Raw genomic sequence first — 67,762 nt, forward strand, 5'->3', positions numbered from 1 at the left:
AAAGCTGAAGCCTGGGTGATCTTGGGCCAGTCATACCCTCACCTTCCTCACGGGGGTTGTAGGAAAAATAGGAGGAACTACCCTGTTTCCCTGAACATAAGATCTCCACGCGGATAATAAGCCCAATTGGGCTTTTGAGCGCATGAGCTAAAATAAGCCCTCCCCCCCCAAAATAAGCCCTCTCCTAAAATAGCAATAGCAATAGCAATAGCAGTAGACTTATATACCGCTTCATAGGCCTTTCAGGCCTCTCTAAGCGGTTTACAGAGAGTCAGCATATTGCCCCCAACAATCTGGGTCCTCATTTTACCCACCTCGGAAGGATGGAAGGCTGAGTCAACCCTGACCCGGTGAGATTTGAACCGCTGACCTGCTGATCTAGCAGTAGCCTGCAGTGCTGCATTTAACCACTGCGCCACCTTGGCTCTTAAACATTAAAACATTTAAATGCATGCACAGCAGGTCACCACCATTTCCTGGGGGGAGGGGGGAAACATGCTCCACATGCCCCTGCCATCCATGCGGAACGGCCTCACGGAGGCCACTCCTACAAACCCTAGTTACTGCACCCCTTCTCTTAGTGGCAGCCACAAAAAGATCAGCAGACCCAGGGACACTAGGGCTGGCAAAAGTGTGCCAGAAACAGAGACAGAACCTCTGGCCCTCTCTGGATCAGCTGATCTGCGGGCCATGGTTAAGGGGCCTCCTGCACCTCAAAAAATAATATCTACCCCCCCAAATAAGACCAAGTGCTTATTTCGGGGGTCAAAAGAAAATAAGTCCATGTCTTATTTTCAGGGAAACATGGTAGGATTATTTATATATTTATTTGCATCTTGTCTTTATTATTTTTATAAATTACTCACGGTAGTGAATATATCCTGCTCCTATTTCCCCCCTAACAACAACCCTGTGAGGAAGGTTGGGCTGAGAGACAGTGACTAGTCCAAAGTCACTCAGATGGCTTTCATGGCTAAGGCAGAACTTGAACTCATGGTCTCCTGGCTTCTAGCCTGTCACTATATATATTATCTATAAAGGTATTTATAAAATAATAAAGGCAGAATAAAAAACAATTAGTAAATAAATAAATGGTTCCTATTACACGATTGGAAGACTGATGAGGAGGGTAAGGAGTGGCTGAAGGAATGCCAAACAAACACTTTTAAAATGGTGATATAACCTACATAATGGCAGGGAATCCTGCGCTGCCATTAAACGTTCACAAGGAGGGAAGAGAGCTGAAAAACTCACTTCGTTCATTTGAAGAAAATGATTGCAGAAAATACGACTTCGGCAACCGAGTAGTCAATGCCTGGAATGCTCTACCTGACTCCATTGTTAAAACCCCCAAAACTTTAACCGTAGACTGTCTTCTGTGGACGTCACCCCATTCCTAAGAGGTCTGTAAGGGGGCGTGCATAAGCGCACCAGCGTGCCTACCGTCCCTGTCCTACTGTCCCCATTTATTCGTATCCATTTCATGTACTCATAATCATGTTTGTACTAATATCTGTTATCTTAAACATGCTTGACAAATAAATAAAATAAATAATAAAGACGGGATCTTCCTTCCAGACTCGAATTCGATAGATTTCTACCCCAGCACAGCCCGAACACCAACCACGCAGCCTCAAACCTTCCCGGTCAACACACGCTTGCAACTCCGTTAGCCAATAGCCAGAGTGTACTTTGTTTACATAATCCTTTCAAGGTCCCCGCCTCCATTGCTGACGTCATTCCTGGGAAATCGAAATCGCCAAGCGGGCGAAGTTGGCTCTTCTTCCGATAGCACCTACTCCCTCCGCTTTTAGACGAAAGCTCAGACTTTCCTCCAATCACGATAAGGATGGGCGGGGCTGCCCTCCGTCTCGCCTGCGCAGAAGGGGCCGATTTTTCTCCAAGAGCTTGAATTGCAGAGTTTACAATAACATTCCCGGGAGGAAGAGTGGCGGCTTCTTTTGGCAGGTAGCGGCTTCGGGGCGGAAGGGAGGTGGGGTGGGAGTGTAATCTTGCAGGGTTTAGAGATCTGTGCCCACTCTAAAGTGTTTTAAACCTGGGCAGTGAATATGTAGGAAGGCGTATCCATTTGGAAGGAGGCAGCAAATATAATGTCGAAATTAAGTGGCTCGGCGGTTCGAATCCGTAGTATAGGTCTCCTGCGTGAGCAGGGGGTTGGACTAAATGTCCTCCAAGGTCCCTTCCAATTCTGTTACTGTTAACCTGTTAATCCGGCTTCCAAAAGCATAGTTGGTCCTTCCCTTGTGCAATTTCTGGAGGGAGCGCAAGAGTGGGGAAATTAATCTTAACTAAACCCAAATTTTGCAAAATTATCCAGAAAAGTGATAAATGGAGGTATTCGCTGAAGAAAACTGCCCTATCTTTTCTTTCGAAGTTGTTGGGCAGGCGTGGCGGGCTTCTCCCTGAACATCCCGTCTACCGCCCACCTGGTTTCCTTATTTGATCGAGCGGATCGGTTCCACTTCACTAAAGTTTTCTTACTTTTCTATTTAGAATAGAATAGAATTCTTTGTTGGCCAAGTGTGATTGGACACACAAGGAATTGGTCTTTGGTCTATTTCTTCTCCTGCTTCCTTGCATCCACAGTTCCACCGCACCTTGGATACTTCTGCTTTGACTGTTGGCAAGCGGGACACAGTAAAGCAGAAATTTGGAGGGGGGGGGAACCAGGGTGGTTTGAAGCCCCCCCTTTTAGTTCAGTCGAAACAGCTGGCTGTAATGCTGGAAAGGTGATGGGCTCTTTTTCAGCCAGCTGCTCTAACCATGGTTGTAGGATGCTGCATAGAGCCTCTGTGAATGTAGGAGGAGGGGAAGGCAGGACTACAAAAGCTTCCTTTGATCCCAAGGACTGGCCTGTGGGAATCAGAGGAGAGTTTGGGTTGTAAAACTAACAAAAAAAGATTAGGATTCGTTTGATTGATATTCCTGCTTGGACATTGATTGATCAAAGAATTGTTTTAGCTAGGAGTTTGTTGGGGTGTGTGGTGAAATTAAGTTTCGTTTTCAAGAAATTGGGCAGAGCCAGCAAACTACATCAGACTGTGGTGAGCCAGTTAATCCAACCTTAAATTCTTGGTTGGACATTGGTTGATCAAAGAATTGTTTCAGCTAGGAGTTTGTTGGGGTGGGTGGTGAAATTAAGTTTCGTTTTCAGGAAGTTGGGCACAGCTGGCAAACTGCATCAGATTGTGGTGAACCAGTTAATCCAACCTTAGAAGGCTTTTCCTGGCTTTCAGATTTAATTTTCAAAAAGACACTCAATGACACCTACATCAGGAATTTTTAGGTTTTTAACCCTTGCTTAACTCTGCTCGAGTGATCATAAAACGCCTAAAGTCATACTAGATGAGGCACGTCATTCTCCTGCCTCCTGTAGAGGGCGCTTTTTTAGAGGCTTTTTTAAACAGTTAAGCAGAGTCATCCACTGTGACTCTGGCAGCAACTAGCTCAGCCTGACCTCAGCTCTTGCCTTTTTCCTTTTGCATTTTCTTTTCTTTTCATGATGACAGTGGTGAGGCTCTGCCTCCCCTGCACGTCCCTGGTGGGGAAGGATTTTGACAACTTGGAAGAAATGCAAATCAAGAGATGTGCAATCTTGAATTGGATGAGGGAGAGGGGGGAAGAACAAACATAATTATTGGTATATGCAGGTCATGCCTTATGACTTTTTTCACACTTACAACCATTGTAGCATCTGCAGGATCATGTGATCAAAATTTAGGCCCTGGCAATTGATTCATATTTATGACCGCTGCTGTGTTCCAAGGTCATGTGATCACTTTTTGAGACCTTCTGACAAACAATGGGGAAACCGAAATAATTTAACAACCACGTTACTAACCTCATAACTACATTGGTTCACTTAACAACTGTAGCAAGGAAGGTTGTAAAATGAGCCAAAATTCACTTTAACTGTCTCGCTTAGCAACATAAATTTGGGGCTCAATTGGGGTCGTATGTTGAGGTTTACCTGATTTCTTTTGCTATTTGTCCATTATAAACTTGGGAAAGCCTATTGCATTCCAGAAGTAGTATTCTTAGTTAGATTTTCGTTCTATTTACAAAAAATGAGGTTTGCAATTTCCAACAGCCCCTATGCAATGTTCCTATGGGACAGTGGTGGGATTCAAAAATTTTTACTACTGGTTCTGTGGGCATGGCTTGGCTTGGTGGGTATGGCAAGGGAAGGATACTGTACAATCTCCATTCCCACCCAACTCCAGGGGAAGAATACTGCGAAATCCCCATTTCCTCCCGATCAGCTGGGACTAGGGAGGCAGAGAATAAATGGGGGCGGGGCCAGTGAGAGGTGGTATTTGCCGGTTGTCCAAAGTACTCAAAATTTCCACTACCGGTTCTCTAGAACTGGTCAGAACCTGCTGAATACGACCTCTGCTATAGGATTAGCCTCTTAAATAACCAAGGAAAATGAGAATTCCTTTGTAAAATCCAAATCCTAGGCAGTTTAACTGCACCAAGAATTTCTCCTATATTTATGCAAATGCTTTCTGCTTTTCATTACTTTTTGGACTGAGCTTAGTTATGCTGTCCAGATTTTCTGGTTTCTAAACTACAGAGATTTCCCGGCTTCGTATGTTTACAACATTTGACTCATTCTGACATTATTGTTTTGTTTTGTTTCACATCCCCTTTACTTTCATTCAGCTACGAAACTCATACGGTAATTATTTTAGCCCTATGCTGGCAGAATTTGGGAACGGAGCAAAAGTCATATATTTTCTACATTCACGAGGTTTTCATTTGATTTGCATTGCTCTCTTTAATCTTTTTTAAAATTTGATTTCTCTGCTCTCTTTTGCTCTCTTATTTTCAATCACTGAGAAGGCAACAAAGAGCTTCCTGAAATCAAAAGGAAAAAGCTACTGATATCAAGGGAATATTGTGGCTTAAATCATATGCCCTTTCATAGTTAGGCATGCCTCTTAGCATGTATTTACAAATGAGTATCGACTCCCTTGCAGTGGGATACCTTCTTTATGATTCTAGGGCAGGTTTCTGGCTGGCCCCATTATATGGGAACTAGTTTAAGTTCTGTATGTACAAATTAGCTTTTATCAGTTGCAGCAAGGAATTCCTTACTTAAACCTGGCAACTGATTACATGCGCGCGCGCGCACACACACACACACAAGAACACAGAGAGAAACACACATGCATGTGCACTTTATAAATAGTAGGAGAAATGCCTACTTCAATAAGGAACCAAAACTTACAGATGAAGCAAAGTAATTTTTACTGGCATGCACAGCTACAGTATGAACTGGGCACTGGCCCAAAAGAATGCAAAAGAGCCCTGAACTAAGCAAGATTATGGGTTTATATAGCCATGGTGGCACAGTGGTTAGAATGCAGTATTGCAGGCTAATTCTGTCAACTGCCAGCAGTTCAATTCTCACTGGCTCAGGTTGATCAGCTTTCCATCTTCTGAGGTCGGTAAAATGAGGACGCAGATTGTTAGGGGCAATATGCTGACTCTAAACCGCTTAGAGAAGGCTTTAAAGTACTATGAAGCTGTATATAAGTCTACAGTGCATTCAAAAAGTATTCAGACCCCTTCACTTTTGTGAATTTTGTTATGCTGCAGCCTGATTCTATAATAGTTGAAATTAATTCCTTTTCACATTTACATTGGCATAAGTATTCAGGCCCTTTACAACAACACGTGAAATTTAGCTCTAGTGCCACCCATTTGTCTTTATTGCTGCTGACATGTTTCTACACATTGAACGGAGTCAACCTGTGGTTAATTAAATTGATCGGGCAACCAGCTCTTGGAAGAGTCCTGGTTGCACTAAACTTCTTCCATTTGAGAATTAAGGAGGCCACTGGGTTCTTAGGAACTTTCAGTGCAGCAGAAATTTTATTGCAGCCTTCCCCAGATCTGTGCCTTGCAATAATCCTATCTCTGAGTTCTGTAGGCAGTTTCTTTGACCTCCTCACTTTTGCTCTGCTACAGTGTGAATTATCAGCTATGACACCTTCTATAGAGAGGTGTGTGTCTTTCCAAATCATGTCCAATCAATTTAATTTACCACAGGTTGACTCCATTCAAGGTGTAGCAACGTGTCAGCAATGATCAAGAGAAATAGGAGGCACTAGAGCAGGGGTGTCAAACTCCAAAGCCCATGGGCTTCTTCAGCTTCTTGGATGAGAAGCGAAACCAGAAAGTCCAGTTGCCTCTTGAAAAAAACACCTTTGGGATTATATTGCTATTGTTATTATATTCCTTCAGAAAGGTTACATAGGAATGATCAAGCAAATTAAATCATACTGTGACTTTAAGGCGGAATGTCACATCTGATAACACTACAGGATGACCTTGCTTTGGCTGCCTTAGCATCTCTACATTTTTCCTACTAATGGGACTCTAATCCACCCTAATTATAGAAATTAACCTCATCATTCCACACTGGCTTTACAATATTTTACTGCCTTCCTTCACACTAAAAGAAGGAAAAACCATGGTCTCATTTCTGTTATTTTCTCCTCTTTTTTCAGGGAGCTTTAATGTAGCAGCTCCTTGGTATTCATCTTTTTTGTACTTATGCCACCCGTCACATATGACAACTCCATGTAAAATGTATTTTTTATTTTGAACTTCATGTAGACCCGGGATGGCGAACCTATGGCGGGGTGGGGGTGGGGAATTGAATTGAATAAGTTTATTTATAGGCCGCCCTTTTCCCTGAGGGGACTCAGGGCGGCTAACAACTTATAGGGAGGGGGATACAGACAATAACATATAACATAACACATAATTAAAAAGTAAACAACATTCATCCAACATTCGGGTGGGGGCGGATCAGATCTTTACCCCCAGGCCTGGCGGGATAGCCAGTTCTTGAGGGCTGCGCGGAAGGTCTGAAGGGTGGTGAGGGTACGAATCTCCACGGGGAGATCGTTCCAGAGGGTCGGAGCTGCCACTGAAAAGGCTCTCCTCCGCGTAGTAGCCAGCCGGCACTGGCTGGCAGATGGCACTCGGAGGAGGCCTAATCTATGAGATCTAATCGGTCTCGAGGAGGTAATGGGCAGGAGGCGGTCTCCCAAGTACCCAGATCCACTACCATGGAGGGCTTTATAGGTGGTAAGAAGCACCTTGAAGCGCACACGGAGATCAACAGGTAGCCAGCGCAGCTCGTGGAGGATAGGTGTTATGTGGGTGAACCGAGGTGCACCCACAATCACTCTCGCGGCCGCATTCTGGACTAGCTGAAGTCGCCGGATGCTCTTCAAGGGCAGCCCCATGTAGAGCACGTTGCAGTATTCCAGCCTAGAGGTCACGAGGGCGCGAGTGACTGTTGTGAGTGCCTCCCGATTCAGGTAGGGTCGCAACTGGCGCACCAGGCGAACCTGGGCGAATGCCCCCCTGGTCACAGCCGACAGGTGGTGATCAAAGGTCAGCTGTGGATCCGGGAGGACTCCCAAGTTGCGAACCCTGTCTGAGGGGTGTAAAATTTGGCCCCCCAGCCTGAGTGGTGGAACGCTAGCCAAATTGTTGGGAGGGAAACACAACAGCCACTCGGTCTTTTCCGGGTTGAGTACAAGCTTGTTAGCCCGCATCCAGTCTCTAACGGCCTCAAGACCCTGGTTCATCACGTCCACCGCTTCATTGAGTTGGCACGGGGCAGACAGATACAGCTGTGTATCGTCTGCATATTGATGGTATCTTATCCCGTGCCTCCGAATGATCTCGCCCAGCGGTTTCATGTAGATGTTAAATAGTACGGGGGACAGGACCGACCCCTGCGGCACCCCATATGTTAGGGGCCTCGTGGTCGATCTCTGTCCCCCGACCAACACCGACTGCGACCTGTCCGAGAGGTAGGAGGAGAACCACTGCAAAACAGTGCCTCCCACCCCACCTCCCGCAGTCGTCGCAGAAGGATACCATGGTCGATGGTATCGAAAGCCGCCGAGAGGTCAAGAAGAACCAAGATGGAGGGATGGCCTCCATCCCTGGCTCTCCAGAGATCATCGGTCAATGCGACCAAAGCGGTTTCTGTGCTGTAACCAGGTCTGAAGCCGGACTGGAAGGGGTCCAGGTAATCGGCTTCCTCCAAGGACCGCTGAAGCTGGTAGGCCACCACCTTCTCAACAACTTTCCCAATAAAGGGGAGGTTGGAGACTGGACGGTAGTTGTTAAGTACAGCTGGATCCAAAGATGGTTTCTTCAGGAGGGGTCTCACCACCGCCGTTTTAAGTGCGGCGGGGAAGTGCCCCTCCCGAAGCGAGGCGGTAATAACCGCTTGGATCCAGCTCCGTGTCACCTCCCTGCTGTTAGCAACCAGCCAGGAGGGACACGGGTCCAGTACACAGGTGGAGGCACTCACAGGAGAGTTGCATGCATAGCATTATGGGTGTGGGCATGGCTGCTCATGACCCCCCTGTGCTCCCCCTGCTTTTGGCACATGATGGGAAAAAGGTTAGCCATCACTAATGTAGACATTCTTTTGAAAGGGGACACGTGTGATACAAAAGAATTACTTTTCTCAGTTGTTCAATGTTCTTACAAAGGGTTCCTGATGTCTTTCCTTGCTTAGGTGTGCGAGGTTCAGCAGAACATTCCAACATGTCCCAATGGCAACAAATTCAAATGCTGGACAAGGTTCACATGGACCAGATAGATTTTCTCTACTCAGATGACACCTTACCCATGGAAGTGCGTCAGTATTTAGCCTACTGGATTGAGGAGCAAAACTGGTAATGCTTATTTCTATCATAGTCATTTCAATGAAAGTAATTTGTCTTTGATTTGCTGGTTTTTATTATTTACTAGCCGATAACCTGGTATTGGCCGGATATTTATTTATAGTGGGGAAATGTCCGGACCAAACGTAATTTCTAATGTTGGATTTTCCCTCTTACCAGTGGGAGTCCCCTTGTGGAGTACTGTGAAGCTGTTACCATGGCAACTCCACTGTGTTGTACAGTAGAAGCCAGTATGGCAGTACAGCACAACAGGTTATATCTTAACAGAACAGACACACCGAGGGGTGTCTTACCCACACAGTATTTTTCTCCAGAGAGTAAGTCATATGTGTACCAAGTTTGGTTAAAATTGCTTGAGGCGTTCTAGAGTTACATCAGTACAGTAGAAGCCATTTTAAGGTACAACAGGCTGTATGTTAACAGAACACCCCCTCCCTCAAGGGGTGTTTGGGGTGTCTTACCCCCACAATATTTTTCTCCAGAGGGTTTGATTGAAATTGCTTGAGGCATTCCAGAGTTATGCTGGAACATACACACAAACACGTTTATATATATATATATATATATATATATATATATAGATCATTGTGTATATCTTTCTATACAATGGATCCCCCCCCAGCTATGAATGAAAGTCTTGCTGACGTTCATCATGTGGTGTAAGCTAACTCTGAAATTATAGACCCTAAATATAGTACAGGTAGTCTTTGATTTACAACAGTTCATTTACTGACTATTCAAAGTTACAGCAGCACTGAAAAAAGTGACTTACCACTATTTTTCACACAACTGTTGCAGCATCCCCATGGCTATATGATCAAAATTCAGACCCTTGGCAAATGATTCATATTTATGACGGTTGCAGTGTCCTGCGGTTATGTGCTCCCCTTTTGTGATCTTCTGACAAGTAAAGTCAGCGGGGAAGCCAGATTCATTTAACAATCGTGTCACTAACTGAACAACTGCAATATTTCACTTAACAGCTATGGCAAGAAAGGTCCTAAAATGTGGCAAAACTCACTTAATAAAGGTCTCTCTTAGCAACAGAAATTTTGAGCTCAATTGTGATCATAAGTCAAGGACGACCTAAACAAATGGATGGTCTCCTGAACCTTGCATTCTGAAGATTGTACACTTGAATAAAAATATGAAGTTACTGATCATTTTAATGCACTAATAGAACTGTAAAGGAAGTATTTCCATGGTTTAAATGCAATGCACTACCCAGATGTAGTAACAACTACATATTTATTCAGTCATCTCAAAGTATCACAATAGTAATTTGAGCAGCATATCCAAAAGTTCTGTCAGATAGATAGATCCTTAAAAATGAGGATTTAATGATCTAAGAATATTTATTTAAAAATCTGGTAGGTTACAGTCTCTTGTCAGAGAAAGAGCAAATATATGATAAGAATTATAAGATTATTACACTTTATTTAAGTAAGCAGGTCTGTGGCTCTTTCTTGCCTTAGCTATAAGTTTAGGAATTTCATTAAAATATTCCCAAATTATGGGTTTGACGACTCAAACCTTGTCTCCCGGTAATTGCCTTGGCTAGTCCCTACAGTTTTCATGGCAAGATTTCAGAAGTGGTTTCCCCTCGCCTCCTTCCCAGGGTTGAGAAAGAGGGATTGGCCAGGGTCACCCAGTTGGCTTTGTGATTCAGGCAAGACTAGATCTCATAAACTCACAATTTCTAATTCAGTGCCTTAATCATGATGCCAATCTGTTTTCTCAGGATCTTATATTACCTACCGTATTTTTCAGAGTATAAGAAGCACCTTTTCCCACCAAAAAAGAGACTGAAAATCTGGGTGCGTCTTATACACTGGATACAGCACTTTTGGCCTACCAAAACCCCGCCCCCTTTGCAAAAATGGACGTGCAGAGGGTTTGGGAGGCCTGCAAAGTGCTCCTGGGGGCTGGGGAGGGCAAAAATGAGCAAAAAATGTGCCGTTTTTGCCCCCCCAGCCCTTAGGAGCACTCTACATGCCTCCCAAAGTTCTGCATTCCCTCCCCCCCCCTTTTTTTTTGGTTGCAAAAAACGAGGCATGCAAAGGGTTTGGGATGCCTGCAGAGTGCAAAAACCTTTTTAAAAAATGTACCTCTTCAAAATCATGGTGCGTCGTATACTCCAAAAAATACAGTAAATTGTGACCCAAGATATGTAAGATTTGGTTTGTTATGGTTCCATTTTCTGACTACTAACAATCTCCTTCCTTCCCTACATCCAAGTGCCTTTTTTGGCAATGACTTTCTCTTTATCTCAGCCAAGTCTGAGTCTTGCTTTGCCTTTTCTCCATTATCTGCTTTTAGGAGCCAAGCAGTAGAACTGGAGCCCTCACAAGCCTGCTATCTTTTCCATACCATGTTGTCTTCACTGGATGATCAGATTGGACGTCTGGCGTTGGGCGAAGAGAACAATGCTAACATGTTACTCAAGCACAACTTACGCCGTTCCAAATTGCATCTAGCGGTATGCATAGAACACGTATGGGTGTGTTCCTGCACAGCGGGAAAGGGTCAGAATGAAACGGGAGCCTCCCTTCAAGATATGAAAGCCGGAGGAAGATCTGAAGGATAAAAGAGCTTGACATTTTTTAAATACAACCATCTATCTAAATGTTTCTTAACCATGGCCACTTTAAGATGTGTGGACTTCAGCTCCCAGAATTCTCCAGGCAGTCATGCTGGCTGGGGAATTTGGGGAGCTGAAGTCCACGCGGCCAAGGTTGAAAAACACTGACCTATGTAGTTTAGACCCTTATCCTTGCTGACCAAGATGTGTGCATTTATTGAGAAACTCTTAGTTGCCATGTGGGCCTTTCCTGTGCTCATATGATGGCCATGAGGACAGCCGTGTTGGCGCAGTGGTTAGAATGCAGTACTGCAGCCTACTTTTGCTGCCTGCCGGCTGGCTGCAGTTTAACAGTTCCAATCCCACCAGGCTCTAGGTTGACTCAGCCTTCCATCCTTCCGAGGTGGGTAAAATGAGGATTCAGATTGTTGGGGACAATAGGCTGACTCTGGAAACCGCTCAGAGAGGCTCTGAAGCAGTATATAAGTCTAAGTGCTCTTGCTATCCTGGCGAGATTTCATACCTCAGGTAGGAAAAAGAACGTAGTTAGTGACAGTGGAGATCTGCCTAGAAAGAAGAAACCAAAGACTATATCTCGTTTTCCACTAGAGCTACCCAGATGACCTGCAAGTGGTGATTCCCAAAAGGCCAGGTGTTTTTGGCAGCAGATGATATAAAAAGTTTTTATTTGGGGGTATAGCCTTACACTTTTCTATCTTGCTGTGCCCTGTCTTCCAGAGCAAGTACCAAGATCATCCGCAGGAACTAGCCATTGCCATTGATGCTCTACTGAGACAGGAGAGAGCAATTCTGTCTGAAGCCTTTTCTACCTCTCAGGTAAAAAGCAAAAACCTGCTTGGTCTTCTTCTGCCTGCCTTGTGCAGTCACAAAACATAGTCTTCTCCATCTAGCAATATTGATTTATCAGCTTTGATTTACCAAATGCCCATCTCATCCCAGTGAAAGGGGGGGGGAGAATCCCCTCCTAATTATTTTATTTATTAAATTTCTATGCTGCTCATTCTCGCCTACAAGGTTGGCTCTTGATGACAAATTCTCAGAAGGTGACAATTTCCCCAAGAGTTTGTTTTAAACCAGTAACCAACCCATAATTCTACTGCACTATGAATTGGTTTATTACATTTAGTCCTCGACTTACAACAGTTCACTTAGTGACTGAACAAAGTTACAACGGCACTGAAAAACCATTTTTACATGGTTACGATCTTTGCAGTGTCCCGATGATCAAAATGCAGATGCTTGGCAACTAATTCCTAGTTAAGGCCGTTGCTGTGTCCCAAGGTCATGGGGTTCCCCTTTGTGACCTTCTGACAAGCAAAGTCAACGGGGAAGCCAGATTCACTTAACAACCGGGTTACTAACTAATCAACTGCGATGATTCACTTAACAACTGTGACCAGAAAGGTCGTAAATCGGGGCAAATCTCACTGAACAAATGTCCCACTTAGCAACATAAATCTCGGGCTCAATTGTGGTTGTAAGTCAAAGACTACCTGGACTAAATGCCCGTCCCACCCCATCGGGGAAAAAAACCTCTCTCCCAATTTATTTTATTAATTTTCTATGCCGCTCATCTCTCCTCCAAGATGACTTTTGATGGGAAATTGTCACAAGGTGTCACAATGGTTAGAGTGCAGCACTGCAGATTACTTCTGCTGACTGCCGGCTGCCTGCAATTGGTAGTTCAAATCTCACCAGGCTCAAGGTTGACTCAGCCTTCCATCCTTCCAAGGTGGGTAAAATGAGGACCCAGATTATTGGGGGGAATAGGCTGACTCTGTAAACCACTTGGAGAGGCTCTATAGCACTGTGAAGCGGTATATAAGTCAGTGCTCTTGCTATTTCCCCAAGAGTTTGTTTTAAATCCATAATCAACCCATAATTCTCCTGAAGTATGAATTGGTTTATTATTGTCGTGAAGGCAGCTGTTGCTAACCTGGAAATGGTTAGGCATCCCCCTCTATATGCAGATTTATGCAAATCAAGGTATACATATGATGAATTCAATAAAATTAGATGGCTTACAGCAGTGTATTTTACGGGTCGTGTTCAATAAGGGTGGAACAATGAGGTCATATGACTTGGCATTAGAAAGACAATAGCTTTTTGACTCAATCAAGAACTATTTTCTTGGAACTGATGTGTTATTTCACTGGATGGTCTGCCTTCTAGTGTTTTAGTCCCTATTTATTATGACCAAATGTTTCTGTGGCTGTGGAAAGAGGGGTTTTTTTTTTCTGGGAAAGGTGGACTTAGGAGTAATTTGCAAACACTAATGCTGTATTTTCTATTCCTCCAGCATCACACTTCCAGCATAATTTTAATACATTCTCCTCTCCCGAGATCTGCGCCAAAGCGAAATGCATCCCAAGCTTTTAATTTTATGTTGGAAACGTTCATTATGTTGGATGAACATTTTCACTGGGCAATTCAACACTGAATTGGAAAGGGAAATCCAGAGACAGAGAGGAGAAAATTTTGTTGATGTTGTGCTGTGATAGGGAAAAGAAAAATAGGAATAAAAGAATAATATGAAATAGCAGTGCTATAAAGGTAGGGGGAAAGATCTGAGGATTTGAGCAAGATACAGGGTGTCTCTTTTAACAACCGGAACTTAGGGGGTGGGAGAAAAGCCCCTTAAGTGATAAATGATTTACCTGTATTTGTGTATTTTCTCTTCCTCTCTCTTTAGGCAACTCTGGATCCTCCATCTGATTCCCCTGTGCTTACCAGCCATCACCATAAGATTGAGGAGCGACTAATGGAGATGCAGAAGACAGTTCAGGTGAGAGTGGGAAGCCTGGCAGTGCTTTTTAGCCCTTTCATGCAACATTCTAGGTTGCTTGTTGTTGTAGTTGTTAGTTGCAAAGTCGTGTCCGACCCATTGCGACCCCATGGACAGCGTTCCTCCAGGCCTTCCTGTCCTCTACCATCCTCTGGAGTCCATTTAAGCTCACACCTACTGCTTTGGTGACTCCATCCAGCCACCTCATTCTCTGTCGTCCCTTTCTTCTTTTGCCCTCAAACTAGCTTGCTAGATACATCATTTCAGGTTGAGGCAAGCCATAGAATGACTTAGATCACACTTTATACTAACTATCATGGTCTGCTTGAACTGTGCTTGAGCTAACAGTGGCTGAGTTACTGCAATTCTAAACCCTAAATTGAAGTTTGCGAACTATACTGGCTGGATTCCCAACTATAGTAATCTGCAAATGTTATAACTTGGTATAATGTGCACTAGACCATTGGCTTTTTCAACTAACCATGATTAAAACAAAGCATGGAAATGTGTGTGATGTTTAAACCAAGCTATTTCATTTTTAGTTTATTATAATTCTATTCCCATATTCGTACTTCATGTACATAACAGATACAGGAAGGTGAAATTAATTTTGCACCTATTCAAATTATATATTAGAAAAGGCTCACAAACCCTTGGTCCACAGCCCATTACCAGGCTGTGGCCTATTCAGATCCGGGCCACGCGAGAGGCAGGCTGATGTGCATGCAGGCAGGCAGCTCCACTTGCAAGTTTAGTGGGTCAGCGCGCATACACGAGTGGAGCTGCGTGTGTGTGTGCCAGCCTGCCTCTTGCACAGCCCAGTTCCAAATAGGCAACAGCCTTGCAGTCAAACTGTGTGCTTTGCACATGCATACCAGCCCACCGCTCGAATGGTCCGATTCCCCTCTTTCCCCTCTCCAAGCTGAGTTACCAGGCCACAAAGATTGGGGACCACTGTATTAGAAGGATATTCCTATTGTTTAGTTTGTCAATCAAATCAAACCCCTGAGGAATGAGGGGCTTAAGGGTAAAGACAGGAGCATTTTGTCTCCCAGAAATCTCTCATTTGCATCTTGAAACATGTACCAGGAAGTGGGTCAAAATTAGTTTCTCAAACAGTTTGGAGTTTCTTTGGGGCTTACAAAGAGAGGAAATGGAAACAGACATTTCATTTTGAACAGGAAACCAAAACAAAAAAACCCCTAATTTTATTGGCACAAACCTGTTTTGGGACACTTCAAATGCAGTTCAATGCTGTTCCTGATTGGCCTCCTTTGTATTGAGTGCATCCCTGTTGTTGGTTCTAGCTGCGCATCACAGAATGGAGATTCATCCTGAGGTCCTGTCTTTTCAATGTGTCCTACTAATTGTTATACTTGTTCAAAACTCCTTGCTTGGTCTGTACTTTGACGTCTGCTGTATTCCACAGGGGCTGAAATGTTCAATTGAGCACCACAGCGAACTGCAGGATCATTTTGATTTTTGTTTTCGGACACATAACCATTTAGGTGAGGAAACTTAACGAGCAGTTCCTTTATTTGGAAACCACAATGGGAAAAGGGCAGGGTTTTTTGTACGTTGATGATGGATGGTTGAAGTCTTTCCAAAGAAATTGCTCAAGAGTTTTGAGGGATTCATTGTCCAGACAAGTCGCTTAAAGAGCTCTGCAGGATATTGAATAACGTTGTCCAAGGATACAACTTTATAAGGGTACACCTCTCCCTTGAAAATCACCTGAAAATAGCCAAAGCCCATGGCACACGGAGCCATCTCTGCGGGCACACAAGCCATCACCCAGGTCAGCGCCACTGTGCACGCATGCATGCCTCCCACTGGCCAGCTGATTTTCGGGTCTTTGCAGGGAGACACGCGTGCATGTGCTGGGGGTGGGGTGGGTCAAGTGTGCGTGGGGTGGCTGGGATGTGGCGCCCCTCCCCCTGCACCCCGTTTTTTGCTTCAGGGAAGCCTACTAGCAGAAAAACAGCGGTCACGCATGCATGTGTGGGTGCAGGGCCTGCAGGGGGCATTGCATTATGAGTGTTGGCATGCACACGCTTTCGGCACCCAAGGAAAAAAAGGTTCGCCATCACTGGCTAAAGCTATTTAGATTTGCAATAGTGGTGAATATCTGTAGCTCGTGTGTACAGTAAGGGTGAAAGCTCGTTCTCTGAACTTGTGGGTTGGTTTCCAAACGTTTCGTTAGCAGGCTAGGTAACATCTTCAGTAGAGTTTAGGGGATTACTTAGCCTGGTAAAGAAACATTTGAAAACCAGTCCACAAGCTTGGAGAACGAACCTTCACTCCCCCTTTCATTTATGAACATGTCAGCCAGCTGTATGTCCCTGCTAGCTTGAGACTTCAGGTCCTGCAGCGTAGCCACGACTCCAAGCTGGCTGGACAGTATGCTTATTTTACCTATTATCCAAAGATGATTTAGGGAGAATGGGTAGCTCTTCTTTTTCTTTGATCAGACACTTGTCAAGGACACCCAAACTTTTGTTTTACAAGTGGAAAAATTATTGATCGATTGGACTTATTAGTTCCCATTTTGTTTTACCATTAGTTATGTGGTATGTAACTAATGAGAGTCCAACCATCTTAATGTTTTCTTTCAATAAACATTTGTTGGTGTTTGGAAAGAGAGAGACGGGGCAGCTCTTTTGGACTGAGGATGAGGCTCGCGTAGCAACATTAAACTTTTCAGAGCTGGTGTTAAACAATACTAGACACTTGTAGCTCTGATCTATGGGCTTAGAGGGAGTTCATGGCCAGCACAGTGCCAATATATAAATTGGAATACTAAGTAATTTTGAAATTAATCCGATTACAGAAATTTAGATTATATACCAATGTTTCCCCAAAAATAAGCACAGGTTTTATTTTCTTTTTGGCCCCAAAATAAGCACTAGGGCTCTTCTTGCTTGCGGCCACAAAGGTGCAGAAGGCTGAGCGATGCACCGGTTCCACAGCCACAAGATGGGTGCATCTACATCGGCTTACCTCAGGGTGTCTGCAGCCAGGCAATCAACACCCCGATGCCTGCCTCATCTCGCAGCCATGACATCAGCACACCGCTCAGGCTCCTGCTCCATTACGGCCACAAGCAAGCAGAAGAAGAAGGCCGGGAGCCATGTGGGCTTTGTGCAGGCGTTTAAGTAGGGCTTATTTTGGCCGTAGGGCTTATATTGGGCACAACATTAAAAACATACTAGGACTTATTTTCAGGATCGGTCTTGTTTTCAGGGAAACGGGGTACATAAGGTTGGTAGAAAAAGATGCCGCTTCTCCCCTAATCCAAATGTTTGAAATGTCTTAGAGGATGTCATTCTTGGGCCCTATTGCAGATCCTGTTGTACCGCAGTCAGCTTAGGGAGTCAAATCACCCATCCTAAACAGCTCCTTACTAGAGATGAATCCTGCTTCCTATCTGTTCTTTTCAGACAGGAAGTTCAGAGGGACTCAATGGCTCCCTCAAAACCATTGACAACTTTGGAGAACTAGCAATCAACGCTCAACATGAGAACAAGTTCAGCGTTAGAGTCAGTGGTGGGTTCCAAGCGGTACGGCCCAGTATGGTCGTACCGGTGGTAGCTGGGAGCAGCGGCCACCGTACCGGAGCGATAGCTCGTTTTGTCCGCTCGCCCACGTTCCTTACCACTTTTTGAGGCAAACGGGCCAATTGCGCACGTGCGCACAGCATACAGCACCTGTGCGACCTCCACTGAGCAGCTGGGTGTCGCAGAGCAGTGGCGTGCACATGCGCACATGCCCGACAAGGACGCCAGGCCCCATCGCAGCGTACCAGTTGTGAGGGGATCCGGAACCCACCATTGGTTAGAGTCCTTCTCTAAAGCACCCTCTTTTCTTGCAGAAAAGACCAATCCCGCTATTGCACCTATTCGGGCCAAAAAGATTGAGAACTTACAAAGCATGTTAAATAAGTTGAACCACTTCCGCCAGGTGAGTATGAGTACTGGCAGGTACAGTAGCCTGATCCCCCTCCCCCTCTTTCATAGCTTTTTTTTTTCCAAATGAAGTTCTAATTTCAGTAAATTTCAAATGCTGGATTTGAACTTACTAATGGAAAAAACATATTGCGTGTCTTAAAAGATGCAATTATATGTTTTTTAACAAAAACCATACATGGAAATACACAGGTAGTCCTTGATTATGACTTAACTATTATTAAAAGTTATGACAGGCGCCCAACCCCCCCCCCCCCAAAAAGCTACTTTGAAGTTCTAATGTCACCCTTGCCTGTCCCTCATAGTCATGTGACTCCATTTGGAGTTCTCAGCAACCAGCCCAGTTTGCAGTGCCCAGAGTGCAGCGACTCATAACTGCAATCTATTGCAATTTTGCTGGAAACTGTCATTTAGTTCTGGTTTCTGGCAAAAACTGCCCTATAACTAACAATAGTTTTGGTTAAGGACCTGGGCCTTTGCTTAACAACCGCTGCAAAAAAGGTCATAAAATCAAGTCTGGTCCTGTCACCAGCTTTATGACTGTCATGACTTACAGCTGTTAATTGCCAGGTGTGAGAAGACAGGCTGCCTGCAAAATGGCCAGCACTTGGGCTGCTGGTGTCCTGTCTCCTTTAAGACTTCTCCCCAGCCAACCCAGTACAGGCAGTCCTTGACTTACGACTACAATTGAGCCCAAAATTTCTCCTGACAAGTGAGGCATTTATTGAGTTTTGCCTCATTTTTTTTTACCTTTCTGGCCACAGTTGTTACGTGAATCTGACTTCCCCACTGACTTTACTTGTCGGAAGGTCGCAAAAGAGGATCAAAGGACCTTGAGACACAGCAACGGTTATAAATATGAAGCGGTTGCCAAGCATCTGAATTTTGATCACATGATCATGGGGAGGCTGCAAGGTGGTAACTCTGAAAAATGGTCATAAGTCACTGTTTTTCAGTATTGTTGTAACCTTGAACAGTCACTAAATGAACTGTTTATTTCATAAACAGAAGTTGAGGACTGCATGTAATGTGTGGTATAAAAGCTGTGGAGAGGGACAGCTGGATGTTGTGGTGTGATACAGGAGTGAGAGAGAAGAGGGCTTATGTATGTGTGAGAAACTAAAACAGCCTAAAGAAGCCTGTGAAATAGTTATAGTTCTTCAGAAGTAGAACTCACAAAGAGTAGTAGCGGAAGAACAGGAGTTGTAGTAGAATTGGGGAAGTGTGCTTGAGTGAGTATTATTAGCCTTTGAGTGCTTGAGTGTGTATTGCCCAGAGGCCAGGTGTGTTTGGGTTGGTTTTGGAGCCTACTGACCTGGGCACATGTAACAGACCCTGTGACTGGCTTAATTCCAATTGTAAATTGCCGACTACCTGTTAACTATTGATAACAAAATTATTTATGATAACATATTAATTCATCATTGCCTTTTTTTCAATTTTATATACGCTTTTCACATTTTTGTATTGTATCTGTACACTGCCCAGAGTTGCTCTGTGAGGGAGGCAAGCTGTGTTAAAAATTGATAAATAAAATAAATAAATTAACACATTTGGTTTGTGTTATTGTTTTTTTTTTTTTAATCAGGAGATGAAGAGCCAAATCCACGAACTTCTCGGACGCTCTGCTACTCTAAGAAGTTTCCTTCTGGAGGAGGTATCAGAATGGCAAAATCGGCAGCGATTAGCTTGCATTGGAGAGAAATGTGATACCAGCTTATGTCGTCTGGAAGAATGGTAAGGGGTAATGATGGCAAGGATCCACATGGGCCAGTTACTTGTTTTTAATGAGACATTTCTATACAACGATCCCTTTGAAGAAATGCATTACAGCAGGGGTGTCAAACTCAAGGCCCAGGGCTGTGTCTGGCCCACGGGGTGCTTAGATCTGGCCCGCAGGGCCGCCATGGAAACAGTCTTAGATGGGACCGCAGTGCCCTCCCGAACTCTGTTTTCATTGGCAGAGGGTTGCAGCCAACTTGGGAGCCCGTTTTCGCTGGCAGAGTACTTGGGTCACCACAGGCGCTCCCGACACGAGTGATATTGAGTTGGCCACACCCATCCTGGCTATGCCTCCCCCACCCCCTGGCCCGCTCTGAGGTCAAACACAACCCTGATGAAATCAAGTTTGACATCTCTGCATTATAGTAAGTCCTTAGCTTACTACCATTCGTTTGGTGACTGTCTGAAGTTACAACTGCATTGAAAAAAGTGACTTGTGATTGGTTTTCACATTTACCTCTGTACATTCCCATGGTCACATGAACAATATTCGGGCACTTGACAGCTGGCATGTATTTATGACATTGCACTGTCGTTGGGTCAGGTGATCATTACCCTTTGTAACTTTCCCCGTTGGCTTCTGAGAAGCAACATCATTGGAGGAAGCCAAGATTGCTTAACAGCTGCGAGTGATTTGCTTAGCAACCATGGCAAAATGTCACAAAATGGGCTGCAACTCACTTTCTTCCCTGAATTCCCTATTGAATCCATTGAAAGGAATTGCAGTCTATTTAATTTTAGGCTTCCCTGTGGAGCACTTATAGTTAGGTGGTGTTGTTTTTTGACTCTTGCAGATGTCTGCACAGTCTGTTCATAGAGAGTCCTGTTATCCACTGATCTTCCTCCTGAATTACAGGTTTACTAAGAATGCTGAGATCCTCTTCTACTTGCTGCACCTATTAAAGATGCTGAAAGGGATGTACGAAAAGTTGACTTACGAGACAGATCCCCTCAAGGGCCAGTTGCCCCTTCTGTTCAAGGCGCTTCAGGAGCAAATAATCTGCCTCTTGAAAAGGTGACAAGGGAGGGGAAGGATTCTGCCAGTAAGGGAATGTTAAACAGGGGGGGTGGGCAAAATAATAGATGGGTTGTAGAAGACTAACGTTGATCTCCTCTCACCAGTGCTTTTGTGGTGGAGGTACAGCCTAAGATGCAAGTTCCCAATCAACGTCCACTGGTGCTTAGAACCAACCACAAGTTCTCCGTCCGGGCCAGGTGAGGGGAATCCTTACTCCAACAATGGCCATTCCTGGGGATTGTTTTCGGCAGGAAACGGAAAATTTTAGAAGGGCCCAGATCAAAGGTTGTGGGTCCCAGACATTTATAGTATTGGTGTTCTTGTTATTATTGTTATTGTCATCTTAGGGCATTACTGTAGTTCATCTGTGCTCAGAAAAAGTAGCTTTCTCTCAGAACAGCTAGGTTATTTAGTATAAATTTATGATTCAGGTCTATATAACCGCCAGTCTCATAAAGATGAGTCTGGATGGCTTATAACTAAGTCAAATTAAAAAAAAAACCAATATAAAAACACATAAAACATCCCCTCGTAGTAAATTCCTAAAGCGCATAGCTGAGGTAATTGTATCTAACGATCACACCAATGTAACGTCATGCCAGCTCTGGCACATTCCCTGGTCCTCATGCCCATTGGCAAATCCATGTTTTCAGGGTTTTGAAAAGGCCAGCAGGATCAGGGCCATTCTTGTTTCCAGGTGCAGGATGTTCTAAGGGACAGGCCCCATGACAGAAAAGGATGTTTTCCCAGGCCTCATCTGGTGGAACTCCTTAGTGGACAAGACCCACAACATGTCTGGATCTGATGAGGTGGGGAGATGTAGCTTGGGAGAGGTAGTCTCAAATAAACTACCGTATTTTTCGGAGTATAAGACTCACCAAGGTTTTGAAGAGGCAAATTTAAAAAGGGGTGGGGGGGTTGCACTCTGCAAACCTCCCAAAAACAGCCCATCTTTTGTGAAAACGGGTCCATTTCCCCCCCCCCCCAAAAAAAAGGCATGAATAGCCTTTAGGGGGCTCGCAGAGTGCTCCTGGGAAGTGCCCCCCCCCAAAAAATGAGCAAAAAAACAGCCAGGTTTTGTCAAAAAAATTGCATGCATTGCCTTTAGGAGGCTTATACAGTACTCCTGGGCACTGGGGGGGGGGACAAAATTGAGCAAAAAAGGCCAATTTTTCACTCATTTCTGCCCTCCCCAGCCCCCAGGAGCTCCCTGAAAGCCTCCTACAGGCTCTGCACAGCCATTTTGATGAAGGGGTGGGGCTTTGGGAGGAAAAAAATGCTGTATTCGCTGTATAAGATGCACCCAGAGATTCGCCCTCTTTTTTGAGGGAAAAAGGTGCATCTTATACTCCGAAAAATACGGTAGTCCCATGTCATGTAGGCTTTATATAGATTTTTACTAGCACCTTCAGTTGAACCCGGAAGCAAACTGGCAGCCTTTCCAGCTGATGGACAAAAGATCTAACATATTCAAATTGTATGGCATGTATAACTAATTGCCTGTGTGCTGGATTTTGAACCAGTTGAAGCTTCCAAATATCTGTGGTGGGAATTGAGAAAGATTGCATATTATAAGTTTTAACAGGAAAAACAGTAGCTTCCTCTTCTTAAATATCTTTTTTTTAAAAACTAAGCAGCAACAAGCTTTTTGAAGAACAGTTACTGTTTCCAGCTCTCAAATACTCTTACAATCACATTTTTTTTTGATTGAGACAATCTAATTGCAGATTTAGATAGTAAAATAGAATGAATTTGCTCTGCTCCATAAACCTTAGCACCAAGATCAAGGAAAAGAGCCCTGGTGGCGCAGTGGTTAGAGTGCAGTACTGCAGGCTACTTCAGCTGGCTGCCATTTAGCAGTTCAAATCCCACCAGGACGGCTATATTTTTTGGTTGTTTAGGAAAAATGTTCAAGAACACCTCAAGACAGGATTTTGCAGAAACACTTTTGACTAGTAGGAAAGCAATTCATTTTAAAAATATAATTACCTGCCCCCTCTTTTTTTTTTTTTTTTAACCACATGGATTTTAATTGGTGCTATTTCCATGATTCAGACTACTGGTAAAACTGCTGGATCGAAACAAGCCACTGGAAGTGAAGATTGAAATTGACAGGTATGTTATTCTACTGAAACTCTAGTCTTTTATAAAAATGACCTGTTTAGTCAGGGTTAAAATAAGAAATATTTTTTTTTATAAAAGTCTAGAAACCCTAAATGAACTTTTTGCCATACAGAGTCAGAAATGACAAGAATTTTTGGATTAGTGAAAAGATTTAAGGTTATGGGAAGAAGTGAGCTATGTGTGTAATAGAAGTTGGGCAGAGTTGCCTTTTTTGGGAACTGGGCAGCATATAAATTTAATAAATAAATACCAGAGAAATGGGAAAATGTTAATTTGCTTGTACTTGTTGCAAGGAAGATCTGGTGTTGCTTCTTTAAATGTTTTTAAACATTTAAACAATGGAATCATCCATTGATTGATCTTTCTTGTTCTTACCTTTTTCAGGGATGCTACTAATTTGACCGGGTAAGAAATCGCTGAATAAAAGCAATGGGAATAAGGAGCCTTTCCTATCTGGGAGGGTAGTGGATGGACCATGATTCTTAATCTGGAGGTTGTAAAGCTTTACTTATCTGGTTAATGGAGGAGGAGTTTCTTAGTGGGGCCCTTTTTAGAAAGAGATAAATGAGTTATTGATAGATGTGAGATTTGAAGATCTTTCAGCTCTCAGGCCCATCTCCCATATCACCTACTTAGCAGAATTGAAAAGAAACTGAGATTGGAAAACTGCAGTGGATACCGAGGAGGGGAGACCTTTGGAGAAGGCAATACTATGCCTGCCCTATAATTTGAGTAATAAGCTCAGGAGTAGATAAGCTCTTATCTAGAAACTCACCTTGGTTCCCATCAAGTTCCCAGTCCGATTTCTTTATTGGATATTTTAAACATTGCACGGTGCTTAATGAAATGTTACAAATCAGACAGGCAGTCTGTGGGGCAATTGTGATGCTCAAGAATATCCCTAGATCCTTCATAAACTCTATGGGCAATTTTTACACATAAAAAGATGGGTATCTACAGTTCAGTGTTTTGTTTGAGAGTGTGCCCTGTCAACAGGAAGAAAGGTTCCTTGGAATGGTAAGGAGCCTCCCCAGTTTGCCTCCTGGAAAATTAGTATTTGTGACACAGTCACATATTCACCGTAGCAGCTGTTTTGTGAATGGCCATTACAGCTATTTTGGGGGGGAAATCACAACCTACTTTCATAATTCCAATTGACAACTGTTCAAAACGTTTATTATGAATATGTTAAGGCAAGACACTCTAAATATATACTTGCATGGCAAAGGAGATACCATGGTCGTGTTTTATATAAATATATCAGTGGTGGGTTGCAGGTGGGTACCGTTCCGGTACAGTGCTCTGGAGGGCTCACCCGCCCACCCAAACTCCTTACCTATATTTGAGTTCTTCGGTGCTTCCACGCACGGAGCACACAGTGCCTGCACGACGCTCCACCGAGCAGCTGGAGCGTTGCAGAGGCTTGCGGAGACATCGCAAGAGGTAAGGATGCTGCACACATTCAGATAGTGGGCGCCGGGCCACGTTGCAACTGTACCGGTTGCAATGGGATCCGGAACCCAACCACTGAAATATATCATTCTCTGGCCACCAGGAAATGGCATGTGTTGTGACTGATCTTGTATTTTTATCTTCTCACTCTCTGTTTTTCATTTTGAAGGTTCCGGAAATTCAATATTTTGACATCCAGCACCAAAACCTTGATGATGGACGAGCCCCAAAAGCAAGGACTCGTTTGTGATTTTAAATACATTGTATGTGAATATTGGATGATGTTTTGAATCTTTAGATATATAGAAAGGAGAAAGGATAGTTAGAGCAAGAGGATCTGTTTAAATGCTAAAATGGGGGACTGGAAATACAACATGAGCCGCAATGGCACAGTGATTAGAATGCAGTACTGCAGGCTACTTCTGCTGACTGCCAGCTCACTGCAATTTGGCAGTTCGAATTTCACCAGGCTCAAGGTTGACTCAGCCTTCCATCCTTCCAAGGTGGGTAAAATGAGGACCCAGATTGTTGGGGGCAATAGGCTGAATCTGAAAACCGCTTAGAGAGGGCTGTAAAGCACTGTGAAGTGGTATATACATCTACGTGCTATTGTTTTCCCCCACAAAGGGAAACCTAGCTATTGCTAACATAGAAACCATTGTTTTTTGCCATCCTGTTCTACTAAATTTTGGCAATAGCTAAGAAATTTGGTCTTAAAAGAAAAAGAGCCGAGGTGGCGCAGTGGTTAGAGTGCAGTACTGCAGCCACTTCAGCTGACTGTTAGCTGCAGTTCAGCGGTTCAAATCTCACCAGCTCAGGGTTGACTCAGCCTTCCATCCTTCCGAGGTAGGTAAAATGAGGACCCAGATTGTGGGGGCGATATGCTGACTCTGTAAACCGCTTAGAGAGGGCTGAAAGCCCTATGAAGCAGTATATAAGTCTAACTGCTATTGGTATTGCTATATTTCTTGTACACTATATCTAGTGGTTGTCCATTTGGGATGCATTTTTTAAAAAAAATTCACATACCTAAAATATCACCATGTTTCTTCTTTTTATTCTTTCCCTTCCATGTTACTCCTGCAGATTTTAATTTTTCCATAGTTGTGTTTTAGTTGGAGTTGTGGGAGATGAAAATGTGGTGAAAATTAGATTTTGTTTACTTGTATTTTGTTATGCCTCCTGTGAATCAGCTTTATTGGGTGAAAAAGCCATGGGAGCTCAGGTGCTAAGCAGGGGTGGGCTTCAAACATTTTGCAAGGGTTTCTCTGCCTGGTTGCTTGGTGGGCGTGGCCTAGTCGGCCTCCTGGACCATGGTGGGGAGGGGGCATTTTGGCCCTGGCCTTCGGAGGCTTTCCTCAAGCCTCCGGGAGGGCAAAAACAGCCTCCCCAGGCTCCAGAGGCCCTTCCTGAACTTCCGGTAGGCCCGTTTTTCACCCTCCCAGAGCCTCCGTGCGCGCCCTGCAGTTACCTGCATCTAAAATGGGCCATGTGGGGACTTTGAGGAGGGGCACGGTGAGGTGGGCAGGGCCAGCCAGGAGTGGGATTTGGGGGTTCTCCAAACTGCACAGAATCTTAGCTAGAGGTTCTCCGGAACCCCTGGGAACCCCCAGCAGCCCACCCCTGGTACTAAGGCTGTAGCAGTTGAAGCTGAGTGGAAACAAAGGAGGAAATTTGGCTCCTGCTTTCAGACCTGCTGCAATTGATCTCAGATCCATGAGGGTCACTCTTAACCATCTAGGTTTGTGGTTCTCAATCTTGTTTCACAACAGATCCCCCTTAAATACAGGTAGTCCTTTTGACTTACGACCACAATTGAGCCCAAAATTTCTGCTGCTAAGTGAGACATTTGTTAAGTGAATTTTGTCCCATTTCACGAACTTTCTTGCCTCAATTGTTCAGTGAATCACGGCAGATGAAAAGCGAGTAGCCCAGTTGTTAAGTGAATCTGGTTTCCCCATTGACTTTGGTCGTCAGAATGTTGCAAAAGGGTTGCAACAACCCTGGACATTGCAACCGTCATAAATATATGCCGGTTGCCAAGCATCTGAATTTTGATCACATGGCCATGGGGAATCTGCAATGGTCACAAGTCACCTTTTTCAGTGCCGTTGTAACTTCCATGTGGTCACTAAATGAACTGTTGTAAGCCGAGGACTACCTATATCTTTTGTAGCCATGTGCCATTGCCAGAGAGACCCAAGACTTAAGTCAAGATTTAAATCATAACATTTCTTCAAGCCTTCGCGGACTCCCTGTGATGACATCACAGCCCCCAGGGATCTGCGGATCACAGGTTGAGAACCACTGAATTAGGTCATAACAAAGGGACTGAGTCAATGGCTGCAGTTTGGGAGGAGGTGGTAACACAGTAGCTATTCCTTTGTCACCTGTACTTCCAAGCCCCAAGGCAACCACCTGTCTTGCATCTATTGCTTCGGTCCCCTTGCAAACACACAAAATGTATTAGGGAGTTCAGGTGGTTAAAATTTTGACCTATTATTTACCTAGTCATTAAAAAATCTAGTGTTTAACTTTTTCAGGAAGTACGTTGTTCCAGTGTTTGGTACTGTAGCAGCAAAATGGGATTGCCCATCAAAACCCAAATAATCTACATCCCCTCTTCTAAAAAGATGTTAAAGTAATGAATGCACTGATAAAATTGTCGTGTGTCAGGAGCATAAAACAACTGCAGAGAACATTTGTTTTTTCAATTGCATAAATTAATGGTGCTATGCTTCAGTCTTTTATTTAAATAATCTTTTAAAACCAACTTGAACACTCAATATGCAAGAGAAGAAGTTGAGGAGAAGGTGAAATTGGTGAGAGAAAAAAACCAATTTGGAAGACATGCTTCTGATCTCACACCAGCTTTCTGCTATTCATTAAAGTACAGAATTCTTTTTCCAGACATTTATGTTGGTCTGTAAGGAAGACCCCATTACTTCAAAAGTTGTCCAGCATCAACGATTCATTTATTTTAAAGCAGAGGCATGTTTTTTTTTTCAAGCTTTCATGGAAGACTAAAAAGATTAGCATGCTTTAATGAACAACAGAGAGGTTTTGTTGTGCTTGCCCAAGATGTCCAGTATTTTTTCAGAATTATTTTCTAAGGGGCCACAGTCATAAAAACTAGGATTGTTTTGTACTAGGTTCTTTTGTTTGTACAGCGGAATAGGATGATAAGTATTTCTTTGAAAAGATAACCTGCTGAAGTGATATATTTGGAAGGCAATAGGTTGGAGAAAACTTCCAGCAATACAATGATTTGGTCTGATCTGATCTTTGTTCCCTTTCAGCCTCGCTAATAAAATTTTTCTCTCCTCTCTCTTCTCTCTGAGGAAGACAGTGAAAGAACAGAAAATCTCTGGTGCAGGGAAAGGCAACAAAGGGATTAGTGAGGTGAGATTTCAGTTAAATAAAAGGTGATTGTTTAGTGTAAAGATGCCATGTATGGCTTGTGGGCCTAGCCACAGGTTTGGATTTAATCATCAATACCTGGAAGCTGTGTTAGCTCATTCCCAGCAAATGTTAAGAACGTGCTTCTTAGGGTGGTAGAACATGTTCAAAAATTGAGACATAGGTCTCAAATCACAAATGAGGAATAATTGCAAATTACAGTACTTCTTTGATCTTCGGCTTACACTTCTGTTTCACGTATGTACAATTTCCCCCCGCAAAAGTAGTTTCCTTAAAATGATATAAGTAAAACTAATATTAGAAATAAAATGTAAACAGAGAAAATTATTGGTATGAAAAGATAAAGTTGGGATCGCTGAAATGCCACCCCGAGAACCCAACAGAGAAAGTAAATAAGCAAGGGCAACAATGGAAAGGAGAGGGGATGAGGAGCGAAAAGAAGAAAAGGGTAAAGTAGAGAAAGTAAGGGTGGGGGAATTAAGAGTAGGAGAGAGGATAAGAAAGAGGAGAAGGGAGGAGGAGAGGGGAAAGAGAGGGGAAGAAGAAAGAAGGAAGGAGAGGAGGAAGGAAGAAGGTAGAGAAGAAGTTAAGAAGATGGAAGGAGAAAGGTGTTGCAAAAGAAGATGGAGGCACAGGGTGGTAAGAAAGTGACCCAAACTGTATTATATACTGCCTATGTGTATAAAAATAAATATAGAGACTATGATGAATAGACAAATGTTAAATAGCAATTATAAGAATGTATATCTAAGAATGAATTTGAAAGGGAAAAATAAAAATCTTTTTACAAAAAAAAGTAAATTTTCGTTCAAGTCAGGCCCTACTGGTATCCTCATGGATGTGTTCATGCAGTTTTCTCGGAAGAGGCATTGCTTTCTTCCAGGTTGATCTTCAACCTCCAAATGTATCCTAAGCCCTGGGAGGCCTTTATCCAGATATAAACCCAGATATAAAAGATGTCTATCCCAGTTTCTTTTGTTGTTTCATTGGGGTTCTGATTTGCTACAGGAGATTGTATTTGCTACTAGTAGATAACCTGGTGCCACCTGGGTATTTATTTATCCCAACCCACCTTCCATGAACGTCACCGCAATTTCTAATGTTGGATTTTTTCCCTTACCAGAGGGAGCCCCCTTGTGGAGTATGTAAAGCCATTACCATGGCAACTCCACAGCACTGTACAGTAGAAGCCATTTTAATGCAGTACGGTATAAGCCATTTTAAGGCACAACAGGTTGTATCTTAACAAAACAAATATAAATATAAAATATATATATAAATTTCTGTTATTGGTTCTCCAGAACTGGACAGAACCTGCTGAATACCACCTCTGCTACCAGTCCTCAGTGTTCTGGCTATCTCAGTATCCCCATGATCACATGTCCATGGTTTGGGTGCCTGGCAATACTTTCCCACTTAAAATTGGTTGTCAAGCACCCTATAATCCCATGTTCACCATTTTCAGCCTTCTCTTCCAGCTTCTCCCTAGAAGAGGGGTATCAAACGTCATCATGTGATGTATCGCGACTTCCCCCCCCCTTCACTAAAACGGGGGTGGGAATGGCCAGTGCATTACATATACAATCCATGGGCCACTAGTTTGACACCTCTGCTCTAGAAAGTCAGTGGAGAAATTGGCCGGGAAGGTTACAAGTCACTGAGATAAGCCCATCCACCCCCATCATTTCTGTGTTCACACCAGTCAGTCGCACACACGCTCTGATCTGTGCCTCCCACAGTTGTTTACCATGCCCAGCCTGGTCTTTCACTAACCCTCCCCAACCTGTGCCTCTTGCGCATCCCTTCATCCTCTTGAGCACCCTCCCTGTGCCTCTCACACATCTCCTTATGCAGCCAACCCATGCCATTTTACCTGCCTGCAGACCTGGACACAGAACTTCTTAACTAATTTCCCCGCTTACTTTGGTTGTGGGAAACTAGAAAGAAACTGCCTTACCTAGCGATAGGACAGGATCCGGGATTGCTGGGACCAGGATTGCAGGGATTGCCATTGCTAAGCAATGGCATTGCCCTTTATGGCCTCTGCTTGGAGATGGAAGTTCTGCTCCTAATTGCCATTGTAAGGTGAGGAATCCCTTCACCGATCTCTTTCTTTTCTTTGAATGTATAAACAAAACCAACTTGTCAGCCACTAAAGGGAACATATCTCTTGTAAGCTAGTGCTGCAGTAAAACCTGAAAGCATGGCACGCAATAGCCTCATGAGCTCTGATCAGCATCTGTTCATTTTCTCCTGGGGTTTGGGTAATAGGGATCATTGTCTGTCACCGAAGAATTGCACGTTATCACTTTCACCCTGGACTACTGCTATCAAGATATCAAGTGCGAACTACAGGTAATAGAATCTTCTTGATTCCATTAAATTTAGGAGGGGGGACAGCTTTATTATTATTTATTATTATTTTTTCTTTTATTCATTAAACATGAAACTCAGTCAACTGAACATTTAAAGATGTGTCACAAATACCATTGACTGGTGCTAATTTTTACCATTATTATTTACTTTATTCATTAAACATGAAACTCAAGTCAACTGAACATTCAATAATGTGTCATAAATACCATTGACTGGTGCAAATGGTTGATACGGGTTGCTTCCAGCATCCTAGGTATCAACCACATACCTTCTTAAAATATACGATATTCCGAGTACCATAGTTTTTTTGCAGTTCCGCTGGTGTTATTCCAGGAAGCTGCAATTTATTGATGTATTTTGTAAAATTCTTGGTCATGGTATCAAGTGCCTCAATGACAATGGGTATCGCTGTTACATATTTCATCCATAATCGCATAGTTTCGATGGGCAGGTTGCAATATTTTGTTATTTTTTCCAGTTCTTTTTCTTTGATTCTGGCGTCTCCTGTTCCCGCGATATCAATAAATTGTACATTTCAGTTGTTTTTTATTATTTATTATTATTTTTGTTGTTATTATTTCATATTGGCATTATGGCATCAGGGAAACTTAGACTGAATTTGGGGAGATCCTGGTTAACTAGATCAGGGGTCTCCAACCTTGGCAACTTATAGACTTGTGGACTTCAACTCCCAGAGTTGCTCAGCCAGCTGGCTGAGGAATTCTGGGAGTTGAAGTCCACAAGTCTTAAAGTTGCTAAGGTTGGAGACCCCTGAACTAGATTCTCCTCTGATCTGTTTCTGGTCAGTGATGGCATAAGATACATCCCTTCTCTCGGTGGTTATAAAACCAAAAGACTCAACATTTGTTGCTTCTTATGAGATGGACAGCTATGTAGAATTGATGCATAAACAAACATCATCACCTATTTTCTATACGAGTCTAAATTTCTAGACTTTTCTTAATATGAAGGAGGATTCAAAATATGTTACTAACTCTCGAAATAACTATTATCTTTCTGCATTGCCACTACACTGTCCCTCCTCAAGAACTACCTGAGAACGGCTATAATCCATTGTGGTTGGAATTGTGTCTGCACATCTTGCTTTTATGTCACTGGATGGACCTACAAATAGAGCAATAAGTCCTTTGTAGTGTACAATGACCTGGAGTACCTTTGTGGTGTGTTTGTATCAATTCCCTCTTGTCTAACCTTTTTTCATCATCAGACATCCACCTTGCCAGTGGTGATTGTTTCCAATGCCAACCAAATTGCCACTGCTTGGGCTTCCATTTTATGGTTTATTATGCTCAGCAGAGATACTAAGGTAAGAATCTGTTTTCTTAGAGCTATTTCTCAGAAGTGGGCATGAGCCAAGGTGGCGCAGTGGTTAAATGCAGCACTGCAGGCTACTGCTAGATCAGCAGGTCAGCGGTTCAAATCTCACCGGCTCAGGGTTGACTCAGCCTTCCATCCTTCCGAGGTGGGTAAAATGAGGACCCAGATTGTTGGGGGCAATATGCTGACTCTCTGTAAACCGCTTAGAGAGGCCTGATAGGCCTATGAAGCGGTATATAAGTCTACTGCTATTGCTATGATCTCTCTACAGTAGACCAAACTTCTTCTACCCAGATTGGCCACAATAAATGATACATTTAACCTTTCCAAAGTCCGAGTTTAAAGCAACCCTCCCTAAAATTATGTTCCCCTGGCATGTAAGAGAAAGGTCTCATCATGGCTGAGGACAGAGAACTTTCTAGTGGAAACTATTAAGAAAAGATTTTCTGACCTAGGCTTTCTGATACAGTAAAAAGCACACGCTTAGTCCCCAAAACCCTCTTTTTGTTTCAAAGGCTGTGAATTATGTTTATTCACAGACCGTAATGAGTCCCAAATAGTTGTAAAGAGTCCTACAGTAGGCTGCCAAAGTCTTTCGGGATAAGGCACCCAGCTTTATCTTCCTTGAAATGCTTCCAAAGGCCAAATTGGCAATTAGTTGGGCAAGGCCACATGGAACAAGGAGTCAAAACGGAGCTTTAAAAGGTAAACTGACCAGAATAAAGCAAGTTGCTTCCTGCAAAGGCTCCCGTGCCTTTGCTCCTCCTTTATGTCCTATGAGAGCGGCCAATCACCTCCAAGTATTACTCCTGAGTTGTCCCTTCTATCTTAACTGTTCTTGCTTTCTGGAAGCTCTGGGAACAGGAGGAGCCTGTTCCTCTGCCTTGCTGCTGTATGACTCTGGAGACTCCGGAGGCAGCACATAATTCCCAGATGGCCCTGGCCCCCACTCTCCCTCGTCTGAGCCTTCCCCAGGCTCCAGGACTGGCCCATGTTCCTCCCCAACCTCCTCACTGTCTGCCTCTGCTGCAAGCTCCTCAGGCCACCAGCGGACCACAACAAAAGGTTGCAGAATGCTAATCTGTCCTCCCAGTTTCCTTGGGCAGCCCAAGGGGATGAATTATGTCTCTAAAACTGTTCCTCGTACATATCCCTTTGCATGAGAGGGGGGCATATTTAAAATAAAATCAAGTATCTGATTAATGCTTTTTTCTTCCCCCTTCCTAGAACCAGTTGTTTTTCTCCAAACCACCAGCTGCCACATGGGCCCAGCTTTCTATTGTATTGTCCTGGCAGTTCTCGGCAGTTAGTGAGCAAGGCCTGGATAACCATCAACTCAAGATGCTGGGAGAAAAACTCTGTGGTAAAAATGGGAGGTCTTGTCCCTATGCAGACGAAGCGGGGATTCCATTGATATGGACAGGTCTGGGTTTAAAGGCAGGCCAAAGATAGAGCCGAGGTGGCGCAGTGGTTAAATGCAGCACTGCAGGCTACTTCAGCTGACTGCAGTTCTGCAGTTTGGCTGTTCAAATCTCACCGGCTCAGGGTTGACTCAGCCTTCCATCCTTCCGAGGTGGGTAAAATGAGGACCCGGATTGTTGTTGGGGGCAATATGCTGACTCTGTAAACCACTTAGAGAGGGCTGAAAGCCTTATGAAGCGGTATATAAGTCTAACTGCTATTGCTATTGCTGCCCAGGCATATTCTGTCTCTTGTCTGTTCAGCAGTGGCGTTTAGGCAAAATTGGGTATTTATAAATTGGGCATTTAGGAGCTGGGAATGTAGAATAAGAATTGATAGGCGTGCTTGATTCATTGGAGGGCTGTACTTTATTTCTTCCATTCTGCTTCCCAGCAGTTTTCCATTCACTCTCCTTGTGAGACAAGAATAGCCCTGTTGAAAGAAATAAGGGTATCAGGGTTCCAAATAGCATCCAAAAGTAAATAGAGTCCAAGGCAAAGTATTGCTCAAAGTTCCAATTTATTAAAAGCCATGTTGGCACATCTGGGAAAACACAAATCTGAAAGCTTCCCAGTTTTCCCCATCTAGTTGAAAGTTCAAGATCCTGCCCCCACACCCACAAGTCCATCACATGGCCCAATCTTCCACTGCCATTCTTGCAGTTCCACCCATCCAGTTTCTATCAGGTGCAGAGACAAAGGATGACCTTGCTTTCTAAAAGGAATTTTGTTATGGCTACATAGCATCTAACTCAGTACAATCCCTACTCCCATTTTCCCACAATAGTAAAAGGCATAGTAGAATAATAGAAAGTGTGGCAGGCCAAAGATCCAAGAGAAATATGGCTGCAGGCCTGACAAAGGCTTCTGCTTGGGTTGACATCCTTATCAAGGCAGTGATGTGGGTTTTTCCTTCCCATCAAAGGGCCAGGCGTGAACTCAGAGAGTACCATCACATGGGATCGGTTTTCAAAGGTAAGGAATTGTCCTTGAAAAAAGCTCTTTTGAGGTGTCCACCTTGCCAGCATCCTCGTTTAACTGCCCTCTGTTTTCTTTCCCCTCCAGGAATCGACTGCAAGCTCTCCAGAGAACAATAATTTCAGCTTCTGGACCTGGATTGATGGGATCCTACTTCTGATTCAAGAGCATCTCCTTCAGCTCTGGAACAAGAAGTAAAAATTGGGGAGAAAGAAAAAGTGATAAAAACAAGGACCTCTTGATTATTGCTAGCCTTTGGGGGAAATGCCAAATCATGCCCAGGTAGTCCTCAACTTGCAACAGTTTGTTTAGTGACCGTTCCAAGTTACAGCAGCACTGAAAAAAGAGATGTGACCATTTTTCATGCGCACAGCTATCGCCATGGTCACAGGATCAAAATTTGAACGCTTGGCAGGCGACTCATACTTATGATGGCTGCAGTCTCCCAGGGCCAAGTGATCCCCTTTTGCGACCTTCTGACAAGCAAAGTCAACGGGGAAGCCAGATTCACTTAACAACCATGTTAACTAACTTAACAATTGCAGTGATTTGCTTAACAACGGTGGCAAGAAAGGTCGTAAAATGGGACTTTCACTCTGCAACAGAAATTTTGGGCTCAATATGGTTGTAAATTGAGGACTACCTGTATTCCTTAGGGAGACAGTCCCAAATATCGGGGTAGTAGCAGCATCTCTCCTGGATTTGGGAAGAGAATTTCATAACCTTATCTTGGAAGCTGGGGATACAGCTTTTTCCCATAATGTTCAGCATCATGTTGTCCTACACCACTGTTGTTTTTTTTCAAACTTGGTAACTTTAAGACATGGGGACTCCATCTCCCAGATTCCCCAGGCAATATGCTGGCTTGGGACTTGTGGGAATTGAAGTCTACCTACTTTAAAGTTGCCAAGTATTTTTTTTTAAAATAACCTGTCCTAGACCTTGAAATCTGTAGAGATTCTCAGTCATCCAGGTCATGGTTATCCCAAAGGTGCTTTTTCAGGAAGCAACTGGACTTCCTTGGGTTATTTAAAAAAAAAAACAACTTTTGACAACATTTCACTTCTCATCCAAGAAGCTTCTTCAGCTCTGACAGAAGAGTGGTATCAGGTGCTAATTGTCCTAGACCTTAACTGAGATTGCAGAAGCCAGGAAAAGAGCACAGTGTTTAGGGTTTTTTTTCCCCCCTGGGAAAGCCATTTACTAACCCGTGATTCTGCATGCAGGAACCAGGGTTTGAAAAGATACAGTGAGGAAGAGGTGAAACCAAAGCTGTTGGAAAGCAAAGGAAAACGAGGGGCTTCTCCTGATCTGTATCTTTCCCATTCCCAAATTTGACTAGGCTCATCATGGGATTTGTGAGCCGCAAATATGAAAAGCGTTTGCTGAAAAAGAAAAGAGCTGGCACCTTCCTGATACGTTTTAGTGAGAGTACCTCCAGTGGCGGCATCACCTTTACCTGGGTAGATTTTAACAATGATGGTGAGTTTTTGGATTCCTATCTTACTTTTTAATCATCCTCAGTGATGCCTTAGAAAATGGCTTATCTCAGCTTATTAAGTGTTGGCATGATATTAGACCAGGATTTTTCAAACCCTGCGGTTCCTTAAAATTTGATGAGGTTCTGTAAGATACTTGAGGGCAATTTAAAAAAAAAATGTCACTCAGAAACAGCCAATTTTCTATCATTAGAAGTTTGTCTCTTTTTAAAATATTTTTTTAAATTTATCTCCAAAGTTAAAATACAGAATAAAAAGGAAAAAGAAGGCATCAACTGCAGACCAAATTTCCAAACAAATGATAAAAAGTGTGCCTACAACAAATAAATATATCATTGTTAACAAATTCAATATAAAATGCCCACCCTGATTAAATGCTGAAAAATATATATTTCAAATGCCTCAGATGTCCCCCCACTCTCCGTGCATAACAGGTCTACAGCTAATTATTATTTTCCCATCTATATTTACTAAAATACAATGTTATATAAAACTATTTCAACAATGTTGAAATTGATTGACCGTCTATCTAGTCGACCCACTATTCACTTAAAAAGAAAATAGTTGACAGGTAACCTCAAAAACAAAACAAAAATTTCAAAGCCTTCTGTTATTGGACTTAACACAGAGAAAGTCCACCGCTTCCAGTCTCCTACAAACTATTGTTTCTAATCAGTGCTCTTAATTTTACCATCTCTGCCAATTCAGCCTTTTTTAAAATCTACTCTTCAACAGTCGGTGTCCCTTTTTCTTTCCAATCCTTGGCATAAACAATCCTTGCAGCATTCATCATGAAAAGAAATACAGTCCCAAACTGTTTTTTTATTGATTTGTCCATAATACCTAGAAGAAAAGCTTCGGGTTTCGTTAATATTTGCATTTTGATTATTTTCTGCATTATCATTATTATGTTTATCCAATATGATTTACATACTTACAAGACCACCCATATGTTATAAAATGTATCTGGAGTTTGATTGCATTTCCAACACTGGTTAGAAGTTCCTCTGTACATTTTTGCCCATTTGTCTGGAATCGAATACCGTTGATATATCATTCTATAAAAATGTTCTTTCAAACTGTAATTCAAAATAAATTTTAAACTCTTGGTCCATACATTCTCCCATCTAATGGGAGAATTAGATCATTGATCTAATGATATGCCATGTTTCTCCAAAAAGATGACCTACATTGAAAAGAAGCCCTATCACAATTTTGAGCGCATGCAATTAAATTAAGCCCCACCCAGAAAATTAGCCTAATTAAGACCCAGGGGATGGGGCACACAGGTAAAAAATAAGCTAGGGTGGGGATGGGGGGGTGGAGCTGCCCTATTTACCAGGCCTCGCACACCCTGTCACCTGCCTTGCCTTCTTGCTGCCACTTGCACATATTGCCCAGGCCTCCGTTTCTCCTTCAGATGCCTACTGGAAGGTATCTGCAGCCAATAACAGAGCTCCGGATCACTGCAGTTGCCTTCCGGCAGGCACTTGAAGGCAAAACAGAGGCCAGGGCGATGTGTGCGAGTGACGGCAAGCAGCTGCAGAAGAAGTGAGCCAGCAGCGGGCTCCTGCTGTCAGTGCCACCGCTGCAAGGTGAGTCAATAATTAGAACCCTCCAAAAAGAAGGCCTGTTTTTTTCAGGGGTCAAAAGAAAACAAGACCCAACCTTCTTTTTGGAGAAACGGGGTATTATAACCAATGTTTTTCACCCACTTTACCATGCAATCTTTAACATATTCATCTTTCAGATTCATCTTAAGTAATATTTTTATAGACTTTACCAATCAAGTGATCATATCCAGAACATAAGTTTGAGTCCAATTCAGATTTATCTCCTGCAAAAACAAAGCTTTTTATTAAGTTTAAATCTTTCAAAAATTCTATAATAATTAAACCATTCACAATTAAATCTCTCATTACTTGTTCTCTTATTTTACCTCAAGTACTTTTTCTTCAGATATCAATGCATTGTGATATCATCCATTTAAGTTCCAATTATTTCTATGTATTGCTTCATGGGATAAAAACCATAATGGTACCTTATCAGTCAATCTGCTTTTGTATTTCAGCCATAGACAGCCTCTCGATTAGGGATTCTGGATTTCTTTTTAAACAAACAAGCAAAACCTTGAAAATTCCTGATTGAGCCATTCAAGTCATTATTTAAATCCTCCACCATTAAAAGAATATTTTCAAATCTATGTTTAGATAATTTCTGTAATAGCAGAGTCCTCTTGCAAGCTCATAAAGACACTTGGAGATGTGACAGATTGAGACCCTTGCTCTCATAAGGGAGTTTTTAAATCAGTGTTTCTCAGTTTCGGCACTTTTAAGATATGTGGACTTCAACTCCCAGAATTCTCTGCTGGCGGGGGAATTCTGGGAGTTGAAGTACATGCATCTTAAAATTGCCAAGGTTGAGAAACATTGTTCTAAATACCCCATACTGCTGGCTTCCTTTAGCATTCACACTCATTCTGGGACATTTTCAACTTTAGCAAATACCTTGTCAGACTAAGCTGCTGAGGAGAAGAAGATGTCAGAGATGTTTCTATTCTGCTCCTCACAATTTAAAAATCAGTACAGAGGGCCTTGTATTGGAATAGACTAGATTGGGGCAACCAAGTAGGAGTGTGGAAAATGAGTATCTCATTATCATTTCTTTTTCCCTTTCTCCATTGTCTTCAGCTCTCAATTATAATATTAGGATGCATATTCCCCTTTCCCATTCTTGATTCCTTTCATAAATTTCTTTCAGGTAATATCTTTATGAGGGCAATGTTAATGAGTTGTAGCCGAAGCAGTGACTTTCCAGACATTAACAGTCATTGGCATCCTTCAGTCTCAAAAGACTATGGTATTGTGCTCTGAAAAGAGGTCCTAATGCAGCATCTGGTGTGGCTAATCCCTTCCACACTGAGTGTAGATACATTCTGTCCCCTGCCCAGCCCCCAGATTTCACTGGTTCCGGGACTGCCTCTTTGCCTCAACCTGCCGAACAAGTGTCTCTTCGAATTGGAGAAGCCCATGCTACGTCTTTAGCCTCCAAGCTGAACGATCAGAGGCCAAGGTTTCCCAGCTGTTAATGTCCATTCTCAAGGCCTTTAGATCTCTCTTGCAGATATCCTTACATCGCAGCTGTGGTCTCCCTCTGGGGCGCGTTCTCTTCCCCAATTCTCCATACAGGAGATCTTTCGGAATTAGCAGGAATTAACATTAACAGTATATTTTTAAAAATAGGTTGTACCTGGCTCAACAGCAGTAACTATGAGAGGGATCTAGGAGTCCTAGGGGACAACCACTTAAATATGAGCCAGCAATGTGCAGTAGTTGCCAAAAAAAGGCAACACAGTCTTAGGCTGCATCAACAGAGGAATAGCATCAAGAAATAGCATCAAGATCATATGAGGTATTAGTACTGCTATATACTGCTTGGTAAGACTCACTTGGAATATTGTGTCCGGTTTTGGTCACCACAATACAGAAAAGATATTGAGACTCTAGAAAATATCCAGAGAAGAACAGCAAAGATGATTAGGGAACTGAAGGTTGAAATATATTGCAGAAATTAGGTATGTCTAGTCTAATGAAGAGAAGGACTAGGGGTCCTTCCAAAGACTGGTAGCAGTCTTCCAACATTTGAGGGCTATCACAGAGAAGAGGGGATTGGCCTTTTCTCCAAAAGGCCTCAAGGCAGGACAAGACGTAACAGATGGAAACTTACCAAAGACTTACTCTTCTCATCAAGCACATTGCCCTCCCAGATTCAAATTTCTGGATGATCACCGAGAACCCAATTTTTGCAGGTGTTCCCGAGTTCAATTCAGTTGAGCCCTACACCAGGAAAGAGCTGGAGTTCCTTTCACTGCCTGATATCATCCGAGATTACCAACTCCTGGCGACAGAGGTTATTCCAGAGAATCCACTCCTCTACCTGTATCCTGACATGCCAAGGGATGAAGCTTTTGGTTCTTACTACAAAGAATGCCAGAAAGGTATTAGTGACTGCCAGTTTTTCCTTGGGCATTCTCCACTGGGACTCTTATTTATACCCTGCAATTCAGCTGAACTGCATTTTCCCATGAATGAGTTCAGATGTATTCTGATATTTCCAGAATTGCTATATGGATGTTGAGATCTAGTAAATGTAATTGTTTGGGTAGGGAAGGTTTAAAGTGCATTTTGTCAGAGGGACGATGATGTTGATTATGATGACACCTTATAGAGCAACCTAAACTGTTCCAGGGGGTTTTACAGTTTAAAGGAGACAAAGACGGATGAGGCCTCAGGTATACAAGTGATGCTCTTGGCATGGCAAAGAAATCTTCAATTAGTAAACATGGGATCTTTCCTTGTCATGCCAATTTCAACAATTGAGGCAAAAGATTAGGGCTTCCCCTTTCCATGCATCATTTCCACCAGAGTTCTTCTGAAATATTCATGCTGTTCTGAATAAAATTATAGTGCAAATATTTATCTCCATAGTAAGGATATTTGTTTGTTTGTTTATTTGTATCCTGCATTTATTTTTTTTACAACAAACTTAAGGCAAGCAAACATATCCAGCACACCTTCCTATTTCCCCCACAACAACCACCCTGTGAGTTGGATTGGGCTGAGACAGCGAGTGCCTGACCCAAAGTCACCCAGCTGGCTCTCATGGCTAAGGCAGGACTTGAACTCTCAGTCTCCTTGTTTTCAACCTGATGCCTTAACCACCAAGGAAACTGCGAAGGAAACTGTTAAATCTGGTGCAAGGATTGGAAAGTATTGATAGTGTTGCTGCTTCTCCATCCTTCATACTTCTTCTTTTTTTCCAGTAAGCACAATGGAACAAAGAAAATACCTGAACCGTCGCCTGATCAGAGTCTCTACGTGAGCAATGCCATCTTCTCCTTTCTTTGCTTCTTCAAGTCATTGGTTGTAATTGTCACATGCATCACTCCCAAACTGTCTTCCATTCACTTGAATCCAACATTCTACTGCAACCCCACTTCTCATGGGCTCTGTACTCCGTGATAGACAAGAGAGGCTGAGCTAACGTGGGAATCCTGTTTCATCTCACTGGCCTACAATGGCCTGTTTCATCTACAAAGGCCTTGACTTGGGTCCAGAGTAATGCAAGCAGACAGTGCTTCTGATTGAGTTGCCTCCTTCCTTCTTTGCCACCCTTCTAACCCCGCCCCCACCCGGCAAGCTTTTGAGACTAGATAAAAGAATGACCAGGAAAGGGAAGTTCAGAGAGCAAATAGGACTTTTGTTTATGGAACTCCTTGCTGAGGTTATATGTCCTGCTCAGCTTTTGGGTTGTGTTCTTCCCTGGTTTAATCCCTTAATCCAGAGGCCAGCTAGCTGGACACCTTTGGAATAGACCAGGCAGCTCCCCATCAAGCCATTGCTGCCTGTGCCTTCCACTCAAGGAGGTGCTGTGTCTAAGTCTTTTTATGCAAATCAGTTGATTGGCGGGGAACACCCGAATGCAGGTTTAAAAAATGGGAGAAATAAAATCTGAACTGATTGTCTAAATCTTAAAAGAGATTTTAAGTTCAACTGAATTTCTCTAGCAAGAGAATTCCCCAACTTTGGTGTCATGGCAGAGAAGATACCGTCTCTCCCCTGCCCCCCATCTCAATTATGGATGCTACTGAAGGTGGTAGAATGCTTCTTTTTTCCTTTTTCCTCTAATTCATCTAGGCAACCAGCAGAGACTCAGACGCCAGATGTGCCAGTAAATGAACTACTCCCTATAAGCAATGAGTTGGTAGCTGATGGACTGCAAAATCCTGAGTATAGAGAGGATAACTTTCTGCTTATCAAGGAAGGTAAATAATGTATCTGGGCCCTCTTAAATTGGGCAGTTGTTGTCCCAGAAGTAATCCTTTTGAGACTGTGTCCCAGAGGAGCTGTTTTTGGAAGGATTTATACTCCTTGCAGACAGCTGGTCATTAACGACTCAGTGACTCTCTAAAAGAATGCAAATGACAAGCTCTTTGCAAGGAATATAAATCCTTCCATTCCCCACCATCCAGTCCAAACTGAAGAAGCTTCTTGAATGAGAAGCCAAAAGCAAAGAAAAAACAAGAAAGTCCAGTTGCCTCCTGAAAAAGCACCTTTGGGACAAGCTGGATGACTGAGAATCTCCACAGATGTTTTGAGACTATGGTTGCAGAATTGTTTGTTTCTTTCCATTTCCTCTCTTTTCGTTTGGATTTCTCTCATTTGTCTTTCTGAGTTTATCTTGGCTGATTTGCTCTCCCTTCCTCTTTTTCCTTAGATCCTTTTCTTTTCCAGTCAAATGAAGAGGAACAGGAACCTTCCTCCCTTTTTGATATGCCAAACTTGCAAGTGGATGATCCAGATTTCCAATCCCTGCTCACTGTTGACAATATAAGTAATGACACTTCTGGAGATGAAATTGACGATTTAATGAAGCTTTATGCTAAGGTAGAAGTAGGTCAGTGCCTGTAGGACACACACACAATTCTCTACATGTCCTTTGTTCCTCCCATTCTTTCTTGCCTATAATATACAATCAAGGGCATCGACATATCGGTAAATATACTCTGGTTTCTTTTAGCTTCTCTCCACAAATCTTTGGACAAACATTTCTCCCATAAATTGCCACTATTTAACCATTTAAGTTCTTTCTTTTCTTAACAGCTATTTCTTTAATCGTGCCGGGATTGGGGCAAAACTAGGGATGAAGGGTTGGACAACCTCTGGAATTGTTGAGCCCTCCCTCCCTTCCTCCCTCGCACACGCACACCTTTATAGAATTCAGGAAAGATGAAATTCGTTGATTTCCAAAAGGCTTTAAAAAAGCAAGTTTGGGGAAAGGAAATATAATGTACTAGAATCTAGAAAAGGAGTGGGGGGGGGGGAAAGACACCCAGAAATATAAAAACGATGTGCTCTTTCAATTATTTGGGTAAGATGGGGAACTTTTGAATTAATGGTTCAGCATCCATCTAATTTATTAGCAGGTGTGTTGGTTTTAAAAAAAAAATATCACAGTTGCTGCTTGCTAGAATTAAGAGTTACCATGACAGATATCAATGACTAATATTGAGTTTTCATTTCTGTTTGGCTTGCCTCTCAGCTGTAAATTTGTAAATAAACAGTTGCTACAAAATACGGCTTTGGTCTGCATTCTTTATAGGAAGCTGACCCAGTCAAGCTGTTCTGGAATTTACCATCATTTGGAGAAGTGGCAAGGACGAACCAGATCAAACTGTACTTTGGTAACATTGAATAAATACGAGCTGCACACATGAATCCCTTTCCTCAAATACATGTGTGTAATTTTGCTATCCTTTGGGATCTTTCTGCTTTTATTCACTCCTTTTATTTAAATAAAAACATTCAGATCATTGTCAAATTCCTGGTTTCTGTCCTGTCAAGCATGTGAGGCACAGTCTGTAGATACAGATGTAGAAGTCTGTGATAATAAATTATAGGGGTGATGTCATTGGCCTACTAGTGCAGCACAGCTGTCACAGCATTATGTCTTCCAAATTTTAAAACTTAAAAAGTTTGACAAAATTCTGATTTATTATAAAATATTGAATTATAAGTGTTAATGTGGGACACCACCAAAGGGAAGGTTCCAGGAAAATGTTGTGAGAGTCCAGGCGCTCTATCAATGATGCCCCCATAGTTCCCATCATCCCAGCATTGTATAAAAGATGTCAATGACAGCAGCTCAGTTACATTAATTTTGCATAGTGCAGCACTGGATGAGTTCAGGCAGCATTCTGCTCTGCCCCTGGAGTATACTAGAGGGGAGGGGGAAGTCTCTCACCTCTATGTCCTTTTTCCATTTATGGAACTACTGAATTCATTTCAAGTACACAAATATAGCTTTTTATTGCAGTCAATCATACAAAATACTTGTCATAATCCTTCAAAAAAGGATGAACATAACATTTTACATTGTAAATGAAAGTGTGAGATTCTTGAGTGATCCCCCCACTTTTGATATTAATAGTTGGCACTTAGTTTTCCTATACGTTCTTGGTCACTACTGTGTTTCCCCGAAAATAAGACGGGATCTTATTTTCTTTTGACCCCTGAAATAAGCACTTGGCCTTATTTTTGAGGTGCAGGAAGCAGCAAGCGTGGTCACCTCATGGCTGCTGCTGTGTTGCAATATTTTCGGGAAGGGCTTATTTTTGGCGGAGGGCTTATTTTAGCACATGTGTTCAAAAGCCCGATTGGGCTTATTATCCGAGGAAGTCTTATTTTCAGGGAAACAGGCCATGCATGATAGGAATTGAGCCATATAAATAGAAATAAATACATTAAATAAGTATATTAAATAAATAAGAGCACATAATGGATACACCCTGTTTCTCCCAGGTCCCCCCCCCCCCCCCGGCAACTTCTATGTCTCGTTGATTTTTGCATTCCCAGGGAATTGAATTGTATTTTCTGGATAATTTGTGTTAAGTGCGTGAAGGTTTATAATGGAATATTCTCTTTCCCGCCCCGGCATTGTTGTAACTCAGATAGTTACATCTCAATTCAATGTGGCACAATGGGAAAAGACGCGTGCCACCAAAATTGCAAACAACTGCAGGCGCTGTAGGATGACATCTGCTACATGCGATTTCTCCCATTCTTGCAATTGTTTGGCTGGGCTGTTGCTTTCATCCTGTGGTTAGAGAAGAACATAAGTCTGCATTTGACCCAATTATCAAGGTGTCAGCCCTTGTGAATGTTCATCCCAGCAACACATCTGGGTGCTCAAGTGAGAGAAAATTATTTGGCACGACTGGACCGGTGACAAAACAGCTGAAGGGGGACATTTGGAGCTATAGGTCCTGTTGAGGAATAGCCTGACTTCCTTGTGTTGACAGTGTGAGAGTGGCTATGAAAACAGTAGTGGTGTAAGGGATATAACTTTACTCCAGCAGTGAAATTCAATTTTTTTTACTACCGGCTCTGTGGGCGTGGCTTGGTGGGCGTGGTGTGGCTTGGTGGGCGTGGTGTGGCTTGGTGGGCGTGGCAGGGGAAGGATACTGCAAAATCTCCATTCTCCTGCAGCGCACATAGAACATAATTCAGGTAATGGTCTTTTCCACCCTACTCTAGGGGAAGGATACTGCAAAATCTCGATTCCCACCCCTCTCTGGGGCCAGCCAGAGGTGGCATCTGCAGGTCCTCCGAGCTACTCAAAATTTCCGCTACTGGTTCTCCAGAACCTGCTGGATTTCACCCCTACTTTACTTCTATAAGAGCTTTCCTAACATTGTTAATGCCTTCTTGAAAAGTAGTCCAGTAGTGACAACCAATCCTTGCATTATTACAGTATCCCTGTAATCTCTTCCTTTTGCCTCATAAACATACTTACTTCCCGAAGGAGCTTCAACAGATTAGTCACAGCTGTTCGGAGCCCAGTTGTAGTATCTGACTTTGCATACTGTGTCAAAAGTTCCTGATAACGGTGAAGGCCCCGACGAATCTTCATCAGACACAGCTAAGGCAGAGAGAACAAAAACTGTGGGTCATTTTAATTTGATTCACAAAACACTTGGAGATCCTTCAATAGAGGGAACTTGTTCAAAGCTACAGGCTTCCTTGTATGGCCCTCCTTACTCAGTTGGGGAACCTGTGTTATGGGTTCTTTTAACTGAACCCAATTTGGTGGGCTCGACCCAAAAGAGCCAACAACACAGGTCCCTAGACAACACACAGAAGCACTTCAATACTACTAAACATTAAACACTCTTCTCCACAGCTGCTCTTCCTACTAGTACTCCTTGTGAGTACGGCTAGAGAAAAACATCCCATTCAAGGTGCCCCATGCCCCCTCCCTTTTCTCTTCCTCCCCCTCCCCAGAACCAGCTTTTATAGGCAACCTCGCCTTGCTAAGGTGAGGAGAGGGCTTAGACAGGACAAAAGCAGCACAGGTGCTGCCAATCTTCTGGGCAGCCATTCTGCTCTCACACTCTGGTAAGAACGGAATGGGTGTTCTGCTTTCGGGGGGGGGGGTGGCTCCAACGTGGCAACTTTTAAGATTCGTGGACTTCCAGAATTCCTCAACAAGCCAAGCTGACTGAGGAATTCTGGGAGCTGAAGTCCACAAGTCTTAAAAGTTGCCACGTTTGGAGACCCCCGACTAAATATGAATGATGAGGTTTGACTAGGGCTGCTTATTGAAGAAAATGAAATCAGATATGTAGTAATTTTTCTCTTGTCATGCAAAGTTGGAAACCTTCTTCCATCTTGGCCCACTTTCTTCTTTGATTGCTAGCTATAAACATTGTCCTTCCCATAAAAATGGCCTTCACATTCATCAGCTCAAAGGACAATACCAATAGCACTTAGACTTATATACTGCTTCACAGTGCTTTACATCCCTCTCTAAGTGATTCCTGCATGTATGCCACAAAGCATTTAGTATTAGCCAGATTCCTCAGGCCCCCTCATGAAGACTCTGAATGAGATGTATTCTCTGCATACTGTATTTCTGTAGGGCAAGTCACCTTTTAGAGAAATTTGGCATACCCATAATAGATTTTTATGCAAGAAATCTCCAGAGTCACCTTAGTGAGAGGGATATTGTAGATATTTAATAACAATAGAATAGAATACAATAGAATACAACAGAATGGAACAGAATTCTTTATTGGACAAATGTGATTGGAGAAAATGGATTTGTCTCTTGTGTATAAGCTCTCAGTGTACATGTATGCAACAAGTGATAAATCATAATCATAATTTTTTCCTTGAAACACAATTTAAGCACTATTGTTTTGTTTCGTATAATTAAATCCATAATAATTTACAATGTCTTCATAGTACCATTCAGCCTTTACTTAAGTAAATATAAAGTCTGTCCGCATAGCTATTATTTTTGTACAGTTACAACTGGATGATTTTAGAAACTCTCTACATCACTAGTGGAGAAATGTATTAAAAAAATAAACAGTTATAGTCTTAACTGATTTGCAGCTGTTCTTGGATTAGTTAAAAACCACCCAGATTACAGAAATCACAGACTCGTAGAATGAAGTATTGCTTTACTGTTTGTGACATTTTTAAGCTTTTCAATATGGCTTGATTTGGATAGACATAATTACCGTGCTATTCTTGCTCAAGGAATCTGGATCACAATGATCATTGCATTCAATCCGCCGAGGCAATGAAATATTTATCCGTTTTTCCTAGGGGGGAAATACAGAGGCACTAAATATAAAGATGTATATTGAGCATACTTGAAAAAAATAAATGTTGGAATACACCCATCCCTACCATATAAATCTTATCTTTAATCTTGTTCACCTGTTTCTTTTTCTCTTCTGAAATTATAATTAGTAGAAAATGTCTGTCTATCCCCCTCCACTTGTTTCTCTGTGTGTATCCAAGTAAAGATTGTTCAGCCATTTTTCAAGCATTTGGATAAGCACAAAATTAAATGATCCTTCCCAGCTCTACATTTCTAATCTTTTTTGAGTAAGACTAGGGAGACAGAAGCTCACAGAAGTTTGGACCAAACACACTTTCAGAACCAATCCACTTCACAAATGTGATGGTCATAAAATGAGGAGAGACCCTCCCCCAAATTACAGCTTCCTTGAGTTCTCAGCGGGAAAAAGGCAGACTAAAATTTAATCAATGTTTAGAGTGAGAAAGGTCAAATGGAAAACGTGAGCAAGATATTTTAATTTCAGCAGTTCTAAGAAATGGATCTAGTCACATCTGTGGGTTGTGACAGTTTAAGAAAAGCTGAACTGCGAAATGTGGTCTTGCATAGGAGCATAATCTGCCTCTGAATCTAGTCACAAGTGACAAATTAACAGACACAGAGAGATGGATATATGAATACAAGTGATCAGAAAAATAAAAAACAGGTCTCAGATGACAACTCAAAGGTGAATCCAAAGGTGAAAATGGGTAGGTCAAATAGCTTAATAGTATGTTTATATTTGCTCTTCACCGAGGCCTTCAGTAAGGGAGGAGACTTTGACTATATCATACTTCCTATATTTTTCTTCATTTTTTTATGTTTTATTGTAATTTCTTGGTTTGTTGTGAGCCACCAAGAGTCATTAAGAGTCACTGGCATAAAAGTTTAATATATTATGGTTTCTTGCAAAGTCAGCTGCATGTTTAGACTGGAGGTATTTTTATCTGGCTATAGACATAGATAGGCAGATGATGATGACGATGATGATGGTGATGATGATGATGATGATGAAGAAGAAGAAGAAGAAGAAGATATACACAGCAACATGAAATCACAGCTGCCGGTTCTTTAGCTGATGTTAACCCTTATTCACTTCAAGCCCTTCCCAAGAACTTAGGATCTCATAATGTATTGGCATGGTATACATCAGAGGTGTCAAACTTGTGGCGTCATGGCAGTGTCACATGACGTATTTTTCCTGGGCATAGGTATGGCCAGTGTGTGACACATCTGACCCACGGCCTGGGACTTTGACAGCCTTGGTATACATGTAGGTCCAAACACTGTGGTCTTTTGTAATTGACAAATTAATATATAATAATATGTGTACTTAATTAAATTAATCTATTAAAACTGTCATTTTAATTCAACTATATTAATTAAATAATGATAGATAGATAAATAAATAATAATACCAAACAACAGCATCCGCCTAATCCATCCCTAACCCTTGGGAAGGACTATAAATGCCAAAAATGCCAAATCCAGTCTAAACATCTAGCTGACTGTGTAACCAATCATGATTATCCACCAGAAAAAGAAATAATATCCAGCAAGATGTCATACACATGGCGCGTATTTGATTTAGGATAATTGGCTGCAACTTAGCTACAGATGAACGTCAGACACCTAAAAATCATTTTATCTCATATTCACGGGGCCTGAATATTTTCAGTTATGCTACATCAGTGTGGCTAAGCGTTGGGGAAAGGATGTTTTTTTCCCCCTTAGTCATGTGGACCCAGGGACAAACAATGCTGCAATACTAGAGTAACAAGTAGGGAAAAAACAGCAGTTTCATCAGAGCATGTGGTTTCAGAATGAAAAGCAACAAGATCGAATATGAAACTTTGAAAAAAGATATTAAGTTATAGGTGGCGAGAGTTATATGAAAAATATCTGAATCAGATTTGTTTTATCGGGGACAAGAATGTTCTAGATAAGAGCAAAAGTGGTTGAGATTTTCAGTAAACCGTTTTACGGGAAAATACTTTGGAACAGCTTTCTCAACATTTGCTGTCAAATTGTGGATTTTGTTTCACTTTCTTTCATCAGATGTGCCGATGGGTGTACAATATTGGGAATTCTATTCTGTATTCACTCTTGGTTACATTGGTTCATGGGTATTAGGCAAGATGGCTGTGTGATTATGACCTTTCACGTTTCGTGTGGGAAAAATTAAGGGAAGCGGTTGGTAGATTCCCCTAACATCACCTGCATCAACTATCTTCCTGATGGATACAGGTGGTTCTCAACTTATGACCATTAATTTAGGGGCCATTCAAAGCGACAACAGCACTGAAAAAGTGACTTACAACTGGTCCTCACACTTAAGACTATTGCAGCCGACCCATGGTCACGTGATCAAAATTTGGGCATTTAGCAGTTGTTCATTTATTTAAGGCATTTGCAGAGTCATATGATCGCCATTTGCAAATTTCCCAGCCAGCTTCTGACAGCCATAAACAATGGGAGAAGTCAGATTTGCTTAATAACCAGAAGATTCACTTATAATGACTTTAGCGATTTGTGTAACAATGGTGGCAAAAATGATCGTAAAATTGGGTGCAGCTCATTTAACAACTACCTCGCTTAGCAACAAAAATTCTGATCCTGAGGGCTGTTTGTATCTCTCAAAGCCTGTTACTGAGTTACCAGATTAAAAGGACAGTAGATCAAGAAAGGAAGAGGCAGACAGAAAGAAATGGAGTAAACTATTACTCCATGACCATCATCCCTTTGAGGGGGTTGGCAGAAGAGTGAGGGGGCTCCTATTCTTAACCATGTGTCTTTGTGGTTTCTGGAAAACAACAAGAACCATATTTTCATAGTAGCACCCCCAACTTGTCTTAGCTTAGGTGATAAGAGGGGCTTGTGTGGATATTTGAAAGTTAGTTGTGTGGAAATTAGGTTTTCTTTCCTGCAGTCCAAATTAAAATAACCAGAGAGGATGGATGAATAATGAATGAGAATGGATGGATGGATGGATTGGGGAGAGAGAGGGAGCAAGAGAGGGAGAGAGAATGAAGAAAAAGATCTGCCTGGCAGCCTAAAATTGCAAGTAGGGCTGCCAAACCCATCCTCAGCTTCATTGTGTAAATTTTTAGGACATAAGCTGGGAGAAACATAAACATGGTATTTTAACACTGAGTATAGTATATAAAAAGGGCATAAGGAATCTTTTAACAACTAGAGAGGCATCTTTATGTTGGAGGCTATAAGAAATAGTCCTTATTTGGAGCCAATTTGTGGCAAGTGTGATTTTAAGACATTCCCAATTCTTGTCTGCTTTTCTTCATATTTGAATAATGCTTCAAGCCTGCTCTCAAATCTTGTCAGTTTTCCCACTTTTCAATATTTTCTCCTGTTAAAACCCTGAAAACAAGCCGCCTCCTTCAGCCAAATCCTTGTCCTTAAGCAAAAAGAAACAACTCAGTTATGGGGTTCTTGTCTGCATGAAAAGCATCAAGGTCAGAGAGCACCAAGGGCCCCACAGTTCAGCCCTGAGCTAGAAATATTCTCTTCTATCAATAACTCAATTGGAAGTTGCCTTCCCTTTATCTTGCTCCTTTCCTTACTGAAGGGATGCATAAAGAGCCCAGGCTGATAGGCAGCTGAACCTTCCAATAACTGACAACTCTAGCATTATTAAACATGAAATCCAAATTAATCATGTTAGCTATATTTGGTGCTAGAAGCGTACAAGTACATTAAATAAAATCACATTTGCTTCTGACCTGACTTCACCCAAGGGGGAAAAAAGATTCAATATGGAGCCTTTTTACTCTTGTATGTCTCCTGATCCGGAAGATGCCACACACCCCAGCCTTAGGCTAAGGAAAATCAGACTAAGCATGATCTCCAGATTAGAAGATGTATTTAACATTTCACACACATCTTTCAAACTCTTAAATGAAGTCAGGAACTATTTGCATTGCAGGGGGGAGAAATGCCCATTGGAGAATTTTCGGATGCAGTATGAATGGGGTTGGCATTTAGATCAGAATTTTCCAGATCCCAACCCCACTCTTACAACTCTTATGGCCATCTTTTTGCAGCCCTCTAAGCCATTTCTTTGCTCAACCAGAGTTTATTAAATAAACTACAACTAACTGGTTTGGCACAACATGGCAAATCATAAACCACAGCTTGCAAAAACTCCAGGGATGCATCAAAGGTTTTCAGTGTAGTGCCTCACCTCAACGAGGGAGATCTCAATCGTGATGCCCCACCATAAAACTGCAACCCCATTCAGACCATACAATGGAGAGGAAAGCTCCGTCATTTCCAACGAACTAAGCCCCAAAAAACATTTCAGTTTGGCCAAAGGATATTTAAAAAACCCTACATAATTATATTCATGATGAGGTTCTTCCTATCACTCTATCCTTTTTCTCTGCCCAGATTTCCTATCTGGAATTTGGACCCACCGCAAAGAAGCCAAAGCATTCTCCTACTCACCACTTTCGTTACGTTCAGCTTCTGCAGATGCTTGAGGATATCTTGTGAGGCAGTTTTGCAACCCTGCCAATCTATATCACTTTCCCTGGGCAGCCTCATTCCTCTGGAAGCAGTAAAGAGGAGGAGGAGGTAAAAAAGGCTGCTCTGCAAAGGATGCCCTGCGTTGAGCATCATCTCTGAAGATTTTAGGCTGAAGTTGAAGTGATGCTGAAGGACCTTGTTTGATACTGGGAGTCAGAGGAACCAGGATCATATTTATCTTGCTGCTATAGGTGACTCAGGCATATAGCGGGGAATTCCACCCCTGGGGAGACAGGTGGGGGTGGTATTGCAACTGCACTGATGTCAGGGATCAGTGTGGCCTGATATGGCCAACAATTAGGGTGACAGAGCTTAGTCCACCAGAAAAGCAGAAGTGATACCCATTTTTGGGCTCTCCAAAGATCAGTAACCTCAGAGATCAGCTCATTTGCCTAATGATGCCTTTGGGTAAATCATAAATCCCCATTTCTCTCCCTACCTGTAAACATAAACACAGAGAAAAACCCCATTGTATTTTTGTGATCCCAGCTATTATCTTTATCAGAATTAGAAAATGATTGTGGGAGAGGAAAACAAGAATCTAATCTGCTGTCCTCTGACTGACATTAAGCCAGAAAACCTTTTGCTTCTCCTTGGGGAATTGGATGGTTTTTCTGTCCACCCCAAGTTAGATTATTAATGTTTACACATTTGCTCTGTTCAAAAACAGAATAATATTTAACAATCTGAGTTAAGAAAATATATAAACATATAGTGAGTGTCTGCAGTGAATTCCTAGTGTGTTCAGAACACTAGACAGAAAAAGAAGAATCTAACAGTTCTCAAAAATAAATTGGCAAAAATTCAGGGTCCAAAAGATCAGAATCCATCTTATAACTCATAAATATCGTTCATAAATACAGCCAAGCAAAAGAGACACAAAGGTCACCTATTGTGTGTGTGTGTGTGTGTGTGTGTGTGTGTGTGTGTTTATTTGTTTCATCTCTTTTTCTAAAGTAGTTATTACAATGAATCTGATATCTCTCTTCCAGGAAAATTCCACAATTATTTCCAAAAATTATAGTAACTATTTTTAAACAATCCTGTCTCAAAAAGAGAAGGCACTTGAAAAGATCCCTATCTAGAATGAGGGGGGGAAAGGAAGAAACTTAAGGATAAACCCAGATAATTGACTGAATTTACATACCACACTAAACCATAATTTGGTTCTTTATTCTATTCTATTCTATTTTCATCCTGCCTTTGTTATTTTATAAATAACACAAAGCAGCGAACATACCTAATGCTTCTTCCATTTCCCTCACAACAACAACCCTGTGAGGTAGGTTGGGCTGAGAGAGAGTGACTGCCCCAAAGTTACCCAGTTGGTTTTCAGACGAAGGTGAGACTAGAACTCACGGTTTCTTGTTTTTAGCTTATGGCTTAACCTCTGGCTTTTAAAACAATTTTAACATTGTATGTTTGTTTGCTCATTAGATTTATGTGCCACCCATCACATCTAGAGGTTGAATAAACCATAATAGCCTCGTTCATACCTTGTCCATAAAAAGCTCTGACTTATAAATCAGAAAAGTTGGATTTATGCATCACATTGAGACAAAAGGAAACAAGAGATATTAAGGAGAACTGTGAATCTGGTCAGCATATGTGAAGAATTCATGAGGCATGGGCTGCAGGCAAATATCAGAAGCGTTCCTGCATCCAGCCTCTCTCCTTATTCTGGCATGATATAAAGCCCCTCTGAAGATATATAAAATCCCTTAGGCTTTGTCCCCCATTCCTTTGGGGGGGAATCAGGTAGCTGAGGCAGAGACAAAAAGGAAACTGAGGCACGAGAGGCAGGATAGAGGTCAGTAAATGTCATGCCAGCATTGGCTCAGTATTGAGTGGACAGCAGTGGCCAAAGTGGGCTTGAAATCTACTGAGGTGGCTAGAAGAGAGCTCTTTCCTTTGTCATGCTGACAATGCCTATGGATCTAGTCAGCAGAAGGCTTCTTGGGTGGGCAGAAAGGGTTGCTTCAGAAAAAGTAGCTGATGAAATGGGACTCCCGAGGAGGGCTTTGGAGGTGAGACCTCCAAGGCCGCTTGACTGGAAGTACGAAGCTGTGAACGGAAAACAGAAGGAAACAAACCAAAATCAAATTTCTCTCATCTATATACTTTTTATGAAAAAAAAATTTGGGGATAAATAAAAGCTCTAGTTTCTCTCAGTAGCTCTTCTTCGTTGTCTAGTGTACACTTAGTCCTCGGCATACAGCCACAGTCGAGCCCAAAAATTCTGCTGCCAAGTGTGGCAGTTGTTAAGTGAGCTCTGTCCTGCTTTATGACCTTTCTTGCCACAGTTGTTCAGTGAATCCTTGCAGCTGTTAAGTTAGTAACTGGATTGTTAAATGAATCTGGCTTCCCCATTGACTTTGCTTGCCAGAAGGCCGCAAACAATGATGATCACATGATCCCTGGACGCTACCGCCGACATAAACATGAACCAATGGCCAAATGTCTGGATTTTGGTCATGTGACCATGGGGATGCTGCAACAGTCGTAAATATGAAAAACGGTCGTAAGTCACTTTTTTCAGTATGGTTGTAACTTTGAACCAAGTGGTGGGATTTAAATTATTTAACAACCGGTTCTCTGCCCTAATGACCAGCTGCGTGGCCGTGGCTCAGTGGTCATGTGACTGGGTGGGCGTGGCCAACTCAACGCCACTCACATTGATGGACGCTTCGCCTTAGCTGTGACAATGTAATGTTAACCGGAGAAGCAGTTTCTGTAAGCAGGGCAATAAAGATTAGGCTAGAAACAACACCAGAATGTTTCCCTCCAGCCTCCCTTATAGGATTATCCCTGTAAAGTGGGAAAAAACCAAAATAAGATTTCTTCCAACAACTGGTTCTCCGAACTGCTTAGAAAGTTAACAACTGGTTCCCCCGAATAGGTGCGAATTGGCTGAAATCCCACCACTGCTTTGAACAGTTACTAAATGAATTGTTGTAAATTGAGGACTACCTGTACTGATTACTGGTATCTGGTTGTGCTTGGATTAGCCTCATCCAAGCCTCCCAAAGTCTCTTAAAGGAAAACTCTCCTGAGAATGGAATCTCAGATCACCAAGAACCAAACTTCTTCAGCCTCCAAACCATTCATTTATTTCACTTTTCCCCATTGTAGGACCTTTTCCATTGAGTCACCACAAAAACATACTGGTGTGACATTTGATGTCCCACTGTCAGTTCCCGTCCAGCCGCTGGGGTTTTTGTTCTGACTAGCTGATGTATGGTATTCTTCTTATTTTGTGCCCCCATTATATGATTATTGCTGGATTTCTCTGAGGTTTTCATTTCTTTTTGTTTTGTTTTATCTGCTTTGCTGGAGGAAGGCGGCACACCATAGAGATAGAGCATGATTAGAATGGCGGTGGAGAAGAAAGATCAGAGTGCTGAGTTGTCCGATTTAAAACTTCTGATACAATGAAGGCCTAATAAATGGCTTAGTACTACTTGATCCCCTTATTATGAGTCCAGCTCCCTGTGACTCTCCATGAGTCCTTGTTCTGAACTTCCTAATGTATTCACAACAAGGCCAGAGTAATGTAAGACCTGTGGAAAAACAGCTGCTTCCTCTCCTGATCTGTACAGCAAGGCAGCCTAACTCAATGCAGAGAATTCTTTACTACCACACAGCTGGCTGGAAGAAGGCAAGGATAGAAAAAGACACCATGCAGGGAAGCAGCGGGCAATGGCACCGTCAACAGATGCTTCACTTTCACAGTATGCAACCTTTAATTGGTATCACGGCAGAGTCGCCATTCTTTTGCAATGCGTCAGTGTATTTTGTCAGCTTGAGAATAACTGGTTTAACACTCCACACAAGAGAGGAAATCCAGGCACTTTGATGGTCAGTCCTGCATATTAGGTGTTTTGCGTTGATTCCCACACCCACTCATCTCCTCTTTCTCAGTGATTCTCAACCTGGCTGGGGAATTCTGGGAGTTGAAGTCTTTATGCCCTATTTTCATGAAAATAAGAGCAATCCCAAAAAAATAAGCCCTAGCATGTTTTAAGAGTGTGCCTAATATAAGCCCCACTCCCAAAATAAGCCCTACTTAAGAGCCTGCACAGCCAGCTGGCCGCCCAATCCATCTGGTTGCTTGTGGTGCAGCGGCAACATGGTGAAGTGGGGGTGGAGTTGCCCAACGCGCCCCGTACCAGCTTATCTCAGGGGCCCCCACAGCCAGGCCATCCACACCCTGACACCTGCCTCGTGGCAGCAGCACCAACAGCCATGTGCAGCAGGAGTCCACGTGGCCGCTGGCCCACTTCGTCTGCTTGCTCGCAGCCACAGTGGAGCAGGAGGCCAAATGGTGTAATGGTGCTGTGGCAGGTGTTGGCAGGCGTCAGGGCACAGATGGCCTGGCTGCAGTCGCTCTGAGATAAGCTGGTGCAGGGCATGTGGGGCAGCTCCACCCCACCACATCACCTTGTGGCTGCAGCACTGGTGCATCGCTTAGCCTCCTGCTCCGTTGCAGCCATAAGCAAACAGAAGCAGGCCAGCGGCCACACAAGGTCCTGCTGGGCGGGGCTGCTGGAGCTACCGCCGCGAGGTGAGGCAGGTGTTGGGACATGCCTGGCCTGGCTGTGGGGGCTCTGAGATAAGCAGTGCAGGCTGCAGCTCCATCCCCCCACCTCACAATGGTAGCACTGCCATGCCACAAGGCCTCCTGCCTCGCTGCGAGAAAGCATAAGAAGTGGGCCTCACACACATGGGCCAAAAATAAGACACCCCCTGAAAATAAGCCATAGTGCTTATTTTGGGGCCCAAAAGAAAATAAGACCCAGTCTTATTTTTGGGGAAACACAGTATCTTAAAGTTGCCAAGGTTGAGAAATATGTCTGCCTCTCTCTTTCCCCCCTCCCTCCCACACCTTTATATGTATACTATATGTGTGTGTACATCAGTGGTGGGTTTCAAAAAATTTTGGAACCTCTTCTGTAGGTGTGGCCTGCTTTCTGGGTCCACTGGTGGAACCTCTTCTAACCGGTTTGGTAGATTTCACGAACCGGTTCTACCGAATAGGTGCAAACTGGTAGGAACCCACCTCTGGTGTACATGTATTTACTACATGTAACACATACATGTATATCCTATTTTTCTACTTTGAGACTGCCAAATCCCACCAATACTAATCACACTGATTAATTTCCTCGGGAGGGGAGCAGCCTCAATTTAATCACAACTCTTACTGATTACAACTTTCGTGTTACAGTTTTTTTCAGATTCTCAGAATACAAATTCTGGGAAATCCAAAGGCAAAACACAGTTGACCTATGATTTGCTGGCATAACCATTTTAATGTAATTGAGAAAAGAATCAATTAAACTGTTTCATGAAATTGCATCAATAAGGACTGCCATAAAAATGATCACATGTTATGTCTATATTAAGGAGGAACCTCAACTCTTTGTCACTTCATAGACATATTTTTGATAACAGCAATATGGAAATAGATTCCCATTGCCTTCTTTAGGAATTTCTTTTTACCTATGGCCCTGGAATTGCCTGGTGATCTCCCATCCAAGTGTTAACCAGGTTCAACCCTACTTAGCTTTTTCATGTTTTTGTTCACTAAGTACTATGATACTAATCAATTATAAAAGTACAAAATTAATTACTTTTATATTCTCCTATAATTACCTTTATATAGCTCCTTGAAATGTATGGAAACACCACTAGAAAATGTTAAATAGAAGATATTTAACAGGTCCAGATAGACCTGGATTGTGCTTTAGAAGAAAATTTGACCATTCTGGAGGAAAAACAAGCAGCAAAAAACAAACAAACATTCCTGATCAAGATCAGGAATGATATAAATTGTTTAAAGCTAGCTTAGCAAGGAGGAGCTAAGTTCAATGTAAAGATGTTATCAATTCTCTATTCTTTTTTCCAATATATTTTAGAGACTGTTTTTGTTAAAGATTTATACCGTGTATGGGTTCTGGGAAGTCGGGAGAGGGAAGGCTGGGGGGGTGGGGGGAGGGGGGAGGGAGGGATATATATTAGGTTTGACGAGAGGTGTTAGATTTTAATGTAATTTGATTCCACATGTATACTGTCTTCTCTTATTTTATTTTTTCTTTAAAACTAGGATATGTTAAGTATATTGATATGGAAGCGGAAATACACCAATGAGAGGAAGAGTGGGAAACAGAAGGGAGAAGAAAGATGGGAAGACAGGGATAGGAGAGAGGGTAAGGGGGGAAGATGAGGAGGATAAGGAGGAGTGGAATGTAGAGAGAGGAGAAGGAGAAAGGAAGGGGAATTAGAGTAGGAAAGGATGATGGAGGGAAGATAGGAGGTAGGAGAGAGGTAGAAGAAAGAGGTGTATGGAGAGCAGAAGAGCTAATAATAGGTTTTTATCTTTTTGGGCGTTGATGACAAGAGGAACTGATGTAATTACTATTTAATACTATAGGATACTGGCTATGTATAGTATACATGTAATTGTATGTTATGAAAACGGAAAATAAAAAAGTATACCAAAAAAAAACATTCTCACCACTTGATAGACCTGTGTTCAACTCTAATTTTATGGAATATATGATGTTTGTTAAGTATATTTTCTCCACTTCTCAGTTGGCTTTAATTTATTTTCTTTATCTGAACTTTGAACAACTCAAATGATAGACCCCCAAGTAGACAGTGTTTTACTATCTTTGCAGTCCGAGAACATGTTGTCTGTCACACAATTGATGTCAAGGGTGGGCTTAACATCAGCCTTCCCACTGGAGGTGGTCAACAGTATTATATTCCTGGGGGTCCAGATATCTAATAATCTGACTTGCTCTGTTCATACGTTATCTTTAGGAAAGCTGGCAAACCAGCATTTGCATTTCCTGCATCGGATGAGGAGAGCACATCTTTCTCCTTCTGGTCTGGCTACTCTTTACAGAGGTCTCATTGAGAGTGTTTTATCAAATGGCATCACTGTTTGGTTTGGTGGTAGCAGGTCCACAAAGAGAGTGGTAAGGACAGCCAAATAGAAGGTCCATACAGAGAATGGTGAGGACAGCTGAGAAGATTATAGGGAGCTCGCTTCCTATTATTCAGGATACTGCTTATAAGGGTTATGTGCTTAGAGCTCGAAGTATTGTTAGAGACCCCATACACCCCACTTGACAGTCCGTTTCTGTTGCTCCCCTCTGGTAGATGGATTTGAAGTATCTACAGCAGGACTACTAGATTCTGTAACAGCTTTGTTCCTTATGCCACCCATCTTGTAAATCCGCAGGATTTTTATTTATTTTTTGCCATTTATATGTATACATTTGAACTAGACTCTGATGTTTCTCTATGTCATATATGTGGGTATACGCATAATGGTTATCTTTTGACAATGCAACAAAATTTCATTTTAATGTATGCTGATTAGTGTACATTTAAAGTGACAAATTCTATTCTATTCTATTAAGATATTAATAAAATCCTGATTGAGTACCAGTAGTCAAATTATTTTCCATTGGCCTTCTAACCACTTAGGATCTCTTCACAGCTCCTCCACACACAAAATATGGGCTGACAGGAAGCTATTTTACCTCCAGCAACCACAGTAGACATGGCCAGTGAACCACAAAGCTCTGTGCTTGGATAGGACAGGACAATTCTGCAGTGGACCTAATGGAGCCATGCAAGTTTTCAACTTTTCTCAGGCTCCTCCTGTTAAAGTCAGAATGTTCACTTGGGAGAAGATTTTTCTGGGCAAGTTCAAACAATAACATGGGAAATAAAACTTTGAGGACCATGTGCAACCAAGATGCATTCTTCTACAGAAATGGAAATGCTGGTGTTTGATTTTGCAACATACCTACAATGCAGCTTCTCATTTATTTAGATTCATTCAAAGAATATTTAAAAAATTAAGTCAGGCGGGGTAGGCAATCCAAGTGGCACTAGGGGAAATGCCACTGGGCACCCTTTTGCTTATTCTTGCTTCAAAATTTTCAGTTTTAAAATCTGCCATGCCATTGTAGAAAACTTTAATAAACAGCCAGAGGAGGGCAAATTCCTAGGGCAGTTTCCCAACATTATATTCCTATAGAATTCACATGCTCCAACTTGGCATAACAGTGATATGATGAAAGAACTCTGTGTGCTCATAATTGTGAGCTTATTCAAACAGAGAGACAGGAAGGAGGGAGCAGAGGTGGAATCCAGCAGGTTCTGACCAGTTCTGGAGAACCAGTAGTGGAAATTTTGAGTAGTTTGGAGAAACTGCAGATACCACCTCTGACTGGCCCTGCCCCCATCTATTCTCTGCCTCCTGAGTCCCAGCTGATCGGGAGGAAATGGGGATTTTACAGTATCCTTACCCTGCCATGCCCACCAAGCCACACCCACACAACTGGTAGTAAACATATTTGAATCCCCCTACACTGGGAGGGAAGGAGGGAGGGAGAAAAGAAGGAATGTAGGAAGAAAGGAAGGAAAGGAAGAAGGGAAGGAAGGCTATTTTGCACTAAAGGTTTTGGTACAATTGTGATTGCATAAACCCTTCCATCTCTGTTACTAACTGAACAACTGTTATGATTCACATCCATAAATCCTGATGGCATGAGGATAAATCCATGATGGAGAACCTATGGCATAGGTGCCACAGATGGCACGCAGAGCCATCTCTGTGGGCATGGACACTGTTGCCAGCAGCTCTTCTGGTTTGCGGCGCCAGCAGGTCTTCGCTGGAACTCCAGAAAACGGTCTGAAAATGGCCAAACATGAGACCATTGTTCAGGCTGTTTTCAAGGTTGTTTTCAGACCTTTTTTCGGGTCAAAAAACAGGCATATGCGTGTCGGCCAGGTGGTCTTCAGGTTTTCAGTGCTCTGGCATATGCAAAAACCAGCTGGCCAGTGTGCATACACATGCCAGAAACCCAAAGACCAGCTGGCAGATGTGCCCCTATGTACCGGCCAGCTGGTCTTTGGGTTTCCAGCACTCCAACGCACGCACATGCACGCACATTCTGGTTTGGGCACTTGGTGCCAAAAGGTTCATCATCACTGGGATAAATCTTCATTTCTACATACATATATTTGTAAAGACAGTTTAAAGAGCATAAAAAAGTATAACTACAATGCATTTATACTTCTCTTTTTTTTTTTTTAAAGGGGAAGCTAGCAGGCAGGGCTATTTGAATGCACAGCTGTTCCGGATGCTGTCCAAGAACTAATCAGCTCCAACCCTGCTTAGCCTTTTTCTAAGGTCATTTAAGGACAGCTGCTCCATCATATCAGCACTGAGTGGTCATACCCAGTTGTCTTAACTAAGCAGAAGAAAAGCAGGATGGGATTTTAAAATAAGCAAGCAAATTGTGCAGGAAAGAAAGAAAGGAGAGGGACAGCCAGAAAAACAAACTTGTAATTCACACAAATGGGGAAATGGGGGTGTCATTTTTATATTTATTTTGATTCATGGCAAATCACCTAGGTAGAATTAGCCAATACTAGTTCTCCAAGACTTTCCAAACAAGACTTGGAAATCAAAGACACACCAAGATATACTAATTTTAAAATAAGGTTACTGTAACACAAGATTGTCATACTGGTGGCTGGCGGGCCAGATGCGTCATGCGCAGACCATGCCCACCCCAGGGGAAAAACATCGCGAAACATCTCGTGACGGCAATGTGACACCATGGGTTTGACACCCGTGCTGTAACAGAAGCTTGCAAGTCTGATGTGCTTATCCTTGTTCCCTCCCTTTATCTTTATGAGAATTAGGGAGGACAGCTCTGGCCCAGACTCAGATTTCTTTTATCTGGCCATTGGCTTGATTGCAGCTCTGCCTCCTGTTTCTCTTCCCATTACAGCCAGGAATGTAAAGATAAAAGATAAAGGTTCCCCTCGCACATATGTGCTAGTTGTTCCCAACTCTAGGGGACGGTGCTCATCTCCGTTTCAAAGCCAAAGAGCCAGCGCTGTCCGAAGACAACTCCATAGTCATGTGGCTGGCATGACTAACCACCGAAGGCACACGGAGTGCTGTTATCACCAAAGTGGTCCCTATTTTTCTACTTGCATTTTTACGGGCTTTTGAACTGCTAGGTTGGCAGAAGCTGGGACAAGTAATGGGAGCTCACTCTTTTACGCAGCACTAGGGATTCAAACTGCCAAACTGCCGACCTTTCTGATCGACGAGTTCAGCATCTTAGCCATGAGCCACCACGTCCCTTTTACAGCCAGGAAGACTCTTTCCTATTCTTGGATTCACCTCCTGACCCAGGGCTGAATCCAGCCATCTTGTCAGTGGATGTCATGGCAAGTTCTGGCTAGAAAGGCACATGGCTAGTTTGGCGGAGATTCCAAATGTTGTCAAGTGAAACCCAAACCCATTAGGAAATATCCCCTTCCTGTTTTCCTAATGATCCAAAATTGCATAGAAAGATACTGCACACGGCTATGAAATTCACATGACACATTTGACCTTCCTGAACTCATTACAACATCTTTCTTTTCCATGTCCCTTTGCCTGAAAACGTGTGTTTGGGAGGGGTAAGGTGGGAAGGGAAGAAAAATCATGTAATGAGTAACCCGAGGCACATTTGGGACTTGGCTTCTGTGTTTATTGCTTCACTCTCGATTTCAAAAGAACGAAGGAACAAATATCAGTTGCATAACATAGCAGGCTAATTATTTTTAATATCCTGTTGTGGCTTAACCACCTCCTTCTTTTCCCTGAAACATCTGTTTTAGTTCCTGTCTTTACTGTTTGTATTGATGAGATTTCTGGAGAACATTAAAGGCAGGATGGAAATAATCAGAATAAAAATGGATTTGATACCCATTTTATTTGACTCTTCTATCTGCTTTACTCTGTCTGTCATTTATATTGTCCTTTTGCATGCTGTCCTTTTGCATGGGGCTGCGGTGGCTCAGTGGCTAAGATGCTGAGCTTGTTGATCAGAAGGTCGGCAGTTCAGCAGTTCGAAACCCTAGCGCTGCGTAACGGAGTGAGCTCTTGTTACTTGTCCCAGCTTCTGCCAACATAGCAGTTCAAAAGCAGGTAATAAAATGCAAGTAGAAAAATAGGAACCACCTTTGGTGAGAAGGTAACAGCGCTCTGTGCACCTTCGGTGTTTAAACACGCTGGCCACTTGATCACGGAGATGTTTTCGGACAGCGCTGGCTCCTTGGCTTTGGAACTGAGATGAACACCGTCCCTAGAGCTGGAAACGACTAGCACACATGTGAGGGGGAATCTTTATACTTTTGTATACCTTTATATTATGCTTTTTTTGTTTATTTAGGCCATACACTACAGCAATAAATAAGCATAAAAAGCAGAATCATAAAATATGACAGTATTAAATTTTTTTTAAAGTACAAAATTGGCCAGAACGGTAAAGTTCAGTGACAACATCTTGGAAAGAAGATATACCAGTGCCTCTTTACATGGTACCAGGAACATTCCCTCCCTCAAGGCTGGATTAACCATTGCTAGGACCTATCCACGTCACCTCCTGAGTATCATTGACCTACCAGGAGGGGCATGGGTCTAATTTACAGAATGACCCACTTAAAGTCCCAAGGACCCTGTCCAGTTCCTCAGGTCCAATGTTCCCAAATAACTTGGCAAGTGCGTTCCCTGGGCATCAACAAAGGGCCTGCACCATGTTTGTTCTCCAACTGAGAATGGATCCAAGCAAATTTTATCCAACAGGTGCGCCAAGAATTCCTCTGAAGGTGAATCTCTGAATTCCTCTTATCCAGTAGGTGCAAGTAATTCTAAACAGGGCTGCCAGGTGGTTCTCTGCAGAGGCAACAAAAGTGGAGAAATATTACCACAGTTAGTAATTGTGGCTTTAATTCATGGTTGATTGGATTCATCCTTCCTCTTTCTCCAGCGGTGCTCTAAAACATCTTCTGATCTTTTTCAACTCCCTCAACTCCTCTGTCAGACATGAGGAATATTAGAAGTGATAGGCCAAGAGAGGTCTCATAGGCACGATCTTCTTAGAGGCCTCAGTCACCTACTCAGGGCAATGCCCAGGGTCTCAGCAGGATTATGCACAAAACTTCTTGGAAGCCGTTGAAATCAGTTGGCAGAGGTAGACCAATAGATGAGGTTGCATCTTCCTGTGGAAAAGGGTAGCATAAGAGAATCCCAGAGTCATTTAGGGCATTAACTGACCATGAACAGAGAGGACAAACCCTAACCATGAGATGACATTGCCACTACTCTGACAAAAAACAACAACCCATATACAGTGTGTGACCACTATTTCAAGTTGGGCCATAAATGATCTGGGATAAGGCAAGCCTCATGATCACCATGGTGGCCATGAACTTCCAAGATGCTTCCAACACAGGGGATGAAAGATGTCAGACTGAAGTCCCCAAGGGCTATAAGCCTGAGGAACTCCACAGCCAAAACCAAGAGAGTCTTCAGCACAGTGGTGGGAGTCATTTTTTTTAATGTTCTGTGGGCGTGGCTTGGTGGGCACAGCATGGCTTGGTGAGCATGATAGGGGAAAGATACTGTAAAATCCCCATTCCCTCCTGATCATTTGGGACTCAGGAGGCAGAGAATAGATGGGGGTGGGGCCAGTCAGAGGTGGCATTTACCAGTTCTCTGAACTACTCAAACTTTCCATTACCGGTTCTCCAGAACAGGTCAGAACCTGTTGAACACAACCTCTGTTCCAGCAGCTCAGAAAGGGAAGTTGTTACACAGCAAGGAGACTGGTAGAGTAGTAACAGTTCCAACAGATCTCATGAGTCTACCTTCAAAAACAGTGTCTCACAACTGGCAACTTGTGAACAGCACTTTTGAAAGCCAACAGAGATTCCCAGATGACAACTGTTACTCCCTCTCTCCTGCTCTGGGTCTTGGTTGATGCCATACTCTAAACCTGGTCAGACACATTTCTAAGAGGGACAACCAGTGGTGAAATTCATTTTTTTTTATTACTGGTTCTGTGGGCGTGGCTTGGTGGGCATAGCAGGGGAAGGATACTGCAAAATCCCCATTCCTTCCCCACTCTGGGGCCAGTCAGAGGTGGTATTTGCCGGTTCTCCGAACTACTCAAAATTTCTTCTAGTGGTTCTCCAGAACCTACCAGAACCTGCTAAATTTCACCCTCAGGGACAATCCTTTCCTCACCTCAGGCATAGCCATAGCTCAGTAATGTGTGCCAGGCTGGCCTGTTCCTCACTAATGAGATCACAAATAAGAGGATGTGTTTTTTTAATTAAACAATCTGGCATTAGGAAACTACAGCCAAAAGCCTGGCTCTCTGTCAGTCTGTTAACCAAAATCTGGGCAGGAGTATAGAAACATATGAAGAGTGGTTTTAGGAACTGGGTATGTCCAGTTTAGAGAAAAGAAGAATTAGAGGGTGACATGATAGCAATATTTGAGGAGCTGCCACAAAGGAGAGGGGGTCAATTTATTTTCCAAAGCACCAGAAGACAAGACAAGAAACAATGGATGGAAACCAATCATGGAGAGAAACAATTTGGAATTAAGGAGAAATTTCCTGTCAGTGAGAACAATTAACCAGTGGAACAGCTTGCCTTCAGAACCTGTGAGTGCTTCATCCCTGGAGGTTTTTATGAAGAGACTGAACAATCACTTGTCTGAAATGGTATACGATCTCCTGCTTGAGCAGAGGGTTGGACCAGAAGACCCACAAGGTCCCTTCTAGTTCTATTCTGATTGATTGGTACCAAACATCAGAGACATCTTCCTTGGGAGCGATCCACCCTTTGTCTCCTGTCAAACTATCCTATTCCCATCACAACTTTAATAGATTGATCCACCCCAAGACCTCAGAATCATTGATCTCCATTAATTCTTGCCTCCTGACTCCCCTAGCTAGGGTCCCTCCATCTACCTTGGTATTGTGGATGTCTTACTAACAGCCTGGAGATAGTGATAAGCTCCCATGGTGCTTAGCCCATGGTGCTTAGCCCTGCCTTCAACAGCATTGGGAGCCTGAAGCCACTAACACCATCCAGTCTAACAGCGTCACCTTAACCAGTTCCTCCCACTAGCTGACAAACTATGGCCCAACTCATTTCGCTCCTCTTCACAACTCTCTCCTGAGTAAGAGGGTGCCCAGTTAAATACACATTTACCCATATTCCTATTTACATTCACTCACCTACACTTCATATCTATGCATTCCATTCCTGTAATGATAGTGATAGATTAAACCTGCCCTGCAAAAATGCAGGCAGAGGTTTAGTTCAAGTCAAACAAACTGTTGAAAAGGAAAACCATACATTGGCTGATTATGTAAAAGACAGCACAAAACAAGCACAGATGCAAGTTTACAGGAGTTTACTGAATGTACAGGAAATAAAACACAAATATAAATGATTTAATAAAAACATTAACAGAATGCTTGTGAGGAAAAGCTTTCTGTTTCTGCAAAAGACTGAGGGGAAACCAGGTAAAGATAAAACTTGGCAATGGCTTACAACTGGGACAGTTGTAAGGAAACTAAAGGCCTATTTTTGGCTGCTCAAGAGCAAGCTATTTGAAAGCTGATTGTATTAATCACAGCCAAAATTTGAAAAATCAGTAAATGATTCAAAGTACAGATTGTGCAAAGAAGCAGAAGGAACAATAGATTATATACAGTACTCAAGCTCATGCAAGATCATATAAAATGATTATTTAAAAAATGACATAACACAGTTCCCAAAATGATTCACTGGAACATCTGTAAAAATTTTCATGTGCCAATAATAATGTAATAATGTAAAATTGCTGGGAACATATACCGTAGTTGAAAAAGTAGTCAAAAATAAGCAGGTTAAAATATTGTGGGATTTCCAAATACTAAACACATAACAAGAAAGTGGTTGGTTGAAAGGGAAAAAGTGTGTATAATTGATGTGACAATACCAGGGATAGTAGAATACAGATATTACTCTACTTACAAAACTTTGAATTGCAAACTTCCGCCAATAGAAACAAACTGATCCACAAATCCTTCTTAGAAGGTCCTGGAAGTCAGGAAAAAGTGGGAAAGGTTTAGTTTCTGGAACGCTGCATACATAAGCAGCTCACCAGAAATCAAATGTTTCCCATCTTCTGCTGCCTTCTCTTGCCTCCTCCTGAAATGCCTGCAATGAAGCCCCAGAATGATAATGAAGAGAAGGCAGCACAAAGAAGCATCAATCCATCACGATCTAGAACAGAAAAGGGGAATTGCGGCCCCTTTATAACTTGTGGACGTCAGTTCCCAGAATTCCTGAACCAACCATGCTGGCTCAAGAATTCTGGGAGTTGAAGTCCACAGGTCATAAAAGAGCAATAGTTTCCCACCCCTGAATAGACCAAGGTGAATATATTGGAGGGAGGGGGGGAGTGGAGGGGGAGGGGGAGGGAGAGAAAGAGAGAGAAGATGAAAGTAGTACATTCCTTTGGCATGAATAGCTTGGTAACCTTTTTCTCCTTCTCATTCCTTCCAACTACAACCCTTTCTTGCTAGTTTCCTTAGTTCATTTCAACTCCTCCTCCCCTGGGTAAGAGATTCGAGGCAAGTGTGAAAAAAGATATCTGATGATTCTCATAGCTTTTCCCAAATGCAGATTATCAATGGCAAGTGGGTTAGATGTCTGGGAAGTCACATGAGAGCATGGCAGACCATGTCTACCGTCTCCATTCTGTCATATCCCTTCCCTTCCATTTTAGTGACCAGGGGATGTTCCTCAAGATTTCCGCTGGACTCACTGATATCAATTTTGCAGATAGCAATCTCTGGGTCAGTTCCAAAACTAGAGAGAAAACCAGCCACGTGATTGTGTTTCTCCCAGTAATGATAAACTACTGTACAAACTTGTAAACTGTCAGACATCAACAGCTGAGTCTCCTATTAGCCTTTGTTTCTTTTTCAAACAAACTAGTAGTTTGTGGCTTTTGGCTACAGTGAATTCAGAACTACAAAGATAACCTTGAAATTTTCCATTTTTTCCATCTTATTTTGTATGATAACTGTACATCAGTGTTGGCGAACCTTTTTGGCACTAAGTGCCGAAATGGGAGTGTACACACTTGTGGGGGAGCACCAGAAACCAGAAGAGCAGCTCCCCAGTGTGCATGCACAGGATCGCGGAAAAACAGAAGAACAATTCTCCAGGGCGCATGTGCACGTTGGGAAGCTGAGCTTCCAGTTTCTGGCATGCACGCTGGCCCCTTGGTCTTCTGGTTTCTGGCACACATGCGTGCGCAAAGGCCTGCTGCCCAGTGTGCATGCACACGCCAGAAACCAGAAGACCAGGTGACCGGCGCAATCCTGTGAGCCAGGGAGTTGCTCTTCTGGTTTCCAGCACTCCTGCGTGCAAGAAGACCAGCCAGAACCAGAGGAGCAATGGGTGACGACCGGTGTTCTTGGAGAGATGGCTCTGCGTGCCACTTGTATTTGTATTGTATTGTATTTTTGTATTTAAGTTTATTTATATGCCGCCCTTTTCCCTGGGGGGACTCAGGGCGGCTTACAACTTAAAAAGGGGGG

The 67,762-nt window shown here is 42.6% G+C and overlaps 2 protein-coding genes across 3 annotated transcripts; one reads left to right on the plus strand and one right to left on the minus strand.

Annotated features, from left to right (window-relative positions):
• The first annotated feature begins 1,852 nt into the window (after nucleotides 1-1,852).
• STAT2 (signal transducer and activator of transcription 2) lies at nucleotides 1,853-42,929 on the plus strand. 2 transcript variants are annotated; one of them, XM_087710402.1, is made up of 24 exons: nucleotides 1,853-1,968; nucleotides 8,582-8,741; nucleotides 11,070-11,229; nucleotides 12,070-12,168; nucleotides 14,045-14,137; nucleotides 15,567-15,645; nucleotides 18,009-18,097; nucleotides 19,691-19,839; nucleotides 20,741-20,899; nucleotides 21,007-21,099; nucleotides 22,958-23,017; nucleotides 23,411-23,431; nucleotides 24,648-24,741; nucleotides 27,824-27,880; nucleotides 30,170-30,253; nucleotides 31,503-31,601; nucleotides 32,840-32,975; nucleotides 33,998-34,047; nucleotides 34,138-34,244; nucleotides 35,393-35,532; nucleotides 39,358-39,546; nucleotides 40,372-40,426; nucleotides 41,246-41,373; nucleotides 41,826-42,929. In XM_087710402.1, exons 2-24 carry the CDS (start codon nucleotides 8,611-8,613, stop codon nucleotides 42,017-42,019), a joined length of 2,466 nt encoding a protein of 821 aa, XP_087566528.1. In that variant the 5' UTR covers nucleotides 1,853-1,968; nucleotides 8,582-8,610; the 3' UTR covers nucleotides 42,020-42,929. The 2 variants fall into 2 exon arrangements, with proteins under 2 accessions (XP_087566528.1, XP_087566529.1); XM_087710403.1 differs by lacking the exon at nucleotides 1,853-1,968 and adding an exon at nucleotides 2,093-2,113.
• A 1,078-nt stretch (nucleotides 42,930-44,007) lies between these two features.
• IL23A (interleukin 23 subunit alpha) lies at nucleotides 44,008-51,302 on the minus strand. The gene is made up of 5 exons (XM_087708261.1): nucleotides 51,204-51,302; nucleotides 46,636-46,719; nucleotides 44,860-45,029; nucleotides 44,357-44,420; nucleotides 44,008-44,204 (listed from the first exon to the last, which is right to left on the minus strand). The coding sequence occupies exons 1-5, from the start codon at nucleotides 51,300-51,302 to the stop codon at nucleotides 44,070-44,072; spliced, it is 552 nt and encodes a 183-aa protein (XP_087564387.1). The 3' UTR covers nucleotides 44,008-44,069.
• Nucleotides 51,303-67,762: the final 16,460 nt, after the last annotated feature.

This window comes from Thamnophis sirtalis, unplaced genomic scaffold, assembly GCF_051295495.1.
Source record: "Thamnophis sirtalis isolate CommonGarterSnake01/CBP01778 unplaced genomic scaffold, rThaSir2_p1.2 scaffold_3, whole genome shotgun sequence".
NCBI lineage: Eukaryota > Metazoa > Chordata > Lepidosauria > Squamata > Natricidae > Thamnophis > Thamnophis sirtalis.

Excerpts from the sequence above, each read along its gene's own strand:
- STAT2 (XM_087710402.1), top strand. The coding sequence starts at position 8,611 with ATGTCCCAATGGCAACAAATTCAAATGCTGGACAAGGTTCACATGGAC. Across the intron at positions 31,602-32,839 it reads TGCTCAGCAGAGATACTAAG|AACCAGTTGTTTTTCTCCAA; the intron begins GTAAGAATCTGT and ends CCCCCTTCCTAG. Across the intron at positions 40,427-41,245 it reads CGCCTGATCAGAGTCTCTAC|GCAACCAGCAGAGACTCAGA; the intron begins GTGAGCAATGCC and ends TAATTCATCTAG.
- IL23A (XM_087708261.1), bottom strand. The coding sequence starts at position 51,302 with ATGAGGCTGCCCAGGGAAAGTGATATAGATTGGCAGGGTTGCAAAACT. Across the intron at positions 46,720-51,203 it reads AGCTGAACGTAACGAAAGTG|GAAAAACGGATAAATATTTC; the intron begins GTGAGTAGGAGA and ends TTTCCCCCCTAG. Across the intron at positions 44,421-44,859 it reads GAAGAGATTACAGGGATACT|CCACTCTCACACTGTCAACA; the intron begins GTAATAATGCAA and ends CTGTTTTCATAG.